The following is a 65143-nucleotide window of genomic DNA, read 5'->3' on the forward strand; positions in this document are numbered from 1 at the left end:
CCGCGCCCCGCCACTCCCTCCAGGGCCTCCCCCTGCGGCCCGGCCTCCTCCCCCCCCTCCCTCCGGGGTCATCTTGGGCCGGAGCCGCGCGCTCTCCCAGGACCCCCAGACCTGCCGCTCAGCAGCCGAACCCCGGGAGCCAGCCCCCCTCGTCCCGTGGGAATCCGAGACCCGATTTCCTGAGGATCCCCCACTCCCAGCCGCACCCCCCGGCTCCCCGGTCCCCCCGCTCCCAGCCTCCCCGGTCCCCCCGCTCCCAGCCTCCCGGTCCCCCCGCTCCCAGCCTCCCGGTCCCCCCGCTCCCAGCCCCCCGGTCCCCCCCCGCTCCCAGCCTCCCCGGTCCCCCCGCTCCCAGCCTCCCGGTCCCCCCGCTCCCAGCCGCACCCCCCGGCTCCCCTGTCCCCCTGCTCCCAGCCTCCCGGTTCCCCTCTCCCCCCCCCGCTCCCAGCCTCCCGGTCCCCCCTCCCCGCTCCCAGCCGCATCCCCCGGCTCCCCGGCTCCCCGGTCCCCCCGCTCCCAGCCTCCCGGTCCCCCGCTCCCCGGTCCCGGGTCCCCGGAGGCGAAGGCGTCGCCGCGGACGCGGGCCCGGAGGCCGGGGACCCCCTCCCACGTAGAAGCCCCGGGAAAGGCGCCTTTCTTTCCTGAATCCCCGGCTCGCCGACCCCCTCCCCGAGACCCCCGAGTCCTCCGCTCCTTTGTCTCCGGTCCCCCGCCTGTCAGTCGGGAGCAGCTAACCTGGGGAGGGTGGGCAGACTCCCCCCAACCCAACCCCAACCCCCACGAATAAAAAAAATAAACGTGTGTTTTACATAGAAAGAGGAGGGACCTCCGGGCCGACCACCTCCCCCGCCGCCCGGGAGGGGGAGGGGAGGGGAGGGGGGAGGGGCGGCGCCCTCGGGGCCGGATTCTTGCGGAGGAGGAGGAGGAGGAGGAGGAGGAGGGGTCCGGGGCTCCGGGAGGGAGGCCCCCCGCCCGGGATCGGGGTGAGCGGGGCCCCCTCCCTGCGCCGCGGTCTCCCCGGGCGGGAGCGGGGGCCGGCCGGCGGCGGGGGAAGGAAGGGCCGGGCGGCGTCGGGGGTCCCCCCTGCGGGCGGTGGGTGGGGGCTCTCACCACGTGGCTTCGCCTCTTTTTTTCCCTCCTCGCTCCATTTTTTTTTTTTTCCTGGTCGATTTTATTTAGAGGCGGCGCCAGGGCGGCCGCGGAGCAACGTGACACACCAGCCCGCGCGGAGGGACCCGGCCCGGAGGGAAGAGCCGCGTCGTCCGCCCCAGCGCCGCGGCCCGTCCCCGCACCCCGGACCCCGGACCCGCACCCCGGACCCGGACCCGGACCCGGACCCGGACCCGGACCCGGACCCAGACCCGCGCCCGCACCCGCCCCGGACAGGCCTCGGGGCCGGTGCCCGGAAAGTTTGCGGCCGCCGCCTCGGCCTAGAGGCCCCCGCCCGCCGCCGGCCCGCAGGGAGGCGCCGCCATGAACAAGCTCTACATCGGGAACCTCCACGAGGGCGTGACGCCCGCCGACCTGGAGAAGGTGTTCGCGGAGCACAAGATCTCCCACAGCGGCCCGTTCCTCGTCAAGTCCGGCTACGCCTTCGTGGACTGCCCCGACGAGCACTGGGCCATGAAGGCCATCGAAACTTTCTCCGGTGAGCGCCCGGCCCGGCCCGGCCCGGAGCCCGAGCCACGGCCCCGGCCCCACTCCCCCTCCCGGCCCCCCACCCCGCGGCCCCCGGCCCCCGACCCCACTCCGCCCTCCCCGCGACCCGGACCCCCACCCCGCCCTCCCCGCGGCCTGCGCTCCGGGCCTCGGCACCCACCCTCCACCCTCGACGCCCCTCCGTGTCCACCCCCACCCCCGTCTCCACCCGGGGTTTCCTCCCCCCTCCAGCCCCGGGAGGGCTGGGGAAGGGGTCCCCATACCCCCGCGGACGGCAGCAGTGGGGGCGCCCCGAGGCCCCGGCCTGGGCGCGGTTTCCCCGCCGGCCCCTCCCTGCCCGCCCGGCGCCCGCTCCCCTCCCGCCCAGGCCTGTCCTGGCGGGCACGGGGCCCCCTCCGGGCTCCATTCCCCGGCCCTGGAGCCCTGGAGCCCTGGAACCTTGGAGCGGCGTCCGAGGGCGGGATCCCGGGCCGGGGCCGGGGCCGGGGCGCGGGCCATCTTGGTCCGCACGCGGGGCGCGGCGGCGGGGCGCCATGCTGCCTCCCGGGACGCGCGGCCCGGCCGCCCGGCCCCTCCCCGAGGGCCCCCCCCCCCTCGGCTCGACAGGTGACCGTCCCGCCGCCCATGCCCTCCTCCTGGCCTCGACGGGGAATGAAGTTTAGTTCCGCACCCCCCTCCCCAAAGCGCGCGTCCCCTCCGGGCCCTTCTGCCCAGTCCCTCGCAGGCGGCCCGCCCCCCCAAACCCGAGCTCCCAGGCCCCCGGGCCTCGGGGAAGAACAGCACAAAACAAAATTAAGAAAGCGATCGCGGAGTGTGCAGACGCCTCCATGCCCGGGCCCCCCAGTCGCAGCCGGCTCCGAACCCGCCGCCTGGGCTCCTGGGAAGGTCTCCCGTCCCAAAACGCATGAGTTCCCCTGGTGTTCCCCCCCACCCCCCCTTTCCCCTCAAGCTCTTATTGTATATTTATTTTTTAAAATTTTTAGGGAAAGTGGAACTGCAAGGAAAACGCCTGGAGATTGAACACTCGGTCCCCAAAAAACAAAGGTAGGAACGCGCTCCTCTCCGGGGGGAGGGGGGGCGGCCTGGGGGCGCGGGGGAGCCGTGTGCAGGGGGGTCCGCGGCGGCTCCATGGAAGAAACCCATTACTGGCCTTTCCACCCCCAACTCCGGATGTGGGGGGCAGGGAGCGAAGATTGGCTGAGATCTTGTAATGGGCGGTTTACAGCTTGTAAAAGAAAAAGGCTGGGGCCGGGTGGGCCCGGAGATGTGTCTTGGAGAAGTGGGGGGGGGGGGGGACCCGATGGGGGAGAGACCTTGAGTTTGTTCCAGGTGTGCGAGGCCGTTTTTGTGGGGAAGCTGAAAACCTTGAGGAGTGTAGACGCGTGGGCATTTCTGCAGCTTCCTAGCAGGCCTCACCCCCCCCCCGCCCCCCGCACCTTAATTCTTAAGGGGCTTGCGGGGGGTGGGGCAGGTCCCCTTGGATTCCCTAGGGGGAGTGGAAGGAGCCCCCCCCCATATTTTTTTAGCGCTATATTTATATTTCTGCAACAGGCAAGGACCCTCGGTTTTTCCCCAGACCTCCTGTCTTAGTCCCTCCCACCTCCCATCTCAAGTGGATTTTGCGAAGAATATACTCTTGGCCGAACAATCCTTTCGGAGCGCGGACCCCCCCCCCCCCCCAGCCCATTGTTATCAGGGGGACCATCTGGGGTGAGAGCTTTGTGTTCAGGCTGTGAGCTGGGGCTCTTTGGAGAGCCTAGAACTCCCTGGATGAATGGAGTGAGTGAGTGTGTGTGTGTGTGTGTGTGTGTGTGTGTGTGTCCGTGTGTCCGTCCGTCCGTCCGTCCCGGGACCATTCTGTCCTCACTGCAGCAGCGTGGGTTACCCGCCCCCCCCCCCCCCCCAAATCTGATTCACGGTGGATTTCAAATTTTTCGTTGAACTCTGGCCGGGAAGTGTAAGGGCAGAGTCTTGCTGCTTTCTGAAATCGGACTGGAAACATGTTGACAGTGCACTTCTGACACGTTGGGGAGCCCTCAGCAAACCTCTGATTCTTCCCCTGCTCCTCTCGTCTCGTTTCCACGGAGAACTCGCTGCATTTCAGAACAGTCCCTGGCCTGCCTCTTCTGGGTGGGACGGTGGAGGTGTGGGTGGCTGTGCTTTCCTGGAGGAGGTTAAGAGGATCTGGAAAGTCTCAACACCAGGGGCAGGCTGCTCCGTGATTTAGCTGGGGATGTTGAAGTAACTTGGAACCATTGTATCTATGCAGGATCAGTAGGCTTGTAACTATGTTTACGGAGTTTGTGATTTAACCTCCCTCCAGTGCTGGGAATACTCTGTTGTGGGAAAGGCAACCAGAGTTAGCCTAGAGAGGCCATCACATGGGGAGGACGGAAGAAAAAAGTCTTAATCCTTTTTTGAAACATTTCTGGGCGATGGGAATAATAGGAAAACCATACACTGACACCAGTAGATTTAGTGAGAAGATTGTGGGCATTGGAATCAAAAGCTGAATGTTTAAAGCACGTTAATGAAAAATTTCCAGAACAACGGGAATGCCAAAATATGGGGGAATTTTTTTCTTCTGCTCTTCAGTATGGCTTACATTTTAAAGGGAATGAATTGAAAAGCAAGAGAAATAGCAAAATGTGATGAAATGGAACCCAAAACATTTATATTTTAATTTTCATGGTGCTCTGTATTTATGGATCTTTTTTCCCTAAGCCATCTGCTTGCTTTCAAGCCATTTTTAGGCCCCTTGTTCCCTCCAAAATGCACTGCTGAGGGCTCTTTTGAGTTGGGAGGGGGTGGGGTTTTTGAGGAGAGTGGGTACGAAATCTGCCTTTCCCCATCCAAGTTAAATTTGGTCTTTTGTGTGTTCTCTTCCTGAAATAATTGGTGAGCACAGACATGGAGTCGGTTGTGTGTTATTTTACTTTTTTTTTTCTCGAGTGGTGATGAGAAGGCACTTAATTTTTCTAGAATGAATCCATTTGTGAAGTTTTAGGATTTAAAAGAGGAGAGTTTGTTTTCATGAAGTCAGAATGCTCTATCATTTTGTGTTCTTTGGGGAAGCATGTTGTGGTATGTGTTTTAGTCTGAAAAGCATTTTTTCAGTTGGATGGTTAACTGGCTTTTTTGCTCATGGATGTATCTAAAAGGAGCTACTTAATTCACTGACTAATATTTTAAGCAAAATGAACAACTGTGCATATACGTGTGTATATTTACTCTAGGGTTTTTGCTGTTTAAAATAGAAGATGATAATTCTTGATGTGCTCAGTTCCCAATGAATTAATTATGACTTTAAACATTCCTAAGGTTTTCATAAAAACCTAGCAAACTGTAAATGGTCCTGGTTTTTGCTGTTGTTGTTTTTTTTTTTTTTTTTTTTGAGGGGGAAGTCGAGCAAGATGATATTATTATAGCAGTTACCTCTGAACAGCCCTGATTTTGAAGTATTAACATATTTTATTCTAATTTTGTCTGGTAAATATAATTTGTATATTTTTTAAGAACCCCAGAGACTGAACATTATACATTTAAACTGAAAACATGTAAGTTGACATTTTTACATGGGTGACCAATGTCTCTGAGATACGGTAGGTTTGTTGGAGATTATGGACATTTGAACTGAAAAGCTGAATGCTGGAAACACACCTCTTAGTGTTGGAATTTTGGCCAACAGCTTCGGCTTTTTGTTGAGAATGTATATATTCACTTTCAGATGTTAGGACAAAGGAGTAAAACCAAAAAGCATTTTAAAAACAGCTGCAGGGGGAGGGTTTGTGTATGTGTTTTATTTTGAGACCCAAGAGTAGGTAAGGTAAAGGGGTACATCTTAGTGAGACTTGTTTATTTTGGGAAGTGGCTTGATTTTAAGGGAATTAAACTGTTTCACTTGCCACTGTGTGAGCTTTAGGGGAATGTGGCCTAAACATGGCTTACCTACTGCCAGCTGGTGGCATCCAAATGAAAGGTGTTGCAGTTAAAAGTGAGAGGTGTACTGTATTTTTCTCAGCGAATCATGTTTTAGGTCAAGACTTGATCTCCTTAGGCAGGTAAATGGTGGCTCTTTTAAGTTGTCTTAAAATGAGGTGGCTCTTTAAGTTGCCTTAAAATTTCCCTTAAATTTCCAACTATTAAAAAATATATATACACAGGGATTGGCCTTGTAAGTGTGAGAACTCTTAGAAGAGAAAGTGTTCAAATTTAATTCTGATTTTACAGTTTAATCTTCTCAAGTCAGCAGCTTTAAAAATCCCTGCAAAAGGATGTCCTATAAGTGGCAAAAATGTTATTTTTAATCTTAAGTGGTTTGTGAAGCCTCTGAAGAAATAATTGGGTCCCTAAATGTTTTCAAAGCAGGCAAAAGTTTTCGCCTTCAGGAATGGGCATGCCTTTCGAGAAGATTGTTCTGAGGGGCTGGAAATGAATTATAAAGGGGGTTAAGAAACAGTGTCTTTTAAAAAAGCCAAAAAAAAAAGGGGGGGGGTTTAAAAAGTGCTGGAGTATGAGGATTTTCGGGCTCTTTCGCTGTAGCGGTTGTAGTTGTCAATGTATCTTTCAGCAAATATGTATTCAAGAAGGATGTGTAAAGTAGAGACAGTTCCTGCCGCTTTCAGTAAAGAGGTTTTCTTGTGAATGTTACATTTGGGGGAGCTGTAAATAAGTTTTAAAATGGTTGATTTAAAAAAAAAATTTTTTTTCTGCATTATTTGGAGGAAAGGTGGAAAAGTTTACCCTCCCCATTTTTATTTCCACCTAGAAAGTGAACTTAACAAATTCATAAAAATTAAATCTCCTTCCCTGCTGGAGAAATCAAATCCTTAACTTGTTATTTAAGTTCTCAGTATTTCAAGATGACTCTCCTAAGGGCTGCGGTATTTGACAATCCTTTGAAAGAGTTATATGTTCTCAGAACCCTTCATTTTCCTAATTCAAAGGAGAAAGATGAAGTTTTATTCCAGTGGTTTCCCATCTGGAGAACTTTTGAGTAAAAGGAGGGGAAGGATTGTAATTCCCGTCACTAATTTATCCAAAGTATAGTTAGCTCGCCCAAACGTATAAGTTTTAATGGCACAGCTTTTGGTGGAAAAAAAAGAGCAAAACATTCTCATAATTATGTTTGAGAGATGAAACACATGACATTAGCCATTGGGAGAATTTTGATTCAGAGGTCTGAGCCTCTAATCTTTTAGAATTACCTTAATATATGTCATTTGAATCTGTTTTATGTGTCTGGGTACTTTTAAGGCTTGTTTTTGAATTCATTTATTCTAGACTCGAACGTGTAATAGCTAGTGGACAAAGACCGGCTAGGGAGTATACAATTTTGAAACGTTGAAGAAGAAAAAAAAATTCCAGATCCGTTTAGTTGAGGTAAAAGGAGGGAGGGCCAGCGAGTGTTATTGGTTGGAGTTTAGGCGTTTGTGTTGAAGACATGCATGTATTGGTTATACCTCCGTTAACTTTTGTGTGTGGGGCCGGCAGTGGTGATGTTGTCCTTAGAATAAATGTATGAACCAAAGGCATTTGAAAAACACGCATTTTGCCGGCTTTTAGAATTTACATTTAGTCCTGTTCTCCCTCCATCCTCTGCAAGGATTCTTAAATGCGGCTAATGCCTTCCAGAAAGTGCAGCTTAGACCTGGGATGGGGTGGGGGGGGGGGGGGCAGCGGGGGGACTGGGAGCCGGAGGAGCTGGTCCCGGGCTGGGAATTCCGACGGGAAGGGGCTCAGGGTTCCCGCTTCCCTTTGAAAGGAGCGGCGGCTGCCGGAGGGGTCGCGGGCGCCAGGGTTAGCCGCGCCGCGCGGGAGAAGCAGCCCAGGGCGAGGCTGTTTTTTGCTTTCGGACTTTGCCTGCCTTCCCTTCCCCTTTTCAAAAGGCACGGAAAGCCGCGGCGCCTCTTCCTGCAGAGCCCGCGCCAGCCGGGCCGCCCCAACGCCTCTCCGCCCGCCCAGCCCCCAGCCCTCCGAGCCCCCAGCCCAGCCCCCTCCCCGCCCCCAGCCCAACCCCCTCCCCGCCCCCACCCCAACCCCCTCCCCGCCCTCACCCCAACCCCCTCCCCGCCCCCACCCCAGCCCCCACCCCGCCCCCAGCCCCCTCCCCGCCCCCACCCCAGCCCCCTCCCCGCCCCCAGCCCTCCGAGCCCCCAGCCCAGCCCCCTCCCCGCCCCCAGCCCTCCGAGCCCCCACCCCAGCCCCCTCCCCGCCCCCAGCCCTCCGAGCCCCCAGCCCCAGCCCCCTCCCAGACCCCAGCCCCAGCCTCCCAGTCCCCTCCCTGCCCCCCAGCCCCGCAGCCCCAGCCCCCCAACCTCCCCGCCCCCCAGCCCTCCAGCTCCAACCCCCCAGCCTCAGCCCCAGGCCCAACCCCAACCTCCCAGCCCCCAGCTCCCCAACCCCCCAGACCCCCAGCCCTACAGCCCCCGCCCCAGTTCCAGCCCCCCCCAGCCCTCCATCCCCAACTCCCCAGCGCCCGCCCCAGCCCCAACCCCCCAGCCTCTCTGCCCCTAGTCCCCCAGCCCCAGCCCCAACCCCCCAGCCTCTCTGCCCCTAGTCCCCCAGCCCCAGCCCCAACCCCCCAGCCTCTCTGCCCCTAGTCCCCCAGCCCCAGCCCCAACCCCAACCCCCAGCCTCTCTGCCCCTAGTCCCCAGCCCCAACCCCCCAGCCTCTCTGCCCCTAGTCCCCCAGCCCCAACCCCCCAGCCTCTCTGCCCCTAGTCCCCCAGCCCCAACCCCCCAGCCTCTCTGCCCCTAGTCCCCCAGCCCCAACCCCCCAGCCTCTCTGCCCTAGTCCCCCAGCCCCAACCCCCCAGCCTCTCTGCCCCTAGTCCCCCAGCCCCAGCCCCAACCCCCAGCCTCTCTGCCCCTAGTCCCCCAGCCCCAGCCCAAACCCCCCAGCCTCTCTGCCCCTAGTCCCCAGCCCCAGCCCCAACCCCCCAGCCTCTCTGCCCCTAGTCCCCCAGCCCCAACCCCCCAGCCTCTCTGCCCCTAGTCCCCCAGCCCCAACCCCCCAGCCTCTCTGCCCTAGTCCCCCAGCCCCAACCCCCAGCCGCTCTGCCCCTAGTCCCCCAGCCCCAGCCCCACCCCCCAGCCTCTCTGCCCCTAGTCCCCCAGCCCCAACCCCCCAGCCTCTCTGCCCCTAGTCCCCCAGCCCCAACCCCCCAGCCTCTCTGCCCCTAGTCCCCCAGCCCCAGCCCCAACCCCCCAGCCTCTCTGCCCCTAGTCCCCCAGCCCCAACCCCCCAGCCTCTCTGCCCTAGTCCCCCAGCCCCAGCCTCAGCCCCCGCCCCCCAATCCCTGCCGGCTCTGGCTGGGGCCGCCGCCTCCCTCTGAACAAGTCCCCTCCCAGGAGGGCTTCCTTCCCAGGGTCCCCGAGCCCCAGCCTGCCGGCAGCCCCCCTCCCAGCCAGGGGAGACCTCTGCAGGGCCCGGCTGCCTCAGGACCTCTCCGCTCTCAGGCAAAAAAAAAAAAAAAAAAAAAAAAAAAGCCAGAGGCCGCTGGGGACTGTGAAATGAGGGGGAGAGAATGGATGAAGGGGAAAGAGGAGGAGGAGAGGGGGAGAACATGGAGGTCCCTTCGCCCTGGGGCACAGAACCTTGAAGAGTTAACTGTCAGACCTGTAATCTCCGCTCTGGACTGTCTCCATGTAACCCAGGCAGACTGAAGTAATAACAAAAGCAGTAAGAGTAACCAGGTTTCTGGGGGTTGGTTCCTGTTGTAAGAGGCAGGCCGGGGGCCTCCAGGCAGTGGCCGGGCTTCGGAAGCTCTTGCTCAGGTTCTCGGCGATCGGCTCCATGTTGATGTGACATTGGCACGCCATTTCCCCCTGTGCCCTGTGCCCTGCTCACACCTTTGGAAATGCTTGTCAAAACAAAGTAAGAAAAGATCTTGCCTCAAAAAGCATGGACTCAAGAAAGGATGCTTATGTGGTGATGGATAAAAGTGTGATTTGTCTAGAAAATGATCCTACAGGAGAGTGCCGGTGACGAGGAGATAAATTGCCAGCAGGTTCAGTCCCCTGTAGGCTGACTCCATTCTACCAGAACTTGCATGTTCCCTCGGATTTTGTTGAAAAGTCCTCGCTGGTTTGGCTCAATGGATAGACCACCAGCCTGTGGACCCGAGGGTCCCAAGTTTGATTCCGGTCAAGGGCACAGGCCTGGGTTGCAGGCTTCATCCGCAGTAGGTGGGGGGGGGGCGTGCAGGAGGCAGCCGATCAATGATTGTCATCATTGATGTTTCTATCTCTCCTCCTCCCTTCCTCACTGAAATCAAGGAAAACATTTTTTTTTATAAAAGAAAGGATATTTCCCCCCATTAATTTTCAGAAAGGGGGCTGGGGGGAGAGGAGATGACACATAGCTTGGTTGCCTCCCCCACATGCCTCCAACTGAGCAGGAAATGAACCTACAATCGAGGTAGTAGTGCCCTTGACTGGGAATCTGAACCCAAGACCCTTTGGTCCATGAACCTCCCTCTCACCACTGAGCCACACCGGCCAGGGCAGAGACTGCTTCTTAGTGTGTGGAGCGGGTCATCCCAGCATTGAGAAAGCAGACGGGCTTCCTACCTGTGCAGCACAGTGGGCTGCGGGTGAAGAGGGGAGACTGAGGAGCACCCTGCACAAAGACTGCCGAGACAGAATGTGTGTGGAATGAGCATAAATCACAGAGTTGGAGAAAACCCGATTGCAAGACACTGAACTGTAACTGTACACGCAGGAGCCACGTCAGAAATGCGGTCTGGCCGGGACCGGTTTAGCTCAATGGATAGAGCGTCGGCTTGGGGACTGAAGGGACCCGGGTTCGATTCCGGTCAAGGGCATGTACCTTGGTTGCTGGCATATCCCCGGTAGGGGGTGTGCAAGAGGCAACTGATCGATGACTCTCTCTCATCGATGTTTCTAACTCTCTGTCTCTCTCCCTTCCTCTCTGTACAAAAATCAATAAAATATATTTAAAAAAAAAAAAAAAAAAAAAAAAAAAAGAAAGAAATGCGGTCTGGCCGAGGCCGGTTTGGCTCAGTGGATAGAGCGTCGGCCTGTGGACTGAAAGGTCCCGGGTTCGATTCTGGTCAAGGGCATGTACCTTGGTTGCGGGCACATCCCCAGTAGGGGCTGTGCAAGAGGCAGCTGGTCTGATTCTCTCTCATCGATGTTTCTGGCTCTCTATCCCTCTCTCTTCCTCTCTGTAAAAAATCAATAAAATATACTTAAAAAAAGAAAAAAAAAGAAATGCGGTCTGACTGTAGAGTTTAGCCTTCCTGGGTGTGATTTCTGGCCGCGGGATAGCGGGGGAGCACAGCTGACCCGGGAGGCTGCGGGGTAGTGGGGAGAGCACGGCTGACCCGGGAGGCTGCGGGGTCTGCTGACCCGGGAGGCTGCGGGGTAGTGGGGGGAGCACGGCTGACCCGGGAGGCTGCAGGGTAGCGGGGGGAGCACAGCTGACCCGGGAGGCTGCGTGGTAGTGGGGGGAGCACGGCTGACCCGGGAGGCTGCGGGGTCTGGGGGGGGGGGGAGCACGGCTGACCCGGGAGGCTGCGGGGACTGGTGGGGGGAGAGCACGGCTGACCCGGGAGGCTGCGGGGACTGGGGTGGGGTGGGGAGAGAGCACGGCTGACCCGGGAGGCTGCGGGGCCTGGGGGGGAGAGCACGGCTGACCCGGGAGGCTGCGGGGTCTGGGGGGGTGTAGCACGGCTGACCCGGTAGGCTGAGGGATCTGGGGGGTAGCACGGCTGACCCGGGAGGCTGCGGGGTATGCGGGGGGGGGGGGGGAGCACGGCTGACCCGGGAGGCTGCGGGGTATGGGGGGGGGGAGCACGGCTGACCCGGGAGGCTGCGGGGTATGGGGGGGGAGCACGGCTGACCCGGGAGGCTGCGGGGTATGGGGGGGGAGCACGGCTGACCCGGGAGGCTGCTTTCGGATGAAGCAGAGCACGGAGCTGGGTGATGGAAAGAGTTCTTGGCTGGGGTGTCCAGATAGTTTCCAGGCCCCTCAGGACCAGTCTGAGTGTCAGATACGTGGCATTTGCGTGGCTGCAGGCATCCCAGAGACCTGTCAGAACGGGCGGGAATTTTGCTCCTAGTCCAGGGGAGAATTATGGAGAAAATCACAGAGAGGATCTCTCTTCATTTTCTGTTTTCCTCTCCACTCTGTTCCGTGGATTTCTGTCCATCCTCTGAACATTTCCTTAGGAAAAGAGGATTAAGGAAAACCTCCGTTTGTATTCATCTTGAGATAGTTTCCGTCAAAAAAAACAACTAGTCCTTTATCCAGATGCTTTGACCACTTGAAAGGTGAAATTTGGTTGTGTAGTTTAGCTCAGTTGATTGGGAATAGACAGAACCTTTAAGAAGAGAAATCAGAAAATTCTGAAATTTTAAAAAATTGTTGTGTGTTAAGGTTGTCTGCTGAGTTCTTCGGCGACAGGAGAGGGCAAGGTGCGCTCAGAATTCTGGAGGCTCAGAGTCTCATGAACCACCCAGGTCCCTCCCTCCCTCCCTCGGTCCTCCACAGGACAGACAGTGAGGGAGTGCTCCCTGGAGAGTTCCGTGTTTAAAAGCAGGAGCTTTGGAGTCCGGCATGGCTGGGAAGCTGGGAAAGTTGCTTCAGCTCCTTGAGTCTCCATTTCTGTGCTCTGAATGGCGGTTACACATGAGTTATTAGTGTTTGTTTTAGACACGGACCTCTGCCCGTTCTGGGCTGTGTGGCAACTGTCTAAGGCTGCTTACGTATAGAGTGCAGGTGGATTTGGCGTGTATTTTGTACGGCACAGTGAGGGGTAGACTGAGTGAAGGGGATTTGTGTGTGTAGGCTGTTTTGATAACTAACTGTAGGCTGTGCCTCTTACCTGGGAGGGATGGGGTAAGCGTGGTGGGAATGCTACTGATGTTCGTTCCTTAGGGACATGGGCTGGAGATTCTAGTTACTGTTGATGCCTTGATCCCAGGCCTTGATCCCAGCTGAAATGTCACAGCTGCTGTCTGAGGTGCATGTGTGGGAGTGACATTGGCGAGGTGAGGTAGGGGTGTAAGGATCCAGGATGGAGAGGGTCTGAGGGAAGAAGACATGAGAGCACTCCCCCTCTTGGTGGGAGATGTTGCCTTCATGCTCTGCTCTCGGTAAACTAACAAAACGGGCATTCGGGAGTTGAGGTCCCTGCATGCCCAGGAAGTGAATGCATGCATTGTTCCCTGGTCCCCTGGACTAGAACCAGTCCCCAAAGATGTGCTCAGAAGTCACCTTCACGTCCACTCCCTGTCTCCAGCCCTCCTGCTCAAAGGGCGCACACACAACGCACATCCCCACCACCCCCTGACGGCTCCGTCCGGGAAGGAGGGCTGGACCTGCCGGGAGCGGAGCGGAGCGGGGTGGGGTGGGGATGAGCTCCAATCGGATGTGGTTTTTCACCATTTAACAGGCCTGTGACTTTAATCAGTTACCATAAAGGGTTTTACAATTAGTTCCTGCGGAATGATTCGTGTCTTTCTGGGTTGGCATTTGGGATTGCTCGGGGCTCCCTCAGCTTCCCATGAGGTCCTCCGAGGAGGAGAAAATGAGGGAGACAGGAACTAAAGTGGGGGCTGCTGGGTGGAGTAGACTGGTGGAGGATGGCTATTCAGAGCTACAAATATTTATTCTACTTCCTGCCCCAGGTCTGGGAGTTGCCTGGGAGGAGAGGTCCCGCTGTAATGGAGAGCGGCTGCTTTGGTGGGATTTGGAGACAGAACCCAAATTAGAGGGCGAAGATGATGCTTCACAGACAGGCATGGCCCTTGGTGGCTGCATCTCGTTAGCGTGTTCCGGGCAAGGACCGGCCGTTGGCGGTGGAGGCAGCGGGTTCAGAACAGTTCCTTTCCTCCCGGTGGAGTGTCCACTCCGGCAACTTTTATTTCATTTCAAAGAAGGGAAAGTCTAGCTTAGGAAGTTATTTTATCTAGAGGGTTTTCCTCTTATGTTTATTACTGTTTAGTTCAAAGATGCTGCTGCTGCTGGCTTTTTATAGAATAGAATAGAATAGGTAGATACCTTCCCAAGAGCCTGGGGGACGGCAGGAAGTGGAATAAAATAATCACAAACCTCATGTATCGATCACTCTTGCTCCTCACTGACCGTCTTGGACAAGTAGTTTCCTTTGCCCTCTTCAGAGCATCCGTCATCGGCAACTTGAGCCTGGTGTGTGTGTTGGCGGGAGGGGTTTTGTCTTTGCTAGTCAGTCATTAGCCATTGGGATTTTAAAAAATAATATATCTACAACTAAATTCCATGCCGGAAAGTATTTAGTAAGACAGTATGGACTTCTATGATAGTTTGCATATTGCTGCAAAGATTGGTTCCTTTAATTGTGTTACTCTTTCATGTATGTATGCACGCATTCATCCACTTAAAAAAATATTTTATTGATTTCTTACAGAGAGAAAGGGAGAGGGATAGAGAGCTAGAAACATCAACCAGCTGCCTCCTGCACACACCCCCCTCACCAGGGATGTGCCCGCAACCAATGTACATGCCCTTGACCGGAATTGAATCTGGGACCCTTCAGTCCGAAGATCCACTGAGCCAAACCGGTTTCGCCCTCCACGTATTTTTTATACTCAGGGTCTGCTATTGCATGACATGCCCTCTGCCAGATACTACAAATACAACGAGGAGCAAGGGAAAGACCTTGGTCCTAGGGTGGAGATAAGAAAAGAAATATAATTTATCAAATATTTTTTCTCCAGAGGCTTTCAAAATTTTCACTGTATCCTTGGCATTTAAAAAAATAACGTTTAATGTGTAAAAAGCATATATAAAGTTTACCGTCCTAAAAGATTCAAATGTACAGTTCAGTGGTCTTAAAACATGCACTTTGTTGTGCAACCATCACCTCCTTTCATCTCCAGAACGCTTCATCTTGCAGGACTGCAACTCTGCACCCATGAAAGAGTGCCTCTCCATCGACTCTCCCCCGGCTGCATGCAGACTATTGCCAGCCGAAAACGGTGAGCTCAGTGGATAGAGCCTCGGCCTGCAGACTTAAGAGGTCCGGGGTTCGATTCCGGTCAAGGGCATGTGACTTGGTTGCAGGCACATCCCCAGTGGGGTGTGCAAGAGGCAGCTGATCGATGATTCTCTCTCATTGATGTTTCTAACTCTCTATCCCTCTCTTTCTCTCTGTAAAAAAAAATCAATAAAATATAAATTAAAAAAAATAAGCTATTGCCAGTTTTGCTTTTTCCTACATAGTGATCACCTCTTCATCCTACACGAAATGGGATTCTTTGCCCTATCCCTCTTCTGTATAAGTTATTACTTTCTGCGTTTTCATTTAGCATTATTGAGTCTTTCTCAGGGTGGAGAAGGGACTCGGGTGGAGAGGAGAAGGAGAGGAGAAGCCGCACCAAAGAGGCAAAAGATAAAATCCCTGCCCTCCAGCAAGCACTTTCACTTCAGACCCAGGAAAGGCTCTGGGACGGCAGAGGCCTAGAGACTGCAGTAAAGCGAGAGGCAGGCGCACACCCTCGGGAGCTAAAACGGGGAAGGGAAGCGTTGAGCGAAGCCGTGTTTTGGAGGATGGGCAGAAAAACAGGCTTGGATATCAAGGGGGCTGAGGGGGCTGGAGTGCCGGTGGGGAGAGGGGCTCAGGTCAGGGGGCGGATGTTTCTGCTTGCTTCCTTTCTGGAGCCTTTTCTCTGCTCCTGAGCACTGCCAGGTGACGTGGGGAAAGATGAGTCTTCTACAAGCATGGGGCGTCATGGAGCGCCTGCTCAGAGCTGCTCTGAGCAGGGTTGGGTCAGGGACTCCCCACCAGGTAGGTATCGTCTTCATGCTGCAGGAGGGGAGCTGACAGAAGCTCTGTGAGTGAGTCACACTGAGGAAGGAGTAGCCTTAGGTTTGCAGCCAGGCCTTCTACCTCCAGGGCTCCGCTCTCTCCTGCAAGGTGGGAGCAGCTCCAGTGCTCTGAGCAGCTGGTTCTTATCCGGAGCCTTTTCCATCCGTAGCACAAGGTTAGCAAATAAAAACACGCCCGACCTTGCCAAAACCGGTTTGGCTCAGTGGATGGAGCGTCGGCCTTCGGACTGAAGGGTCCCAGGTTCGATTCTGATCAAGGGCATGTATCTCGGTTGCGGGCACATCCCCAGTGGGGTGTGCAAGAGGCAGCCGATCGATGGTTCTGGCTCTCTGTCCCTCTCTCTTCCTCTCTGTATAATATCAATAATATGTATATTTTTTTTAAAAAAAACAACAACAAACGCTCAACCTTGGCTTCTCCATGCTCCGAATCTTACTCCCCGGCCGCTTCATACCTGCTTTGCATTGTATCTCTCCCGCTGTCGGGATTTTCAGGCCATCTTGAGTGACCGAAGAAAGCAATCCGGGTAATTCTGCCTTTGTCTGGGTAGCTGAGATGGGCACGGGGGGTGTTTTGCTCTTGGGAAGAAATCACGCATGGAGGAGGGCTTGAGTGGGTTAGACTTCCGTCACAGCCCTTCTCGGGTCAGTACCTTTTCCTGGATCTCCCGTCCTCACCTCACTTCCCCAGAAACCCCATAGAATAAGCCGCCTACGTATTTGGAGCTGTGAGCCTCCGTCCTTTAGCACTTCCGTTAGGAACCTGGGCTGATTCCCTCCACCCCCCCCCCCCCCCCAAACCTCCTTGCTTTGTTTGGGTTCAACCTTGGAGAAAATAGGAGGTTGGTGGAAGGGTGGGGGGGTGGGGGTCAGGGAGGGACATTCCTTTGTTACATTCCTGCAGAATCCTAATTCATAGCTCATACATGTTTTTACTTATGTTAACAGTTCGTGCATGTTTTTACTTATGTCCATAGTTCATACATGTTTTTTGAGGAGCAAGAACCCATTTACCCTTTTTCTGGACGAGCAGGACACTTGTTGACTGGCGTCACCTTGGGCCAGTTCCTTAACCCCTCGGAGCCTGCTCCGTTAACTGCGGGAAGAAAATAGAGGATTCTCCATCTTCTGTGCTGGTTCAGGGGCAGCGATGTTCAGCCTTTTAAGAAACTTTGTCTCACGGCGCACAGACTAACTACTGAAATTCTGCGGCACACCGAAAACTGTATTTTTTGCCCACCTGACAAAAAAGTATGCATGACTTCCGTTCATGCACACGGGTGGGGTGGCTCTTGTTCCTTGGCTGTCGTCACTTTTGTTTTCTACTTTGGCGGCCGAAGGGAAAAGGGACCGGAGCCCCTGGCTGGCCGGGTGCTGCACCTTTTAAACACGCGCGGGGCACCGGCTGGAAAACCGCGGGGCCAGAGGCTCAGACCCACCTCCTGTGGTGGTTCTAGGTTCGCAGGGAAAGTGTGGCGTAAAGAAGCACTTTGTGGAACTCTATAAAGTCTTTTGCACATGCGGGGTTTTAATAAGGTTGTCGCTAGTGGATGACACTCCAAAGGGGCGGACAAAAGGGATTCTCACCCTCCGACAAATGCCCCGGTGGACGCCCGGGAGGAGGGCGGGCCTTGATCTGCAGGCCCCGCGGGCGCTGGCCCCTCGCTCCGGCCGGCCCGGCCCGCGCTCCCCGGCCGCTCCTGCCTTCGCGGTGGGAGGCCTCCTCCCCTCCGGCCCCGCCAGGCCTCTGAGGAATGCCGCCTCCCGGGCCATTTTCTCCTCCAGCTCCCGCGCCGTCCACCCCCGGCCCCCGGCCCCCGGCCCCCAGCCCGGCCCCTTAAACGCTTGCAGGCCCGCGGGCCCCTCCCCCCGGACCACCGCCGTCCCGGCCGCGGGGAGGTCGGTCTGGATTCACTAAAGCCGGAGGGGGAGCTGCCCTCGCTGCCGCCTGGCTCGCCGATGGGGTCGGGTTTCGGCTGGTGGCTCTGCGGAGAGAGACAAAGGGCAAAGTCCTGGTCCCCACCCCCACCCGGCCCCCGCCTGCCCCCTCCCCTCCCCCTCCGGCCTGTGCGGGCCGCGAGGGCCCCTGGGCGGGTGGGGGCGGGGGACCGGCTCCGGGAGAGTCGGGGTACCCGGGGGTCCTGGTGGCAGGACATTCCAGACCGGCCCCCCCCCCCCCCCCGGTATCTTCCCCCCCCCCCCCGCGGAGTCGGCCACCCGGCGGCTGGCGGGAGGAGGTGAGGGGCTGGGGGAAGGGGCCGCCCACGTGGGGCGCAGGCGACGCCAGCCCGGCCGCTCAGCTGCTCAGACCTTCTCAATTGCCCGTTCATGAGGCTCCCTCTCCTCCCCGCCCCCAGCTGCCGCGCCCTCCCCCACCCCCAGCTGCTGCCGCCCTTCCGGGCACCGCTCCCCCCGGCCCTGCCTGCGCCCCCTGCCCCCTGCCCCCGGGAGAGCTGCGCCCCCGCTGCGGCTCCCTGCTCCTGGCCAGGGAGGGCCCAGACCAAGCTGCAAGGCACCGTTAGTGTCCCAGGGACCCCGGACCGGGAGGGAGAGAGACCTCTACGGGGAGGGCAGGATGCTGCTGCCCCAGCCAGGGCAGGACCGGGGTGGGCAGGACCGGGGTGGGCAGGACCGGGGTGGGCAGGACCGGGATGGACAGCCATGCCGGGGGAACGTTGTTCTGATGAGGAACGACCTCACTAGGGAGACGCACACGCCGGCTTCCTGAAGTTTCCGACCACCAACAGGTCTTGGGCAGCCCAAGTGGAGATGATGAGTCAGTCTTTCTCTCTCTTTTTTTTTTTTTATATATTTTTTTATTGAGGAAGGGAGGGAGATAGTTAGAAACATTGATGAGAGAGAGTCATCGATCAGCTGCCTCTTGCACACCCCCTACTGGGGATATGCCTGCAACCAAGGTACATGCCCTTGACGGGAATCGAACCCGGGTCCCTTCAGCCCCCAAGCCGACGCTCTAGCCATTGAGCCAAACCGGTCCCGGCATGAGTCAGTCTCTTGATGTGGTTCGGTTCGCCTCCTGTTGGAGGGACAGCTCCTCTCCGTTAATAGGATGCGTGATCATTTTTACCGGAACACTGGGATACCGCCGCCTCCTGTCCCAGGGAACATGAGATTCCAGGAGTAACTAAATCTCAGCCTTTTTCTCTGCACAACTGGGAGTGGCAGGGACCGTGGCTTCTGAGAGCTTCACCTCAAACTCCTTGTCCTGAGCCGGGCTCTCCGAGCTGCCCGTTCCCCCCCAGGAGACGCTGGGACTTTCGCAGGCGTGTCCCACGCCGCTTTCCTCGGAGGGAGCACCGTCCTTAGCCGGTCTCCTAGGCTCCCTGGCTCCTAGGCTTCCCGGAGAGACGCTGACATCTCCACGAAGCAGGGGTGAGAGCAAAGCCAACGTGTCCTGTGAGGCCGGGGCAGGGCATGGTCCCCCTTTCCTTCAGCCAGAGCTGGTGAACCCCCTCGGCCCCAGGGGAGACCCCAGAACCTTCCCGCCACCAGCTTGAGAATGGTGGCGAGCAGCGGCCACTGCTGGTAGCCCAGCGGCGACTCCCTGCCCCGCACCACTGCGTGTCCCACCCAGGAAGGCTGCATGGCTCACGCCTGGCCGTCTCTTTCTGTCCCCGCGTGCGAGGTTTATTCTGGTGGTTTCTTCTCCAGACTCTCCCCCCCTTCCCACTCCCCCTTCCCATTGTAGAGCCCATATGGCCGGCTTCCGCTCAGGTGGAGAGCGGGATTCTCGGCAGAGAGCACAGCGGAGGGAGGAGGGAGTGACATTTGGCCCAGGCAGACTCGGAATTTGTCTGGAAAGAGCTCCACTGACTCAGAGCTTCTGTTTTGGCTTCCTCTGGCGCTGCCCAGATGGGCAAGAAGAAAAAAAAGAAAGAAGAAGAAAAAAAAAAAAAAGGGTTCTCTTGTCAAACCGTGCATTTCCGAGACGAGAGACCCGAACGGAGTTTTCATTCTTGAGGTCCGCTCGCTCGCTCGCGAGCACCGGGGAGCACCTCCTTGCTCTGTGCCACCCCGTCGCTTCCCTGCCGGTGCCAAGCCTAGAGGGAATTTTGCGAGATCGAGTGTTTACCCTTTTCCCCTGCTCACAGATCTGACAGTCATCCAGCCGTGTTATAGCGCAGTTAGATCTTGTGCAAGTTAAATCCTGCGCCCAAATTAGAGCCGCATGCAGTAAAAGCCAGTTGGCACGCACTTAGCCATGCAGAATGTGGGCACTCTTCCTGCTGCTGACATGGGCTGTGCAGACTCCGCTGTGCTAACACTTCACGTCAGAGAGAGAGCAGCGAGGCTGGTGAGATGGGCATAAACCACTAATCTGGGGGCGGGGGGAGCAGAGCGAGGAGATGCTCCCTCAGAGATGCCACGTTCGTTCTTCCCTTTTCCTGAGCCTCAGTTTCTCCACCTGTAAAATCCGAGTTGACTGGGTAGGACCCTCTCAGGCTTGGGGCTTACAGCTCTCCTGCCTCGTTGTTTGAATCTTACTTCCTTCCACTGAACCCGGTGTGTGTGGGGGTGCATCCTTGGTCACGTAGAAGCCCAGGACTAATGTCCTCTGTCCTGCCTCCAGGTAGGTCAGGAACATATTGAATAAGGTTCGAGATGCCCTGGCCAGGTAGCTCAGTTGGTTAGAGCGCCATCGTGATATGCCAAGGTTGCAGGTTCAATCCCTGGTCCCCTGGTCAGGACACATGTAAGAATCAACCAATGGCCCTAGCCGGTTTGGCTCAGTGGATAGAGTGTCGGCCTGTGAACTGAAAGGTCCCAGGTTCGATTCCAGTCAAGGGCGCATGCCTCCGGGTCTTGCAGGAGGCAGCCGATCCATGATTCTCTCTCATCATGGATGTTTCTGTCTCTCCCTCTTCCTTCCTCTCTGAAATCAATAAAAAGAATCAACCAATGAATGCATAAATAAACAGGACAACGAATGGATGTTCCTCCCTCCCTTCCTTTATCAAATAAGAAAATAAATAATAAGGTACAAGAGCCTTCCAAGTGAGAGGGAATAGGGTTCAGCTCAAAGTCTTCTGTGGGCTTGCTTTTTCCCCTGCTGGTCCCCAACATTAGTGCCAGAGATGGTGCACCTGAGGGACATACATGACAGAGACCACTGATGCGTTCTAGGAGTGTCCCTGCCTTCAGGTGCCTTCCTGTGCTCTGGCTTTCTCCTTGGTGGTGGCACCGCCCTGCCTGCTTCCACACCTTCCAGGAGGTCAATGTTTTCTTTCCCAGCCCCAACCCTGCTCATCAACCCACCTGCCTGCCCGCCCCGTCTGGCTGCCCTGCCTCTGGATGGGCCTGGCACGGAGCCCTGGGCATGAGGCCAGCTCCTCCTCCCCTCCCAGCCCCGCCTCCTTTCTCAGCTATTGCCATGCCCGGAGCGTGCCAGGTCCGCCCCCTTCAGAGGCTTTGGACAATTATTTCTTCTCTCCACCTCTCCACCCCCGGAGGGAGGAGGCAGGGTGGGGAGGAAGGACTGGGTCCATGGTGATCTTCCGGGAAAGGCGCAGGTTGGCACCTCGGGGACCTCTTTTCTGTGTGACTTCCAGCTGGAGACCGACCGGGAAGGGAGCCAGCGGCAGGAGAGCGCTTCTCCCGCGTCAGCCGCCGCGGACTCTTGTTGAGTCAGATCACCCACTTCTGCAGGGATTTGATGGACAGCCCACCTCCAGGACCCCGTTAACCTGGTCCGTTTCCTCCTCCCATTCCAAACCAAAGTGGGGCCCCTGCTGGACTGTACGCTCCATGAGAACAGGAGGCTCGCCTGCCATGGACACTGTAGGCTCTGCACTGGGGCACATGCCCGGCCCCATCCAAGAGAAACGCAGCCCTAGCTGGTTCGGCTCAGTGGGTAGAGCTTTGGCCTGCAGACTGAAGGGACCCTGATTTGATTCCAGTCAAAGAGCTCGTGCCTCGATTGCAGGCTCCCGGTCCTGGTTGGGGGCATTTGGGAAACAACCAGTGGATATGTCTCTTCTTTCCCTTCCGATTCTCTCTCTAAAAAAAAGTCCAATGGAAAAAATATCCAAAACAAAAATGCAATGGGGGACACTCATAAGTGTACATTTCCTAATAGCTACATTAAAAAGAAAAAAGGGACAATTCATGAAAAGATTGATTCAGGGATTAATTTAAAAATTAAATAAAAAGATTAGTTCACCATGGAATCGGTATGAACAATGAGAGATATTTTACTTGGGAGTGGGCACTAAATCTTAAGTCTTAGGAATTCCAGTGTGCCTGCTTTTCCATTGAAAGCCCAGCTCAATTCAACATGCTGAGTTTTCCATTTGTTTATGAAATTCAGATTTCATAAACTTTTTCAAGATGAAAAGGCTAAATTATATAAACAGGTAAAGGTAAGTGGAATTAAAATCCAGTTGCTCAGTTGCAGTAGCCACATTTCAAGTGCTCAGTGTAACTAGTGTGTAACTACATGTGACTAGTGTAAGGTGACCAGACATCCCGCTTCTGGCGGGACAGTCCCGATTTTTAACGATTTGTCCCGTGTCTCGCAGCGTTTTTAAAAGTCCCGATTTTTTATTCTTTCCCAAAAATCGGGACATTTTTTAAAACGCCGCGGAACAAATTGTTAAAAATCAGGATGTCTGGTCACCTTAGACTAGCGGCTACTGCAGTGTGGACAGCGCGGCCCCCGTGCAGAGTAGGCGCCAAGGCCATCTGTGGATGAATGTCCAGCAGCGGCCTCAGGAACCCTGAGGAAAGTCCTGGTGTGGAGCTTTGTGACCGGCGATTAGAATTAAATGACCATGGTGTGTTTCTGCGGGTTTGAAACATCTCAGTCGCTGCCTCATGTCCAGTATCAGTCACGCTCGGTTTTCTGTTGCCTTGGGCTGGCTTCTTCCCGGCAGCCCTACGGGTTTGAGTGGAGACTTGGACAGTTATTGGGGGTGGGGTGAAATGTGTAGCTCTGTGGGAGGGTGTCTTTATGATAAAGGATTCCAAAGTCTTCATTAACCCCTGAAATATTGAAATTGCATGCAAAAATGCTTGCATTTTTCTGGTCGATAGTGATCCTATTTTCTAATAGGAACCAAGTCTCAAAAGACAGGCTAGTTATTTTTTTTTAAATACATTTTTATTGATTTCAGAGAGGAAGAGAGGGATAGAAACATCAATGATGAGAGAGAACCATTGATCAGCTGCCTCCTGCACGCTCCGTACTGGGGATGAGCCTGCAACCTGGGCATGTGCCCTTGACGGGAATCAAACCTGGGACCCTTCATCCCCAGGCGGATGCTCTAGCCACTGAGCAAAACCGGCTAGGGCAGAAAGGTTAGGATGATTAACATAGACCCTTAGGAAATCCCTTTAAGAATGTAGGTGAACCAGGGATCAGGGGGACCCAAGATCCTGTAAAGTTGACTAATCCTTATCCCTTTTCCAAGACGTAAGAAACCGGTCCAGAGAGTTGAGGGCTTGACTTGCCCGAGGCCCCACAGCCTGCTAGGCCCGGGGAATCGCGGCCTGGGGGAGGGGTGGAGGTGAAGGGTCTGATTTGGAGATCCTGGCTTAATCCTCGCTCTCTGTGGAGATAAAAGTCCTGGTTTGACTCACAATAGGAGCCTCTGGGGATGCGAGCCTCCAGCTAAACACGTTTCCCAAAACCCACTCACTGCCTCTGTCCTCTCTTCACCTTCGCCGGGCTGGCCCCAGCCTGGCTTAGAGGAACTCCTCCCTCCAGGAGGGAAGATGGCTCCTTCCTGTCTGGGGTGGGGGTGGGAAGAGGTCGGAGCAGGTTCACTAAGGATTGGGAAAAGAGCAGTCCCCAGGCAGTCCGCAGCCCTCCCGCCTCCCAGGGACAGTCCTGTCCTTTGTGCATTGTGAGGAGGGTCCCATGTGCTGCTCCTTCCGTGCTCTGCCTGCCTGCCCCCAGCAGGCGTCTCCCCGGGGCCTGGGTTCTTGCTAATAAAATCAATAGGAGCCAAAACCGGTTTGGCTCAGTGGATAGAGCACATGTTTCAAACACAAGGCCCACGGGCCAAATCCGTCCGCCAGGCCTTGCAATGTGGCCCGCACCGCGCTGTCATCACTGCACTCCGCTGCGTTTCCATCACAATGACAGTTTATGACTGTTCAGTAAACCATTCGGCCCGCGATTTAGGCTGGATTTTAGATTTTGGCCCCTTCTCTGATTGAGTTCGACACCCCTAGGATAGAGCATCAGCCTGTGAACTGAAGGGTCCCAGGTTCGATTCCGGTCAAGGGCATGTACCTTGGTGGCGGGCACATCCCCAGTGGGGAGTGTCCTCTCCTCTCCCCTCTCCTCCCCTCCCTAAAAATAGAAAAAATATCCTTCAGTAAGGATTCACACAAAAAAATGTGGAACCTTTAATGACTTCAAAATCAAGAGAGCTAGAATAACTAAAAGAACAACCCTTTTACTACAAAATAGGCATAAAAATGTGGAGAGGGTAATGTAATAACTCCCACTATCCATCCCCGAGCTTTAAAAAGTATCAATTTATACCTAAACAGTTTTCTTCTGTTCCCCTGATTTTTTGGGAGGCAAATCCTAGTTATGCCATTTCTTCTGTAATTATTTCGTTACATATTTCTAAAATGTAAGAACTTTAAAATTCACTGGTTTTTTTTTTAAACCATATATTTTTACGTTGATATTTAGAGAGAGGAAGGACGAGGGAGAAAAAGAAACATCGAAGTGAGAGAAAAACATCTGTTGGCACACCCTCCCCGCCCCCGCCCCATGTGGACAGAAAGCCTGGTATGTGGCCTGACCCGGGATCAAGCCCGCCACCTTCTGGTGCGCGGGATGACGCCCCAACCAGCCGAGCCACACCAGCCAGGGCATCGCTGATTTAGAGAGAGGAGGAGATGGGAGCGAGAGAAAGAAAGAAACGTTGATTTGTTGTACCGCTTACTTATGCACTTATTGGTTGAGGATCAGACTCGAAACCTTGGCACATCAGGACAACACTCTGACCAACTGAGCTACATGGCCAGGACCATCATTGATCTTTTATTTGTTTTTATTTCAGAGAGGGAGAGAGAGAGAGAAAGTAACATCAACAATGAGAGAGAATTACCGATTGGCTGCCTCCTGCACCCCTCGTACTGGGAATTGAGCCTACAACTCAGGCATGGGCCCTTGACAGGGATCGCACCCAGGCCCCTTCAGCAAATAGGCTCTATCCCCTGAGCAAAACCAGCCAGGGTGCCATCGCTGTGATTTTTAAAAAATTAACAATATTATCAAATATCTAGTCAGCGTCCAATATGCCACAGAGTCACTTTTGATCTGACTGGAAATGTTCTGGAAAACGGAGGTGGGTTGTTTAGAGCTCAACTCACTTGCCAGGCCCACTGTTCACCATGTCGTATGAACTCTGAATATTTTAAGTTCCTCCTCAAGCCTGACACAACTATATTTTGGCAAAGGCCTGTGTCCTTAATGCCATCAAAAAGGCAGCGGAACCCTAGCCGGTTTGGCCCAGTGGATAGAGCCTTGGCCTGCAGACTGGAGGGTCCTGGGTTCGAGTCCGGTCAAAGGCACATGCCTGGGTTTCGGGCTCCATCCCCAGTAGGGGGTGTACAGGAGGCAGCAATCAATGATTCTCTCATTACTGATGTTTCTATCTTTCTCCTTCCCTCTCTGAAGTCAGTAAAAAAACAAAAAACACACACATCACAAACATTTTTTAAAAAGGCAGTGGCGTGGACAGTGCAAAGAGCCTGGAAAGAGACAAGCTTTGGGCTCAAATCCCTGGCTGTGGCTCTTGGGAGCTGTGTGACTTGGCAAAGATACTCGGCCCCCAGTCTCAGGACCCCGTGTGCAAAACGGACCCGGGAATGAGGGGTTCACAGGAGGTGCTCAGTCTGGGTGTTAGGCTCGCCCACTTTGACCCATTTTTCTTCCCATTCAGTCTGTCAGGAACACTTTACTGAAAAGGTGAGGAGGACAGGAGCTTCCTGCCCAGGGAGAACTGCCAGCCACACTTGCGGGTGCCCAGCTCCTGCACTTCCTGCGTCTCTCACTAACTCCCCTTGCTGGGCATGGGTGCGCTCTGCTCTGGTCGCTCCTGGAGCCTCGTGGGCTTGAGCAGAATGGTTCCTTGGTTCCCGTGGCCCTCGTCCCCCCTGCTTGTCTCTTGCTGTAGAGCGGTGGGTCCCTCAGGCTGCTCCGTGTCTGGGGAGCAGCCCCAGGGCCCAGGAACTGCCCTGCAGGTCAGGGCAGGCTCAGAGGTCAGGAGATACAGACGGCTGGCACCAGGGAAGTAATTACGCTGGTGCATCTCCTTTGCTTTGCCTGGGGCTAGTGGCTTCCTTCTTTCACTCAGCAGGTCTATCAGGGGGTGGGTGAGTGGGGGGTGGTGGTTTCTCAGTGGTAGTTCCCTTGCCTTTTCCGAGCAGCAGATGTTGGGTTCAGGCTGGGCTCTGGAGCAAAGGCACCCACTGCTCAGCTCCAGTGGATCCCCTCGGGCGCTGGAGCACCCTCACAGGGAGGCGGGACCCTAGGCTGTGTTATTTCCCCACCGGAGCAGAAGACTTAACCAGACTGTCACTCTGAGCTGCTCACTGTCAGCCCTGCCTTCCTGCTCTTCCCATGCTCCTTACCCGGACACCTGAGGCTCCTGGGGCCGGGGACAGGGATTGAGCACCGTGGCCTGGTAGGCATCCTGCTTTCAGTCCTCCAAAAGCCCTATCTGTCCATCTTCTGCCGGAGGAAACTGAGGTACCGAGCAGTCAGGGCTCTCTCAGCTTCCACCGGGACCCCCCCAACCCTCAGCACACCGCCCTTGCCCGGCTGTGGCTGTAAATCTTTGCAGGTGGAATGGGTTACCCAGAGGCTCAAGGGAGAGTCCAGTTCTCGTCGCCCCAAGTGCTTTGGGCCGGAAAGAAACTAGGTGGCGCCATACTTTATAGGAACGAGGCCAAGGATTTAAAGACAAAGGCTCCTCCTGTCGGGGTTGGGACTTGACTGACAGGCAGGTCGGAGGCCTGCAGGGGCCTGGCGTTGGGCTCCTAGTACTGGGTGTGTGCCCCGAGGGGGGTCGAGGGGCCGGCCGGGCTCAGGATGTCTTTTCCTCCATTGGCTGGATGGCCCTGCCCCCCTCCTCCCCTTCTCCTGGAACATTCCACACATTCCAGACTGCCATTGCTTTCAGGATATGGATTAACATCCCAAGCAGATATTTGGTTTCACCACCGCCACCCCTCTCCAAGCCTTCCCCGTCCTGAAGAGAAAGCCCCCAAAACGAGAAGTTTGAAGTAGGAGGGGGGTATGTTTGACCTTTGACCTGAGAGGCCATTTGAAAGCTATTCAGACTGGACTACCTCACTGGGGTTGCTTTAAGCTAGTGTTTTTCAACCTTTTTTGGGCAAAGGCACACTTGTTTCATGAAAAAAATCACGAGGCACACCACCATTAGAAAATGTTAAAAAATTTAACTCTGTGCCTATGTTGACTATATATAAAGTAATTCTCTTGAATAGGAATCAAATAAACACAAAGAAAGTATTTTAGAATTACTTTATTATGAAATATTAAGTAAACAAAATAGTGAAAAATTATAAAATTCTTGTCTTGTCTGCACCTACGGCACACCAGGCAACATCTCGTGGCACACTAGTGTGCCGCGGAACAGCCGTTGAAAAACGCTGCTTTAGGCAGACAGCGGCCACCCCCCAGCCCACTGCCTTCTTCCAGAGAGTTCCCCCGAGCTTGGTCCTGGGCGTGGGGACATGGCTGTGCGCCCCATCAGTGTTCTCAGTCTCCCGCGGGGCAATGCTTTCCTCCTCAATTCTCCAACAGTTTGACCTCCATTGGAAGGGGTCCTTTCTCTGACCATTGGCCACCAAATGAGTCTGTCCGTCATGGCCAGCGTGTTATCACAAGAGGGTGGAACTGAGGGCCTGGAACTGGACTTGTGTCTGATCTTTACTCTTTTGTCCTGCTCTGTAGTCTGACCTCCGTAGATCAGACTCACGTACCACCCAAAGCAGACCGCCATGGGCACAGATTCTCTTCGCTCACCCTCATCTCTCCCTCTGTTACTCCATCCCCAGGAGAGCTGTCCTTAACCACGTCATCCCTGGCTGTCCGCTCTCAGCCCGAAGCTGGAAGAGCCTTGGAGACCCTTTGGTCCCCATTTCACAGCAGAAGTCACTTAGGGTCCTTCCGGGCAGAAGCAAGTGAGCTGGCCCAGGGGCGAGCCCCGTTGGAAGCAGCTGTAGTTAGAGCTTAGCATCCCTTCCTTCCTTCCCTCCCTCGGTGGCACGTGTCCCAGCACTCCTTTCTCCTGGTTTGCCAGAAGCCCATGTGATCCCCATTGCTTGGGGATACTGAGGCCTGAAGCTTCAGTGGCTCAGTCAGACCTACACCCAGTCCGGGGCAGTCTGAGGGCTAGAACTGGACTTTCTTGCTCCCTAGACCAGTTTTTCCTCATACCACGAGGATTTTATTGGACTGTGTCCCTGAACTAAGATTTTGTGACCAAGGATAAGCAAAGACTGTGATGACAATTGACCAATGCAGACAAAGTCAATGAAAAGGTTTTAGCCTGAGGATTAGGGCATCGATTTGGGTGGTAACCAGTTTCCCTGGGAGCCAGCCTTGAACCTGAAAGCCTTCCTCAGGGAGAATTACCTTGTTAAGGGGCGTTTGAAAGATGGTGTAGTTACCTGGGGAGAGGGAGGGAGGGAAGGTGGTGGTCAGAATGCTGGGTTATGTGTGTGTTAATCACTCACTCCCACTTCAGTATTCACAAATGCGTCCGTTATTATACTTTGCGAACTTACTCTAAGCCCTTTGCTAAGCTCTTCATAATATTGTCTAACATTACCGTGTATACCACCCCTTGAATAGGTATTATCCCTGTTTTACAAAGGAGGAAACAGCCCCAAAGGAGTTAAATAATCTTTTAAAGATCAGTGCTAGGAAGTGGAGCCGGGGTTTACATTTATAGCTGCACAAAGCACTTACCTTCTGCGCTGATACTGTTTGTTTGCATATATGTGTCCCCTAATAAACGGTGAACACCGCGAGGCCAGGCACTTTGCCTATTTTGTGTAAACAGGTACCAGATTAATGAGTAATGTCTTAGGTGGCTTTATATTTCTGAAATGTAGGGGGGTTGTGAGTGGTTACTCCGGTTTCTCACTGGAGAGAGTCAAAGCAGATGTGATTTTTCGGGAATGATGTTACCCTAGTCATGCTCAGGGGCACCTGATTGTGATCTTCCTGTCTGGCAGCAGTGGTAACAGTTATCTCCGCACCAAATCTCTCTCCCCAAAGCGTCCTGTCCTTAGACGCTAAGACTGTGGTGTTGAGTAGAAGGTGGGGCGATGGCCTGGCACAGGGGTTCAGAACAGCAGAGTCACACCGTCCCCGGAAGCATTCCAAACTGTCACTCATCCTGTCCCCTCTGATTTCAGGAGCCGGAAAATTCAGATCCGAAATATTCCACCCCAGCTGCGATGGGAAGTAAGTGATGGGGACGCTCTCGGCGGCGACGGCGGCATGGGGTAGTGGAGACCGGAACGAAGCCCGGGGCAGCCTGAGTTTGGCAGAGAAAGTCCGGCTGGGGAGGTCCTTTGGTGGTGTGGCTGGTGCTAGGCCAGGGATGCTGAGTGGAGGTTGGCTGGGTCTCGTCCTTAACTTACGACGACAAATGTTAATCCCTGGAACTTCAGTCCCCTCTAGTGAAGGAGGTGGAAGGGTGTTCCCTGAGCCTCAAACTTAGTTTTGGCAGAGGGTGATTTTGGGCCCCAGGTGGCCCCGGTCTCCTTCTAAAGAGGCCCTAGGTTCCTCTTTGAGCTTCAAAGAAACTCAAAGAAGCCCTAACAGGTCACCCCCAGCATCAGTACCCCCAGAAAGGGCACCCTGAACAGGCAATGATGCTCAGTCCCCACCAAGGCTCAGCCTGCGCCCCATCTGTGCTTTCGGATGTGGGGTGCCTAGTGGCGGGCCTTAGGCTAGTTCCTGGGATGCTCAGAGTAGCCTTCCTCCCTTCTCCTCCTAGGTGCTGGACAGCCTGCTTGCTCAGTACGGAACGGTAGAGAACTGTGAACAAGGTAAGAGTGGGCAGAGGTGCTGGGTGCTGGGTGCTGGAGGACTTTGAGGGGTCTGCTTCCCCTCACTTTCCGTGGGCAGACCTATGGCCAAAGAGGACAGTGTGGTGCAGACACACTGATTGGACTGAGGATCCGGACGTGTGGCTCGTACCTTACAGGCTCCTCCTCTGTTCTTTGAGACTTGAACAAAGTCGCTCATTCTTGACATTGGGTCCCAGGCTGCCAGGGGTCAACCAAGGCAGAACTAAGATGTTAGAAATAACCCTGGCCTGTGTGGCTCAGTGGATTGAGCATCTTCCCACACAGGAAGAGGTCGCTGGTTCCATTCTTGGTCAGGGTGTGCTCGCTCCCCTTGTATGTGGCTTGTAGGAGGCAGCCAATCGATGTTTCTCTCCTCCTCCTCTAAAAATCAATAAAAGCCTATTTAAAAAATTTTTTTTTTCAGAAATAGTTTAAGAATGGAAATTGAGTGTTTATTATGGATAAATCTGCAGCTCTTTTACTTTAAAAGCATCTCAAGCCGAAACCGGTTTGGCTCAGTGGTAGAGCGTCGGTCTGCAGACTGAAAGGTCCCAGGTTCGATTCTGGTCAGGGGCATGTATATTGGTTGCGGGCACGTCCCCGGTAGGGGGTGAGCAGGAGACAGCTGGTCGATGTTTCTAGCTCTCTATCGCTCTCCCTTCCTCTCTGTAAAAAATCAATAAAATATATTTAAAAATAAATAAATAAATAAAAGCATCTCAATTCCCTCTTTTCAGCTGGAATAACCAACGGGCTGTCTCTTTTTTTTGTTAGAATCTCTGATGTCAGTGACATCGTTTTTGGTCATTGGGGGGAAGAAAGGGCAGAGGATTTATTACTTTTAAAGGAATGTTTGTTCACTTTTAGAGAGAAAGAAGGGGGGAGAAAGAGGGAGACAGCGATGTGAGAGAAACATCGATTGGCTACCTCCCGCCTGCCCTCTACTGGGGATTGAGCCCAAAATCCAGGCATGTGCCCTGACCGGGAATCAAACCGCGACCTCTTGTTTCTGGGCCGATGCTCATCCACACCAGCCGGGCTGGGAGGTTGGTTATTCTTGCAGGCGCCTCCTCACCGCCCAGGTGGGGGACGCTGCTGCTGCAGGCCGGAAGGGCCAGAGTGCTCTGCGTGAGGTCTGGTGGCCACTGCGTGTGGTCCGTGCCCTCCACCGTGGGGCGGAGCAGGCCAGGGGACCCAGATCACAGGACAAGGGTGCATATGCCAGAAGGTTAGTTTTATTAATTTAAAAAGAGAAGTATGTGCCCAGACTGCCTGAGCGTCTAATGGTCGAGCCATTTCCCTCCCCGGGGAAAGAATGTGTATGGCAATCAAATGGAAACCAGAGGGCTGCTTAGGAAGAGGTTGGGGGGATTAACGGCTGGTGTCCTGAGTTTGTGATGCCCTGAATGCGTGCATTTCCACACATTCAGGTGTTCGGAGGAGTCAGGAAATCCTCTCCTCTGGGAAAGATGCAGACACACCAATTCCTCACTCCCTCCACCACAGCAGCCACTCCTGTCAACCCAGTGGCTAGCTCCTACTGCACATGCATTTGGTGTCTTCCTGAGGATACTTTGTCCTCTAAGATGGGTTTGGGTGTTCCCCCAAATCCCTCCAGCCATATCCTTAAAGCTCGGGATGTTAACTTCTGTAACTTGCTAACCTCGGTGTGTGTTGATTGTTAACTAGTTTAACTTCCCAAGGGCAAGTGCATCTCGCAGGCTGTTGTGTGTGCGTCAGACCTTCTGCCTAACGGCTTATGTATGGACTACAGTGCAGCCCAGCTCTCTTGGGGGTCTGGGAAGGGAAGTCAAAGGGAGATGTAGAAAGGAAAAGGCAAGGATGTAAATTTTAAGTGTTCTAGGGGTTCTGGTAAACGGCGCCTGAAGAGGCACCGCTTTGCCTTGCTGTTCAGGTGTTTCATAAGCTCAAGCTCCAGAGGTTCTGCCACACGCCTTTACCTCATGGTGTGTAAGGATGAGCCTTTCACACACACGACTCATCCGTGGCTTCTCCAGAGTCCACCGCCCTAACCCTGGCCTGTTTTCCTTCCCTCCCGCCAGTGAACACGGAAAGTGAGACGGCCGTGGTGAACGTCACCTATTCCAACCGGGAACAGACCAGGCAGTGAGTGGGCCGGAGAGGGGGGCTGGCTGGGCGGGTCTTGGTGGGGTGTTGCTGGGTAGTTGGTTCAGGAATCTCAAAGGTTCAGTAACTCAATAGGAGTGATGGCAAATAGATTGAAAGGGAGGGGAGGGGACCAAAGTACTCCCAGGGAAGATGGGAAATCTGTAGGGGAAAAGGTTGGCATCTGAGAGATCTCTAGTTGCCCAAGAACGGCAGGGCTTTGCTGTGTTGGTGGCGCCATCTAGCGATAGTGAGGAGGAACGGCTGTGTTGAAAGAAAAAGGACTTGTTAATGGTAAGATGTGGTGGGACAGACATTTTATTGCTGTGATTACCATGGGCCCAGTGTATGCTTGCTAGGGTCCTTCAGTCCTCTTACATACACACAGTCCCGCTCCTTCTCCCTTAGCTTGAGTAATGAACACTGCTCACTCCCACTGGTACCGACCAACTGTACACATTACCCACCTACCCATTTATAACTAGAGGCCCGATGCACGGAATTCGTGCAAGGGGCTCGGCCCTCACAACCCTCGCTGCCCCCACTGTGTCCACCCCCACTTTGTCCGGAAGGTCGTCTGGCTCTCCAGTCTAAACAGCACACGACACTTTCATTATTATTATAGGTGGGTCTTGTCAATACCTGGCTTTTGGCCACATTTTGCTGTCGATGGCTCTCTTGCTGCTTCATCACGGCGCCTCTATCCTTTCTGTTTCCTCCAACTTAGGAGGCTGCACTGTAAACTCCCTGCTGTCAGATCTCATTATCCTGGAGTCTCCTGGGCTCACAGTTTTCCGGAGGCTCCTGCTGCCCCTTGGGGCCAGCCTGTGATGTTTAGCCCGGCTTTCCAGATCGGGCAGCTCCTGCTCACTGCCCACTACCTGCTGCCGCCCTGTTTACATTTCTAACCGGCGACAGGTTTGGGACTGGAGCGGGGCTTGCCCCTCCCCCCAGTGCCATCCCTCCGGTTAGCAGACATTCCAGATACACTTCCACTCCTGCTCCCAGGTGGTGCTGAGCAGGCCATTCTGTCCCCAAGTCTCTAACTTTTTTTCACATTGAGTTTCCTTAAACTTAGAAGGTGCCAGGCGCACTAGGGATAAAAAACAAGTCTTGCGAATTATCACCTTTATTTGTTGTATTTACTCATTTATCACGAACCGCATGCGATTCTTACGTGACGCATAATAGGTAGTTTTGGCCGAAATTGACGAGCCAGCCCCAACGTTAATTGGAAATAACTAACTTAGGTTTCCCTTTGATGACTTTGGCCGTGTAGACTGGAAGGGTCCCTGAGGAGGCGGTGGGAGTGGTGGGCAGGTGCTCATATCCCCTTCTCCAGTGCCTCGCCCATGGAGGGCATTCGGTGGGATCGGCATGGGTTGGGGTAACCAGTAGCTTCTCTGCCCCCAGAGCCATCATGAAGCTGAATGGCCACCAGCTGGAGAACCATGCCTTGAAGGTCTCCTACATCCCTGACGACCAGATAGCACAGGGTCCTGAGAACGGGCGCCGCGGGGGCTTCGGCTCTCGGGGTCAGCCCCGACAGGGCTCGCCCGTGGCGGCCGGGGCCCCCGCCAAGCAGCAGCAGGTGGACATCCCCCTGCGGCTCCTGGTGCCCACCCAGTATGTGGGCGCCATCATTGGCAAGGAGGGCGCCACCATCCGAAACATCACAAAACAGACCCAGTCCAAGTGAGTCTTGGCTGCAGGGGGGGATGGAGATGGGGGCCAGGAAGTGGGGGTTCGGAGCTGGGAGCTGGGAGGTGGGTGCCTCCGGGAAGCACACTGAATGGCGTCGGTGGGAAATGTCTGCTGGGAATGTTCATGCTTCCCCATTCAGGAGCCACTGCTTCCACCCCCAGCCTCCTCGGCACTGGTACCGACCAACTGTACACATTATTATTATAGATGGATCCTGTCAATACATGGCTTTTGGCCACCCCCAGCCTCCTCAGCTGGCGGGCAGGTGGGGAGATAGAACGGGCACGTGAGCGCCAGTGGTCGCCGTTGCTGGACCTCGTCCTGTTGTTAGTAAAAAGGGACCTAATATCTCCCATAGGAAGTCTCAGCCTGCACACATAGCCTTGGTGATCAGTCAGTTTTCAGAGCTCTGGTTTTAGCGCCACTTACTGGTGTCAACAGGACTGGCCAGCCTGCCAAAGTCTGGGCCCTCGGTCATAGGTCCTAAGTCCGTCCTGTCTCCTATTCCACCACAACCACTCTTCTCTAATCTCTACAGCTGCTCAGTGTGCTCTGGGAGAGAACAGGTCACCTGGTGTCCTTATTCATAATACAGCCTTCATTATTTACTTCTTATTTGGGACAATGTGCTTCCCCTTTATAGTTTGTCTTGGGGGGAAATCTAGAATTCACAAATTAGAATGTGGGCTATTGATCCCAACTTGGCAATCCCATGGTAGATGCCATCATTCCAACTGCCAGAGCAACAGGCTGGTCACGTGCCCCTGGCCCTCCCCCAGCCTGCCTTTGATTGGCTTTGTTCCAAGTAGAGCTGCTCCTGTGCCTTTGGTTGAGGAGAGGTTGGGGGGGGGGGGGGCGCTGGCCCACTCCCCCCAGGGCCCACTGACCAGCCACCCGTCCTTGTGGTCCTCAGGATCGATGTGCACAGGAAGGAGAACGCAGGTGCTGCTGAGAAGGCCATCAGTGTCCACTCGACCCCCGAGGGCTGTTCCTCCGCCTGTAAGATGATCTTGGAGATCATGCACAAGGAGGCCAAGGACACCAAAACGTAAGGCTCCCGCTTTCCTGCGAACGAGGAGACTGCCACCTTCCTGGGTCCAGCACACACTCTGTTAGCAGTACAGACACACAGGGGCAGTCAGAATTGTACCAGCGGTTATGAATTAAAATCTTCTTTCCCACAAGTAACTTCTCGCACACCCTCTTGAGGTTCTGTGCACTCGGAAGTGTATATGCACACAAGCACATGCGTGTGTTAGCATAAAGAGGGTCGTCATGCACATTTTAGTGCATATTTATAAAACTATTTTATACCTTTTTTCATTTTCATGCACTAAAACTAGTCCATACTGACGCAACTCATTTTTTATAGCTGCAGATATTTCTCTTTTTAAAAAATACTATAGTATGTTTTTATTAATTTTAAAGAGGAAGGGGGGGCTATAGAAACATCAATGATGAGAGAGAATCATTGATTGGCTGCCTCCTGCACATCCCCTACTGAGGACTGAGCCCACAACCTGGGCATGTGCCCTTGACCAGGATCAAACCAAGAACCCTTCAGTCCACAGGCCCAATGCTTGATCCACTGAGGCAAACCGGCTAGGGCTGGCTGCAGATATTTCTATAGTGTGGCATTTTCATTTTTTATTTTTAATTGATTTTTCAAGTGTAAGGTTGAATTTTTTTAAAAAATATTTTATTGATTTTTTTTTTTTTTTTTTTTTTTTTAACAGAGAAAGGGAGAGGGGTAAAGAGTTAGAAACATCGATGGGAGAGAAACATCAATCAGCTGCCTCCTGCACACACCCTACTGGGGATGTGCCCGCAGCCAAGGTACATGCCCTTGACCGGAATCGAACCCGGGACCTTTCAGTCCGCAGGCCGACGCTCTATTCACTGAGCCAGACGGGTTTCGGCCAGCTGAATGGTTCTTAATATGCAGAGGCCTGTGAAACCGTCCCCACACGTAAGATAATGAACGTGGCCATCAGCGGGTCGTTTCTGTGCCCCTTGCAGTCCGCCTGTACCACCCCATCTCTCGATCCTAAGCAGCCACTAATCTGGGTTCAGTGCTCTTCCAGCATGTTCTGTCCTGTGGTTTGTTCTGAGAACCTCGTTGGGGCGGCCTCATGGCCGCGTCTCCACGGGCCCCTCCCTTCTGCCCCGTCTCCCAAGGGCTGACGAGGTTCCCCTGAAGATCCTGGCCCACAATAACTTCGTGGGGCGACTCATCGGCAAGGAGGGGCGCAACCTGAAGAAGGTGGAGCAGGACACGGAGACAAAGATCACCATCTCCTCGTAAGGCTCTTTTGTTTCCTTCCCTGTGAGAGGGGGGGGGGGCGGCGGCCGTATTTCACCACTGGACCTTCATACTTCTGGCCCCGTAAGCTGGATGGGTTTCTGCTCGTTAGAGAAGACTCCGAGGCGGTGAAGAGTATTTGTTCTCTCCTGTCACACAGCTGTGTGGGCTGGGGGGCTGTTGGGGTGCCACTGCCTCCCCCTGGCAGACCTCAGGGGCTCTGCATCTCCAGGAGAGCCAGGGCTTGTGGGTCAAACATGACGGCTGGGCTGTGAGAACGGGACAGATCTGGGTCCTTCGGTGGCCTGCCTCTCCGGGTGTATTAGCTCCTATGGGCACCGAGTGCCCTGTCATTGGCGACTTGGTGGGCAGAGTTCCTCCGTGTTCTAGAAAAGGCACAGGAAGTGGGTGGCTGGGAACCCCTGGGGAAAGGCGCGTCCTTCTTGCTCCCCCCATAATGGCAACCCGTAGAGGGGTTTCGGTTGGGTGGTCTCGTCCCCCTGCCCTGGTTACACAGCGAAGGCAGAGACAGAGCCGTGTGTTCGGCGAAGGTTGACCAGCCGGCAGAAATGGGGCGGCCCCTGAGCGGAAGGGGACGCCGCTCTGACCTCCCCGCAGGCTGCAGGACCTCACTCTCTACAACCCCGAGAGGACCATCACCGTGAAGGGCGCCATCGAGAACTGCTGCCGGGCCGAGCAGGAGATCATGAAGAAGGTCCGGGAGGCCTACGAGAACGACGTGGCCGCCATGAGCGTGAGTGCCGGGCGCCTGCCAGCCTCGCCGGGCCCGAGCTGCAGAGCGGGCTTCCTCCCGGGGCGGGCGTGCCCAGTGCGGTGTGGCCTTCGGGGCCTTTGAGTTGAATTAACAGGGGTTTTATAATCCTATGCAAAACATGTGTTTGTGTAGACTTCAGCGGGTAGAGGGTCTTCACTTACTTCTGATTTTCGGGGGGTGGTGGGGGGGTGAGGGGGCAAGGATGTGGGAAGGTGATAGAAAAGGTGACTCCCGGAAGTCCAACGGAGATCGGTCCCTGCCTGGGTGCACGTCGGTGTGTGCAGCACAGGGCTGTGAGTCCGTCACCTGCTCAGGGCGGGGTGAGCCAGAGAGGACGGGCTTCTGACGGAATAACATTGGTTGGAGTGGCTTGCTCTCAGTCAGTAACTCCACCAGGACACACGGGAGCACGTGTGAGAACTAAAAGGGCAGGTGGTGTTTGGGTAAAAGCGTGTCTCTGTCTCAGGGTACTCCTCCTCCCAGCCCAGCCAGGGCCCCAGAGGAGCGCCCACCGGGCCCCGTCAGCCTGAGCTGACCTTCCCCTCCTCCCCTCTCCCCGCAGCTGCAGTCTCATCTCATCCCCGGCCTGAACCTGGCCGCCGTGGGTCTCTTCCCAGCCTCGTCCAGTGCAGTCCCGCCGCCTCCCAGCAGTGTGACGGGAGCTGCCCCCTACAGCTCCTTTATGGTAAGTGCAAAGCCTCTTGCAGAACCCCGGGCCCGGCCACGCCCCACGCCTTGTCCCTGTGGGAGTTCCTTTAACGGCCACTCCTGTGGGAGCCGGGGCCTTGCGGGATTGTAGGAGGTGGGAGGTCTGAGGTTGCTTCTCCGTCGTTCCCAGCCCCTGGCGACAGGTCAGAACCTTGACTCCGTGGAGGGCCATCTCAGATGCTGCCAGGGGATGCTGACAGCACTCTTCCTCCCTCCTCCTCTTCCTCCAGCTTCTTCCCTTGATTCCTGCTGGGCTTGGGGAGGGCCAGGGAGGGTGCTGCCCAGGTTGGCTGGGTGCCTGCACCCCTTTCTCCCTGAGGAGACACGCAGGGGTGTGGAGGGGCTTCTGGGCGGTGGCTCTGGGCCTGCGGTGGTGACACGCCCTGTCTCGGCAGCAGGCTCCCGAGCAGGAGATGGTGCAGGTCTTCATTCCCGCCCAGGCGGTGGGCGCCATCATCGGCAAGAAGGGCCAGCACATCAAACAGCTCTCCCGGTTCGCCAGCGCCTCCATCAAGGTGATCTGCCCCGGGTCCCCGGGGGGGACTGCTCTCCTCCATCGCCCCCTTGCCTTTGTTCCCAGGCGCCCCCGTCTGGCCGGTGTGGGGGCCTTTTCCCCGAGGCTTCTGGCCTTGCTGAGTTCTCCGCAGAAATCCTCCAATTTCCAGGCGAGGGAGGAGGCGGTGTGGCAGCCTAGAGGAGGAGGTTGGTTAGGCTCTGCCACAGACCGACGTGGGTTCACGTTCCCATTCCGAGGCTGTGCGACCGGAGGCGCCGTGTCCTCACCAAAGAGCAGTGCTGTCGGAGCCCAGTCAGTGCCCGGTGGCAGCGGGTGCTCAGAAAACGTTAGCTGTCTCTCTGCCTTCCCCGGCGGTCCCGGGGAGAGGGAGCCTGACCCAGGGACACAGGGCCTTGTTGCATTGCACGCGTCTAAATCCCTTGGTTTTGGGGATCTTAATTTTTTTTTTTTAATGTATTTTATTGATTTTGTACAGGAAGGGAGAGAGATAGAGAGTTAGAAACATCGATGAGAGAGAGTCATCAATCAGCTGCCTCTTGCACACCCCGCACTGGGGATGTGCCCGCAACCAAGGTACATGCCCTTGACCGGAATCGAACCCGGGACCCGTCAGTCCCCAAGCCGACGCTCTATCCATTGAGCCAAACAGGTTTCGACTGGTTTTGGGGATCTTAAAAGTTTTGGTGAAAAGCAGTGATTGTTCTCTGAGGAAGTGCGGTCACTGCCCTCCCTCTTGGTCATCTCATCATCACCCCTTTCCCCCCAAAAAACGCTGGAACCTCCCAGGAGATGGGGTGGTGGGAGGAGTGTGGGGACCCTGCCTTGATAGCGGCCCTGAAGCAAGCTCGTCCATGCCTTTGAAACCGTCCTGGTGTAAGGGCGGTGACTGTGAGACGTGGAATCTTTTTTTCTCCCCGTGTTCTCAGAAGTGGATAGTGGGAGGAGGGGGACTGGCACAGTGGAGACGGAGGGCTCCTCTTTTTTTTATTTTTAATTAAAACGTATTTTAAAATTGTTTTTTAGAGAGAGAAACATTGATTGGTCGTTCCACTCATTTATGCAATCGCTAGAGGCCCGGTGTGTGAATTCGTGCATCAGTGGGATCCCTCCGTCTGGCCTGCAGAACTGAACCCAGACTGGCTCTCTGACATCCCCTGAGGAGTCCCGGATTGTGAGAGGGTGCAGGCCAGGCCAAGGGACCCCACTGATGCACGATCGATCGGGGCTGAGGAGGGATGTGAGAGGTTGGCCAGCCAGGGAGGGACTGCAAGAGGGCTCCAGGGCATGTCCAGCCAGTCTTCGCTCAGTCCTGTTGGCCCGACCCCAGCAGCAAAGTAACCTACTGATCAGAGCGACTGCCCCCTGGTGGTCAGTGCACATCATAGCGGCCTTGAGTGGCCTTAGCATACATTAGCATGTTGTGCTTTTATTACATAGGATGGGTTGCTGCTTGTATGTGCCCTGACCACAATCCTTGGTGTGTGGGGACGATGCTCCAACCAGCTGAGCAGCCGGCCAGGGCGAGGGCGCCTCTTGACCAGCTGTTTGCTTTGCAGATTGCTCCTCCCGAAACTCCTGACTCCAAAGTTCGTATGGTCATCATCACTGGACCCCCAGAGGCCCAATTCAAGGTTCTGATCTTTATTGTTTTCCTAAGCTGGACCCACTGGAACTGACTGGGGCGGGGGCGTGCACATCAGACTGGCATCGAACTTCCCTCGCTACTTCTCCACGGTCATATGGGCAAGAAGGAACCGGAGGCTTCTTCCCTGCCTCTGCCTTGGTTACTGCGGAGGGGCCTTCAGTGCCAGCTTCCCTTCTCTCCCTCACACCCCTGCTACATCCCTGGGTTTCCGAACATCTGTCAGAAGCCAAAGCTGGCTGTTAACTTGGCCTGACAGGGACGGAGCATGGGGTCAGCTCTCCAGGCTGTGGAGTGTCTGAGAGCCTGTCCCCTGAGTGACTTGATTAGCTGCTACTTGGACCTGAATTGCTAGCCACTGCTTTGTCCAAATAATGCCCTCATCCCAGACCCTCACGGGGTTTCTGGTTTCACCAAACTGAACACATTCCTTGAGGAAGAATGTATTCAGTTACTGTGCCCAGGTTCTTCAGTACAGATAAGGAGAAGGGACCCTGACAGATCAATGATGTTGCTATTTCCTGTCACCTGGCCTAGGTGGTTGATCTTTCTCTAGGTGGGGTAGGCTTGTGGGCCAGAAGAGGGTCAGGTGGAGCTTGGGAGCTGCACTTGTCTTGTCATATGTGTGTGTGTGTGTGTGTGTGTGTGTGTGTGTGTGGCCTGATGATTTAACAATGACCTCCTCTTCTCAGGCTCAGGGAAGAATCTATGGAAAACTCAAGGAGGAAAACTTCTTTGGTCCCAAGGAGGAAGTAAAGCTGGAAACCCATATCCGGGTGCCAGCGTCGGCGGCTGGCCGGGTCATTGGAAAAGGTGGCAAAACGGTGAGCCATGAGGGCCGCTTTGAAAATTCTGGGCCTCAGTCCCCAAACCCAGCAGCTCTGCTGTGGCCGCCTGCTCCGCTGCCCTGCCCATTCTCAGGATTCCCGCTTTGCCCGTTTCCCTGATTCTGCTCCCCAAGCTCAGCTTCTGACTCCCTTTCCTCCTGTTAGTTGCCAGCTTCTTGCCCTTCCCTCTGAGCCCACCATGCTTTTTTTTTTCTTTGTTGGTGAAAGTATTACCTATGTTCCCCTTTCCTCCCATTGTCCTCTCCTAGCCCACCCCTGTCTTCACCCCCTTGTTGTCTGTGCCCATTGGTTATGTTACATGCATACAAGTTCTTTGGTTGATCTCTTACCCCGACAGTCTGTTGCTATCTCTCTGTCTCTCTCTCTCTCTCTTTTTTTTTTTTTAAATAAATTTTTATTGTTCATATTATTACAAATGTTCCTCCCCCCCTCCCCCCGCCCTCCATTGCTCTCCTCCACCAGGTTCCCACCCCACCCTCTGCCCTTTCCCCAACCCCCGTTGTCCTCATCCATAGGTGCACAGTTTATGTTCAGTCTCTTCCCACATTCCCTTTTCCCCAAGAATCGTCAGTTCACATCCCTTCCATACCTCTGATTCTATTATATTCAACAGTTAATATTGTTCATCAGATTTTTAAAAAAATATATTTTATTGATTTTGTACAGAGAGGAAGGGAGAGAGATAGAGAGTTAGAAACATCGATGAGAGAGAGTCATCAATCAGCTGCCTCTTGCACACCCCCTACTGGGGATGTGCCCGCAACCAAGGTACATGCCCTTGACTGGAATCGAACCCGGGACCCTTCAGTCCCCAAGCCGACGCTCTATCCATTGAGCCAAACCGGTCCCGGCAGATTTTTTTTTTTTTTTAATTCCTTGGTTTTTAGATTCACTTGTTGATAGTTATGTATTTGTTGTTCATAATTATTTTTATCTTTATTTACTTTCTCTTCTGAAAGAACCCCCTTCAGCAATTCATATAATTCTGGTTTGGTGGTGATAAACTCCTTTAGCTTTTTTTTTTTTTATTAGTGAAGCTCTTTATCTGGCCTTCAATTCTGAGTGATAGCTTTGCTGGGTAGATTATCTTTGGCTGTAGGTTCTTACTATTCATCACCTTGAATATTTCTTGCCATTCCCTTCTGGCCTGCATGGTTTCTGTTGAGAAATCAGCTGACAATCGTATAAGTGCTCCTTTATAGGTAACTACCTGCTTTGCTCTTGCTGCTTTTAATATTCTCTCTTTGTCTTTTGCCCTTGGAATTTTAATTATGATTTGTCTTGGTGTGGTCCTCTTTGGATTCCTTTTGTTTGGAGTTCTGTGTGCTTCCTGGACTTGTAAGTCTAATTCTTTCACCAGGTGGGGGAAGTTTTCTGTCACTGTTTCTTTCAGTATGTTTTCGATATCTTGCTCTCTCTCATCTTCTGGGACCCCCATAATTCTGATGTTGGTTCGCTTGAAGTTGTCCCAGAGGTTTCTTACATTATTTTCAATTTTCTGGATTCTCTTGCCTTCTTGCTTCTGTGGAGGAGTGTATTCTGGCTCTTTATGTTCCAAATCTTTGACTTGATTCTTGCGATCTTCCATTCTGTTTTTAGGACTCTGTATAATATTTTTTATTTCAGACAATGCATTCTTTATTTATTGTTGATCCCTTATCATTTCTTGTTGATTCCTTATTAATTCTAGTTGATCCCTTTTCATATCTTCATAGGTCTTATCGACCTTTTCTAGGAAATTCTTGAGAAACCTTAAAAGCGTAGATTTAAACTCTATATCCAGTTGCTTTTTGTCCTCCATTTCTTTCGTTTGTTTGTGATCTATTTCGTTGTCTCTGCATTTTCGCAACTTCCCTGATGGGCGGGGTTTCAGGGTGGAGCCTACAGCCTTGGCTTCCGTCAGCCCCGCCCTATGTGGCTCCTGAGTCTCAGTAATCCCCAGGGTCCTTCAGTACTTGTTGCAAGCACCTGTGAGAGAAAGGTGCCCTCGATTTTCATCTGCTACCAAACAGTCTAGCCTCTCCCCCAATGAGCCGGAACTGGGGTTCAGTTCAGTTGGAAGTGGAGTTGGAGGTGGCATTCAGAGCAGTCTGGAGCCCCTGTCTCCTTCCCGCCAGGGCAATCCCGCGGCACAGCCAACCATCCCTTCTCTGCGTGTAATGTGCGCGCCTCCGGGACCTCCTTTCGCCGCTCCCCCGGGGTTCTGCCTTACAGCCCAGCTCCCTCTGTTTGAGCCTGGGTCCCCGGGGTCTGGCCTAGAACTGGGGTTCAGTGCAGTCGGAACTGTGGCCAGCACAGTCAGAGCTTTTATCTCCTTCCTGCTAGGGAACGCCAGCCAGGCACTCAGCCGCCCTCCTCTCCGGCTCTGTCCTCTCCGTGCGCACCGTGTGTCTCCGTACCTTAGGCTTTTACAGCTCCTCCGCTCTTCCTTCTGGCTTTCTTCGTGCTTCTCGTTGTAGAATTTCCAGTCAGTCGACTTTCCTGTCGTTCTGGGTAATGTCCATTTTATTGGAATATATTTTAGTTGTATTTTATTGAAATTGTTGTGTGCAGCTGCCGTTAGGTGTTTACCTGTGCGGCCATCTTGGATTCTCCTCTCTGTCTCTTGATCCATTTTTGCTCATCAGTTTATGTTGTTCATTCTGTTCCACAAATGAGTGAGGTCATGTGATACTTACCTTCCTCTGACTGGCTCATTTTGCTTAGCATAATGCTCTTCACATCGTCCATCCTTCACCCTTGGTTTCTGGGTGGCAGCTTGAGCTCTTCTCTGCCCACTTACCCCCAGGTGAACGAGTTGCAGAACTTGACAGCAGCGGAAGTGGTGGTGCCAAGAGACCAGACCCCTGATGAGAATGACCAGGTCATCGTTAAGATCATCGGGCATTTCTACGCCAGCCAGGTGTGTATGGTGGCAGGAGCCCAGGGCTCAGAGAAGCAAGACTCCAGAGGTTGGCCAGCATGAGCTGACCAGTCCCGGGACCCTGCCTGCCTCTGGGCTGGCCTGTTCTCTTCCAGGTGCATGAGTGTGATGCTACATGCTTTATTTTCTCTACGATGCCCTAGGGCCGTGGTCGGCAAACTCATTAGTCAACAGAGCCAAATATCAACCATGGAAATTTCTTTGGAGAGCCAAATTTTTTAGGCTTAAACTTCCAACGCCACTTCTTCAAAATGGACTCGCCCAGGCCGTGGTATTTTGTGGAAGAGCCACACTCAAGGGGCCAAAGAGCCGCGTGTGGCTCGCAAGCCACAGTATGCCGACCATGGCCCTAGAGAAAGCACTGACAACTCCCATGTGTTTCATATAAATATACTGTAGGCCTGGTGCATGACATTTGTGCCCGGGGGTAGGGGACCCCTCAGCCCCGTGCATCCTCTTGCAGTCCAGGACTCCTGACTGTCGGCTTAGGCCCTCTAATGCTGCTATGGAGGTGGGAGAGACTCCCACCACTGCCACTGTGCTTGCCAGCTGGAGGAGCCCACTGACCACCAGGGGTCTGCTCCTGTGTTGAGCGTCTGCCCCCTGGTGGTCAGTGTGCATCATAGCAACCAGTCATCCGGCCATTTGGTCAATTTGCAAATCAGCCTTTTACTAGATAGGATGACTTTATGTATTAACGATCTTTCCTGTTATTTAACGTTGGTTTTTCCCTAACCATTTTTTTGCCCTGGATCAAAAAGGAAATGGGTATTTTATCACCCAGCCAGTTTTGCTCATGGAAAGGAAATCTTGCTCTGCTACTTTTCTGTCAAGTGAATTGCACTCTGCAGTGGGTTTTTCTTAGGGAAGAAACTTTTAAGAAGTAAAGAGTGAAAAATACCGGTGTTTTTTGTTGGTTAATCCACCTCCAGGCGTTTCACCCCCTTCTCTGGGGATATTCACATGTGTCGTGGGGTTGTGATTGGCGACAGAGTCTCCGCGTTGATGACCCTTTTTGACCGGAACATAGTCTGGGAACTCTGTTTTGGGTTCAGTGTATACTCCCCCCGCCCTCACCCCTTTCCTTGCGGTGTTGTCTAGTAGGTGCTCGGAGCCCATTCCGAGGCAGACACACCAGGGTCACTCGACACAGTCTTCCTCATCCTTCTGAAGTCCTGTGCGTCCTGTGGTCCGGGTCCGAGTCCCTGCGACCCCCCCCTCTCTCCCCCCCCCGCGTGGGACTGTCCTCCTCCCTCGCTCCGGGAGGTGCTCACTCCCCCCTCGCCTCCCTCTCTGCAGATGGCTCAGAGGAAGATCCGGGACATCCTGGCCCAAGTGAAGCAGCTGCACCAAAAGGGACAGAGCAACCAGGCGCAGGCGCGGAGGAAGTGACCGCCCGCCCAGCACACCGCCGAGGACGGCGGCCGAGCGCGGCCCCCCAGCAGGCCTGAGAATGAGTGGGAATCAGGGGCGCGGGGGCCGGGAGGCAGATCAGGTTTGCCCACTTGTTTGAGAAAGATGTTCCGGTGAGGAACCCTGATCTCTCTGCCCCAGACGCCCAACCAATTGGCCCGACGCTGCCCGCCCCTCAGGGTGTCGCCACGGAAATTCTAGCTCAGGGTGCTTTTAAACGTGGATTGTTCTCAGTAAGCTCTCCAGGCCCCGCCGAGAGGGTGGGCCCGGTCCCAGTGGGAAGAGAAATAAAATTTCCTTCAGGTTTTTAAAACATGCAGAGGGGTGTTTTAATCAGCCTCCAGGGATGGTTTGCTTCTTGGTCCTAAAAACCCTTCTAGCCTTCTCCTGCTTGGTTTATTGGTCAAGATACTTCCATCCTCACGCCCTGACAGAGCCTCTTCCTGCATTCACACGAATGGTTTTATCTTGGCCGCTACCAGAGGGAGGTGGGGACCAGTGCATCGCCTAGCTTACCTGATGGCCTCAGAGGGAGAAGACCCGTCAGCGCCTGGGGTTTGATTCCCATCCCTCCCTCAGCCAACCAACAGGCACAGCAAGGAGCAAAGCCTGGAGCAGACCTGGGGAGACAGGCGATTGAGATGAGTAATCCACGTTTAAAAGGCGTGCCCTGGTGGCCGATCTGCCCCAGGTCGCCATCTTGGAAAATTGGCACAATGAAAAGTCCCCTCCCCTCCCCCCCCGCTGGGGCTCCCCCACCCAGGCCCCCGAACCCCGCGCCGTGTCCAGGGGCAGCGGTGGCACTGAATGCGCAACGGGATAGGGGCGACCACCGTACCGTCCCTGATTCCCATCATTCTCAGGCAGATTTTATTATATTTTTTTAAAGTCTATTTTAACGATGGGATGTGAGCACTGGGCAGGGGACGTGCTCCCCTTAAGGAAGTCTCAGTCCGGGGAGGCCCGAGTGCTCCCTCCCGCAGGGCTGGCCCGGAGGCAGGGCCGCGGGTGCTCCCCCCCACCGGCACTGCTCTCTTGGTGGAGGTGGGAGGTGGAACCCAGCCCTGAGCTCCCCCAATGACGCGAAGGTTCCTCACCCGGCATGGCTTACGAATAGTCAGCAAATCCAAGGTGACCAGACGTTGGGACCTTTTTAAGATGCCGCGGGACAGATTCTTAAAAACCGGACGTCTGGTCACGGAGAGTACCTGCTTTTGTTTTTATCCCGGAGGCCTCACTAACTGATGGCTTCCGCCTCCATGAATCATGGGCGTGATGAAAGGTTGTGCCTAAAAAAATAAAAAACAACAACAACAAAATTCAAAATACCAGCAACGTGTTCTGCACAAAAGGGGTAAAGAGACTTAATTTATTGATCTACCAGCCTCCATGAGATCCCGTGGGAAGGTCAGGCCCGAGGAGGACGGAGCCATCGGTTCCCAGAGGGCAGGCCTCCCCTGCTGATACACTCACGGGGCCGCATCCGGGCGGGGCGGGCGGCCTGTGCGGGGCCGGGTCCCCTCCCGGCGCGGCCGCCGCGGGAAGAGGCACGTGTGGGGAGTCAGTCAGGTAACGCTGTGCGCAAGTGAACTACCTCAAGGTACGGAGTTACCTCAGCGATTACTTTCCTTTTTGTTCCCCCCGCCTCTTTTTATTTTTTAGTTTTTTCTTTGCGGCTTGCTGATATTTTATATAAAAAGAAAAGCAAAGCAAAAGAGAAGCTGATAGTCTTGAATATTTTATTTTTTTAATGAAAAGAGAAAAAAAATGAGAAAGTTATGTTTCTTAATTTCTTACAACGTGAGCCAGTGCCGCCCTTGAGGAACTCTGGAACAGGCCCCGTGGGCCCCGGGAGGACACTGGGGAGGAGACGGGCTGACGGGGAAGGTTTGAGCCGGAGCCCCAGGTCAGTGAGCCTCTGACCTCTGACCTCTGACCTCGGTCTCCTGGGCACGCCTCCCTGGTGCCTCCGCTCTCCCCCTTGGGCGAAAGGGGGTCCCAGCCGGTCTTTCCCACCAGTGGTGCTGTTGAGATATTTTAAAATATTGCCTCCGTTTTATCGAGGAGAGAAGTAAAACTTAAAAAACTATATACCCTTTAAACTGTATATTTCTCTGTCTAAAATATGGGAGCCAAGATTCTATTGGTGGAAGAGACAAAGCTGCCCCTCTCACCCCCGGGTCTGCCATTGCGATGCTTTCATCTCTGTCTCGTTTCCATCCCATCTTGTCATTCTTCTTGGTCTGTTTCAGCGGCCCAAGGGGCAGGCAGGTTCTTGGATAACTGCTCCTCTCCATCCCCCCAACCTCAGGCTGACCTGATGGGGGACCCAGACTAAGGGAACTCTTGACTTGGGGGAGGGACGAGGAGGGGACATTGGAATGTGATTGGGGGCAGGCTCCTGCCTCATTCATCGTGTCTTACCGCTTTCTCACTGTGATGTTCCCTGTTCGCCCCCAGAACGGCCTGCTCTACTGAGAGGAGGAAGCTGGAACGCGTTTAGGGGAAATGTCAGGCCAGTGATAGTTAAGCTCCCCGCCCGTCCTAACCACCCTGAAGGGTCTCCAATGTCCATCTCTGGCTCTACCTGCTTCATCCCGGAGTGAAGCAGACAGCGTTCAGACATTGGCCGCTTAGCGATGTAAGGTGAATTCCCAGCAGCAAGCATGCTTAGATGCCCGGTTCAGACTGCCGTCAGAAAAATGAGTCCCCCAGCGCCCTCAGTGCGGTGGCTGCCGCTCCCTTCGCCTGCAGCCCAGGCCCTTTCCTCCCGGGAGAGGCCAGGGCGCGCCGGAGGGACTGTTGTCCAACTTGACTAGGATCAGGCACAGCTCCACTCACTGCTGACACTTGCCCAGCAGGAAAATCGTGAAGGTTACACTACCAGGAAGCAAAGGGAATGGTTTGGTATAATAGTTCAGGTTTAGCGGGATAAAGGGCTTGTCCCTGTGGGTCTGTCTCTGACCCTCAGGCCCGGTCTCGGGGCGAGGTCTCGCCCTCCTGCCCGGCACCGCCATGTCCCGTCCCTGGCGAGAGGACCAGAGAAGCGCTTGCGAGGTTTGCATGACCTGAGAAAAGCGACTTCTGTGCTCTAAGATGTGTGTGCGCGCGCGCTACGTGTGTGCTTTGAAGGAAGGACCGACCATCTCTTTAGGATCTATTTTTTAATTCTGTGGAACACGTGGAGAACCAAGGCGGTTTGGTTCACTGACTTGGAAGCTGCATCTGACAGTCACACCCCAGTGGCTTTCCTCCCCTGGAGGGTCTGGTTGCCTTTTGCTGTGAGGGCGCTGCTCTCTTCGTTAGGCCTCCCTCGCTATTGGCAGAAAGACCCCGTGTCAAGCCCAGAGGACCCTGGATGAGACACTCCCTTGGGTCCTTTGGGTCCACTTTCCTCAGTGCCAAAGACAGACAGACAGACAGACAGGCTGAAAGGCCGCTTCTGCATCCAAGCCACAGCCATCTTTGGACATGGACCTGGGCTGTCTGAGAGGAGGGCTCCGGGACACTGTGAGCTGAAGGCAGGGCCCCTCCTTTCTGAGTCTCCTGGGGGACAGGGCAGGGGGTGTGGAGGGCCTTGTCCGTGCCAAGGGGGTAGGGAGCTGAGGGAGGGGTCCGATGGCTCCCGGTTGCACTTTGGGGGTGGAGGGGGGAGCGTGGGGCGGCTCTTTGTCCCCTGCCCCCACTGCAGGGACAGCACGCGAGTTCCCTTCAGGCCTGGCAGACTGGCAGCGAGGAGGGGCCTCAGTTAGCTCTCCAGGGTGCCTTCCCCTCCTCCCACCCCAGTCGCACCCTCTGCCAAACTGGGAACCAGTGGTGCTTCGCAACTACCTCACAGAGCCCCCACCTCCTCCCATCTCCCCACCCCCAAAGTGTTCCTGGGGAGAGCCTAGTGGCTTTGACACTCAGACCAGGCAGCTGGTGGGCCTGTTTGTGGAAAACGGGCAGGAGGAGGACAGCCCAGCCTAGCCGGACAGCCATTGCAGGAAGGCGGGAGAAAGACAGGAAGCCATGCCCCTTCCAGACACTGGGTTTAGATGCAGAGCGGTTTCTGTTGTATTCAGACTGAGAGCAACGCCAGCCGAGAACCTCCCTTCCTTTCCTTTGGACGCATCAGGCTTCTCCATGGGGTGCAGGACAGGGGGCGTCCCCACCTAAGGTGCATTTGGAGGGTGAGGGCCCCAGCCCCGACCCCGACTCTGCCCTCCGCGAGGCAGAGTCTGACGGCGCCATGGGTGCCTTAGTGTGGGGAGTCCGGACTGACAAGACAGAAGGAAGACATTTTTTTTCTTAAATGAACTAGCAGAAAGCTCCCCGGAGCGTGTGTGTTGAGCAGTCACAGGTGATTCTGTGCCAGGAGTACAAACGGATTAACTACCTCAGTCCTTACAGTGAGGGTGGGGCCAGGGCAGGGGCTCCCAGCCAGGGAGGGAGCTGAGGCTTTGCCACAAACGGTTTGTCCTTGAGCAGGTCGGCCTGCCAGCACCCCCCACTCTTATCCATTGGGTTGGGAGGGCTGGCCATGAGGTCCCCCCTTCTCTGCCTCCTTTGCCCTGGGGTCCCAGGTTTCTCCCCTTTCCCTCCAGCTCCTCCCCCTCCCCTGCTATTCCTCTGTTGGACCAGAGGATGAGGAGGGGAGGGGGCTGGCTGGAGGTGAGGCCGGGGGTGTGGCCTAGAAGCCACCACTCAGCCGGAAAAGCCAGGGGGCCTGAGGGAGCCAGAGCCAAGGCCTTTTCAACAGGGTTGCTTTGAGATGCTCCACCTCCACTGCATCCGCTTCTCCGTCTCCACGGAGACGGGATGGTGGCTGTAGAAGGGAAGGAGGTGGCGCAGGATCCTTTGTCCTGAGTCTGAGGGCCAGGCCTCTGGCTGCTCGGATGTCTTTGTAGTCTGGGGAGTTCCACTGGGCCGTCCCAGCCCCTCCCCACCCTCCTAACGGATGGACCTCCTAGACACCCCGACTTCACTTTTGTTTTATCTACCTCTTAGGAAGACAATAGAGAAATTAGGTAGTGGCAACTCCACGTGCTTAGGTTAGGGGGGCGGGATCAGATTTCTTTTTCCAAAGGAAGATAAAAAATATTACCTTAAAAACACTTTCCAAAAATTTTTAAAAACCAAAAAAAAAAAAGGTAAAAAAGAAAAACAAAGAAAAAGAGGGAGACATTTTCCAGTTTCTGCTGGATTATCTTAATTCCCCAGACTTTTCTCTTTCTTTCCCCCCCATAAATAAGTTTCACTCTTTGGCGAATTTCTCCTCTCATTTAAGATGACATGCTAACTTACTCTGTAACAGGTACAGCTTTCCCATCAGGCCCCCTGGCCTGGCCCTGCCCCCACACCCATTCCTGCTTCTCACCTGTTACCCCCCCTACCCGACCCCACCCCACCAGGTGACTTCCAGTCACTCTCTGCAAGAACTGAGGCGTTGTGTGTGTTGGGGTGCTTAGGTCTTGGTTTACCATGTTCCCCTGTGGGGATTCGGGTGGCGGGCACTTGTAACACTTGTGTATGTTGTATGTAACCCACTGCAGTAGGAAGGTAAGATGAATTTCAGCAGGTAATGCGCATCATGAATAAATATCTGCCCCCGTTTGGATTCTCCTCTGTCTCCAGCATCTTGAACTTGGTCCCAGGAACCAGCATAAATCAAAAGAGCCCCTCGGCCGAGACAGAGTGAGTGGGTATGTGAGCAAGGTCTCACTCAGGACAGTGGGAAATGTATTGTTATGGGTGCGAATCGCTGTGGGGGCTGGAGCAGGGACTGGAGTTTGTGACTGTGCGACCCTCTTCTGTAAATGTGGCCACTTTGGAAATTGTACTTTGCTGGAAACGAGCCAGCCGTCGCCACCCGGGATTTGATTGTACCCTCTCCCCCGCCCTTGAACCTGGTCTTAACTGTGTGTGGGGGTGGGGAGGTGGTGCAGCTGGCTCGGACTTTTTGGAGTTTGTTCTTTTGCTGGATGAGCACGCCCGTGCCAGCCAGGAACCACTTCATTCCACTCTCAATTTCAAAATAAAAGGAAACTTATGGAAAGCCGAGTGTGTCTGTGTCTCCGAGGAGGGCTGTCTGGGTGGGGGAGTGGGCTGCCACCTCCGGGGAGAGCCTGGATTGCCAAGGACGAGAGCCACTCGAGTACGAAGTAGGCATTTGGCTTCCGCTTCCAGTGCAGCCCAGCTCTGACTGCCCTTCACATGTTAGAATAAGGCCTCCTTATAGATGCTGAGCCCTAGCTGGTTTGGCTCAGTGGATAGAGCATCAGCCTGTGGACTGAAGAGTCCCTGGTTCAATTCCGGTCAAGAGCACATGCTGGGTTGCGGGTTTGATCCCCAATAGGGGGCGTGCGGGAGGCAGCCGATCAATAAGTCTCTCAAGCCGGGACCGGTTTGGCTCAGTGCATAGAAAGTCGGCCTGCGGACTGAAAGGTCCCAGGTTCGATTCCAGTCAAGGGCATGTACCTTGGTTGTGGGCACATCCCCAGTGGGGGTTGTGCAAGAGGCAGCTGATGGATGTTTCTAACTCTGTCCCTCTCAGTTCCTCTCTGTATAAAATCAATAAAATATATATTTTTAAAAGTAAGTCTCTCAACATTGATGTTTCTCTCTTCCTCTCTGAAATCAATAAAAAGATATATTTTTAAAAAATGTTGAGATCACTGTGCAGAGGGTTGCACTTGCTTTGAGGAGGGTGTGCTGCTCTTGGCAATGTACCTGCCCTAAGACGGAGCTCGGTCACATTCGTTGTGACCCTGCCCTCCTGTATCTTTCCTTTTTGAAGGCTGCATTGGTGGAGGGCCAGCCTCAGGTGACAAGACCTGGAGTCCAACGTGGCACTCCTGCTTTGGGTCCAGACCTTCCTACTTTATCATCTGTCTTAAAAAGATGGCAGGAGGGACTGCCCAATGCCATGCTTAAAGGAATGTCCCAGGCCATCGAGTGAGGAGACGTGCCTGGGGTGTGAAGGTGTTCTGAGGTCCGGTGCACAAGGAACACGCTAAGAATCGCCCCGCCTTCCAGTGAGGTGGTGTGGTTGCCCAGTGAAATCTTCACTTCCACAGGGGACACTGGGGAGAACTTTGCCTCTCTTTCCTTCTACCCTCCCTCTTCCTCTGCATCCCCTTTTTCTCTCTACTTAGTCCAATCTTGATTGCAACATTTTTATATTGAGTCAGGGTGGGTTAAGGTTATCAGGTTGGTATTGGTGTTGCTGTTACATTTCCCATACCGAACAACTTGATAAAAGTTAAGACCTGACCCCTGCCAGCGTGGCTCAGTGGTTGAGTGTCAACCTCTGAACCAGGGGATCGCAGTTCGATTCCCGGTCAGGGCACAGGCCTGTGTTGTGGGCTCGATCCCCAGTGTGGGGCGTGCAGGAGGCAGCCGGTCTATGATTCTCATCATTGATGTTTCTATCTCTCTCCCTTCCTCTCTGAAATCAATACAAATATATATATTTTTTAAAGTCAAGACATGGTTTTTAAGTCCTGGTGGAAGCTTTGTATAGAAGGTGAATACTTATTTGTTCCTTGTCTTGTTTCGGAAATAATTAAAGGTTTAAACATGGAAATGGAACCCTGTGGAAACTTTGCTAATAATGGCCAGTATCAGTTGAGATACTATAAATATTGTGCTTCTTACACACCTATACGATACTAAGGGTTTTACACCAAGGGTTATTTAACCCTGACAACAATCTTAAAATGACTGGCTCCCATTTTATAGATGAAGACATTGAGGATCAGAGAGGTCATGTTACTAAAGTAATAGGCGTTTGATTCCAGAATCTGTGCCTTTAACAGTACAGCTAATAACTCTGCAAGAGAAATCTTAACTGGTGTATGTGAGACAAGATGGAAACTGGCCTGTGGCTCAGCTGATTGAGTGCCATCCCGTGTACCGAAAGGCAGCTAATTCTGTTCTGGGTCCGAGCGCATACCCAGGTTACCGGTTCAATCCCCGTCGGGTGCCCACAAAGGTAACTGATTGATGTTTCTCTTTCCCTCTCTGAAATCAATTTTCAAAATACTTTTTTTTTTTTTTAAAGATGGAAATTCATTTCAGCTGATCAAATCAGGCGTTGGCCTTGCTGTGTCACGTAGGCATGGGATTTGAGAAATTGTGTGTCCAACCTTGGGACTCATAAAGTTACAGTGCCCCGAAGCCTGGAGGCTGCCTGGGTCAGTGGTCGGCAAACTCTTTAATCAACAGCGCCGATTTCAACAGTACAACGACTGAAATTTCTTTTGAGAACCAGATTTTTTAAACTTAAACTTCTAACGCTACTTCTTCAAACTAGACTCGCCCAGGCCGTGGTATTTTGTGGAAGAGCCACACTCAAGGGGCCAAAGAGCCGCGAGTGGCTCGTGAGCAGCAGTTTGCCGACCACGGGGTTAGGGGATATATGCATGTCCCAGGACCTGGTGGCACAGCCCTCACCTAAGTGGTGGGTGAGAGGAGAGGCGGACTGGACAGATCGAGGCCAGGTTAGGGAATAGGACTTCCTGGGATCTGATAGCTGATGTACCTGTTGGTAAACATTTGGAGGTCAAGTGGCTAGAGGTAGGATTGGTGCCTTCAGGTGTGAACATGACTTTGAGGCTGAGTTCAGAGCCACTTAAAACCTAAAATCAGTGCAACGCTGAGTTTCCTGGTGCAAGTTGTTCTATCAGCTTTCAGCTACTGCGTTACTCCTGCAGTGTCTGTGTTAAAAGTTCTTGTCTATGCTTCCGTAAAAACAACAAACAAACAAAAAAACCCTTAATAGAGTTTGGGCAAGAAACTTGATGTGAAGAGAGAGGAGGAAAAAAAAAAAGATAAAGTAACTGCAAATGAAGGATCCAACCCATTCAGCTGTTGCAAAAGATGTGATTGGTATTGAAATGATTCACGTGTTTGAATTGTGAATGTGTGTGAAGTATTAGAAAATTCCTCTGGTGTCCAAAATTTTCCCTAGAATGATGTCTTGTTCGGCAAGTTCAAGATCTCATTCTTAGTGACCTTGGCTGCCTGCCAGCAGGGTGACCACACCCAAAAGAACCCACTAGGCTCAGGGGCTGCCTGCCAAGGAAAGTGCCTCCAGACAATGGATTGCTCTGACAGGGAAAAACCGCTGTTGGTTTTTATGTTTTTGGTTTGTTTTTGTTTTTTTACAAAGTAAAAAAGAGTCCTCGTTCAAAACTTGTAATTCTTGACAAAGTTGGTCTGTTCGCCTTGCTGTAAAAAATTAATTGCTGCCCTAACCGGTTGGCTCAGTGGATAGAGCCTGTGGACTGAAGGGTCCCAGGTTCGATTCCAGCCAAGGACACATGCCTGGGGTGCCGGCTGGATCCCCAGTAGGGGGGCGTGCAGGAGGCGGCCGATAGATGTTTCTCTCTCATTGATGTTTCTATCTCTCCCCCTTCCTCTCTGTAAAATAAATAAATAAATAAATAAAATATATTAAAAAAAAGAAAAAAAAGAAAAAAGAAAAGAATCTGAGCCCAGCCATCTTAGGCATTTACTATAGACAAACAGGAAGACCAAGAGGACTGCTGAGGTCAGCTGTTCAAACTGGTGTAGGTCCCGTGCCTTCACTCTCCCTCTCTACCCAGACTTTACCCCCTTGGAGAACAGTAGGACTAGGGCAGAAGCCAAGGTCCCTTCCCTAGGAGTGCTGAAGGGTATATGCATTTGTCAGGGTACACGGGAGACGATAGCAGCCAAAGTTGCCAAACCTTTTCAGCCTTTTTGGTCACTGTGGTGCCAGGAAGCACCCATGGGCACGGTTGGAGAAAGACTGCCGCTGGATTTGGGAATAACGCAGATTGGACAACGGATCGCTGTCACTTCGTAAGTGGATCTTTGGAGCCCAAGTACACAGACGTGGTTGTCACTCAACTGTCATGTCTCTTAGTCTGTGTTTCATCTCCCCCACCCCCCCCAAGTTCTTTAACTCTCTCTAGCATTCTGGAGGATTTCTTCAGATCTATCTTCCAGTTTAGAGAATCTCTTTTTAGCTAAATCTTAATGAATTATTTTGTTAATCCTCACCTGAGGATATATTTCCATTGATTTTTAGAGAGTGGAAGGAAGGTGCAGAGACAGATGAGAGAGAGACATTGATTGGCTGCCTCCCACATGGGTCAGAGGAGGATGGAGCCTGCGTGGGAGGTATGTGCCCTTGACAGGAATCCAACCAGAGACCCTTCAGTGCATGGGCCAACTCTATCCACTGAGCCAAACTGGCTAGGGCAACTCTAAATTATTTTTATCTGTCCCATTTGTTTTTATTTTAATGTGCTTTTTTTTATTTACAAAATTTCTATTTGAATCTTTTTCAAATACACCTGTTGTTGTTTTCCATAATGTTCTCGCTTTAAGGATTCGATGTTTTCTTTATTTACCTTTGAAAAATGCAAACGCACTCATTTGGAAGTCTATTTCAAATTGTCATACTATCCCTAGTTCACCATTCGTTGCATTTGCTATTTCTCCTGGTGTTGGGTGTCCTACACTTCACAGTTTTATTTATGCGTTTTATCTTTGGGATAATCTCTCTGGGTTTCCTCTTGTGGAATACTCATCATCCTGAATTATAAGTATGCCCTGTTATGTTGCCTCTTTGGAAGTCACATAGGATCTACTTGTTCTGAATCAGGTTGTACAGTAGTTTGTCAGCTGGAAGTTTTTGCATTGCAAACTCCGATTGTGGCATCTGTAGAGAAAGGGTGAGGCTCAGCAAAGGCTCAAGTTCAAGCCGCTGCCTGGGGCTTAAGGGAGACATGTCCCACGGAGGGAATCAATGCCGACTCCTCCCCTTGGGTCTATGTGTCCGGAGAGCTCGTGGCATGGTCTTCCCAGCTGGGACAGGGACTGTGGGGTGCTTCCAGTAGGCATTCTCATTTTCTTCAGGGCAGGATCTCAGTTTCATTCAGGCTGCCATTCAATTCAATTAAAAACAACCAACCACATTTGCAGCCCATCTTAAAACTACGCTGTTCATGTGACAATTCTGACCAATGAGATGGCAGTGGAAGTCATTGGCGTAATGAGGGCTGGCTCGACTGGGAGATTCAGCTTTTTGTAGTTGGTCCTCCTTCCCTCCTCCAGGACTGTGGGGCTGAATGCTGGGACCTTGGCAGTCATTGTGTAAGCATAAGGATGAAGAGCGGAGTGGAGAGCTGGGGGAACCTGGGTCCCGGGTGTTGTAAAGCTGCCTTCCTCTGGATTTCTTGTTATATAAGATACATAAAACTTCTTCTGCCTTAGGTGGCTTGGCTCGGTGGATAGAGCATCGGCCTGCAGACTCAAGGGTCCTAGGTTTGATTCCGGTCAAGGGCATGTACCTTGGGTTCAGGCACATCCCCAGTGGGGAGTGTGCAGGAGGCAGCTGATCGATGTTTCTAATTCTCTGTTTCTCTCTCATCAATGTTTCTAACTCTCTCCCTTCCACTCTGTAAAATACCAATAAAGAAAATTAAAAAAACAACAGATTTCTCCTTTGTTCAAGCCATACTTTATTGCAAAGAGGAAGGTAGAGGGAAAGAGAGACAGAAACATCAATGATGAGAGAGAATCTTTGATGGGCTGCCTTCTGCACACCCTCTACTGGGGATCTAGCCCACAACCCAGGCATGTGCCCTTGACTAGAATCGAACCTGGGACTCCAGTCCGCAGGCGACACTCTATTCATTGAGCAAAACCAGCTAGGGAGAAGCCACACTTTTTAAAACAAATACGTTTTTATTACAGATTTCAGAGAGAGGAAGGGAGAGGGGGAGAGGCAGAAACATCAATGATGAGAGAGAATTACCGATCTGCTGCCCCTACATGGAATCGAGCCCGAAAACCAGGTTCTTGGGTTGATGGATACTCAACCACGGAGCCATAGCCAAGGCGGGGCTTGAATCTGAGCTGCTTCGTGAGCCTCACCCTTTCTCCACAGATGTCACAGACTGAATTTACAATGCAGGAACTTCCAGCTGACAAATGTAAAAACTGTCTCAGAACAAGTAGCTCTTGTATGACTTCAAAAGAGGCAACTATAGCCCTGTCAGCATGGCTCAGAGTTGAGCGCTGACTCATGAACAAGGAGGTCACGGTTCTATTCCCGGTCAGGGCGTATGCCTGGGTTGTGGGGTCGATCTCCAGTGTGGGGTGTGCAGGAGGCAGCTGATCAATGATTCTCTCTCATCACTGATCTTTTCACCTCTCCCTTTCCCTTCCTCTCTGAAATCAATAAAAGCATATATATATATTTTTAAGGCATTATTACCGGTAACATAATAGGCAATATCCCTAATCTGGGATAATAATGAATATCCCACAAGAAACACCCAAGGCAAACCACAGTTTTAAGAGTCTCTGTTGATTGTGGAATATCTCAATGCCTAACAGATATTTAGTATGCCTCCTTCCTACTGCTGGGTTTGTGGGAGGCTTGGTTGGGGTGCCAGCAGCTTTCATCTAAGTGCCAGAGGCACTTAGGGTCCTGAGGACCTGTGTGTAAGCTAAGGCCAGGTACCTACAACCTCAATAATGGGACAGCTGACTCCTGGTTCGCTAATGTATCAGAAGCTCCCAGACCTTTTCCTGTGCTGCCCTCCACACACCATGTCAAAGCTCCACTCCAGCTCACTCCCCTCTGTGTGGTCCTTCTGCTACTCCCAGGCCTGGGGCCTCACCACTCTACCAGCAGGTACCCAGCCAGACTCTGTGGTATCAGGTGCCCCCAGGCTTGCGCAGTGCCACCCGGGTGAATAAAGCGCCTTTGTGAAGTGCTCACAAAGAACTTCAAACAAGCCCTGCGCACACACCACCCGGCTATCTGGGTCTCCGCGGAGCCTCCGAATTGACTACAAGACCAACGCAAATGGGTGGTGTTCTCAGAGGAGTCAGGTTATCGGGAAACAATGCCTCCTGGTGTCCGTTGGGGCATGAAGTTCCTTGGCACAGCAGCTCCGGAGAAGTTGGCAGCCAGGAGCGGGGGGAGTGCCCTGGGCAACAGATGAGTGGTTCCAAGCCCCCTCTGCAGCTCTTGGTGGTAATTGTGACTTGTTCACCTGGTACCATGTTCCCTGTGTTTGCTCTGGAGAGAGAATGCCAGGTCCAGGTGGTAAAAAAACACACACACACAACAAACCCACAAAACTATACCTAAGATATCTCTGCCCTTGCTTTCTGTCTGAGCCTGTGGCACTGGGCAGACTGGAGCCATTTGGATCTCAGCTCTAAGAAACCAAAGATTTTCTTAACTTGTCTGGGGGACATGAGTAGAACTTGGGAGTCAGTGGTATGTGGACTGAAGGGACCCATTCGATTCTGGTCAAAGGCATATACCCGGGTTGAGGGCTCGATCCCCAGTAGGGGGCATGCAGGAGGAAGCCAATCGATGATTCTCTCTCATCATTGATGTTTCTGTCTCTCCCTCTTGCTTCCTCTCTGAAATCAATAAAAATATATTAACAGAAACAAAAAAACAAACCACTCCAAAAATGCTTATCAGAAACATTTTTGAGTCCAGAAGTCGAATTATGGAGTCATTTATTAAAGGCCGGCAGCATACGAGGGGCAAAAGCTCCAGATCTCGCAGCGCCGAAAAGCTCGCCATATCTGGCTTATATGCAGAATATCACAAAGGTATCGATTACCTCTCTGGGCTTGGAATGAAGAACCTGGTTTGCAGGAAGCAGTTACAGAAGTGAAATTGAGCAAGTTATCTATAGTTTTGGGTCTGCAGATCACTGAATCAACAGAAACATCATCTGGTGCCACCGAGGCAATTTAGAATTGTGCTGTCCAGATTCCAGGACCACTGAGTCAACCGGAACTCATCATCTGGAGCTACTGAGGCAGTTCAGGGTAATTGAGCTGTCCTGGTTCTCAGAAGAACGTGCTTCGATAACTAGTGAGATCACAATCAATGGTATATTCAAACCACCATCAATGGAGTATTCAATTGATTGGAATAGCACACAAAAGTTCAGAAAATCAAAATAATATTTCTACTGTTTTAGCAAGCAAATAATTACAGAAGCCAAGCAGCAGCGTTAAAATACTAAACAGCATGCCGAGTCCGGTTTGGCTCAGTGGATAGAGCATCGGCCTGCGGACTGAAAGGTCCCAGGTTCCATTCCGGTCAAAGGCATGTACCTTGGTTGCGGGCACATCCCCAGTAGGGAGCGTGCAGGAGGCAACTGATCGATGTTTCTCTCTCATTGATGTTTCTAACTATCTCTCTTCCTCTCTGTAAAAAAATCAATAAAATATATTTTAAAAATATATATTAGACGACAGTTTTTACCCAAGCACGGTTGCCACCAGGCTTCCCTACTGCACTGCTTTTTGAAGGCGTCCAGACAGTTCAGAAGACAATTGAGAAGAAATCGGTAGCTTCTCAAATCTGTGCTCTTTGTGCCTGAGTCCACATCCATGACTTACTTTTTTTTTATTTTCTTTTTTTGTTAATTCTCACCCGAGGATATTTTTTCCATTGCTTTTCAGAGAGTGCAAAGGAAGGAAGGGGAGAGAGAGAAAAAAACACCAACATGAGCGAGATTGGTTACCTCCCACATGTGCCTTGCTAGGGGATGGAAACAGGGGTGCGGGGCGCCGAGTGAACTACAATCCAGGTACATGCCCTTGACCGGGGATCGGACCTCTGTGTGCAGGGTGACACTCTAACCACTGAGCACACTGGCCAGGGCTCGGTGACTCACTGCTTGGCTGCCAGGGTCAGGCTGAAACCAGCAGGGTAGCACCCTTGACTTTTGTCCTTGTTTCATTGTTCCAGACTTGGCCCTGGTTCTTCCTGACTTTCTGTCTCTGCTGTGTCTCTCCCATATTCACTAACCTGGACCTTCCCGGACACCCAGGCAGAAATCTACTGCCTGATATAGGGGAGGTGGAGGGCTTTTCAGGGACCATGGGAAAGAGGCCCCCCCCCCCCACACACACACACTAATATGCAATTACAAACTCTGACCAGGACTGGGACCTGGTCTATAAGAGGCCACTTTTAGGAAGTGACATTTAACCAGAGAAGTAAAAACCAGACAAAAGCTCATGGGCATGTGGAAAATCTTTCTTAGAGAGGGAATATCCTGTGATAGCTTAAACAATCTTAAACAGCTCACTGAGACCCTCATGCAATCTGCTTAGGAACTTCCTCCCTGAGAGCCTAACCCAGCACACTCCCAGAGCTTGGTTCTCATTCTCAAGTGAGTGACATCACTTTTCCCCCCTGGAGTTTCTGGCAAGCCAGGTGACGGGGGAGGTCATCAGAGGCCTGCTTGTTGACTCTCGGGCTGGACCCGGGCTCCTCACCCTGTCCTGTCCTCGGGATGTACCCCCCACCCCATCTCACAGTGGGGCTGTTGCAAGGACAGAGCCTTAAAGGAAGATGTTGAGACCATCTGGACTGACCCAGCTAAGGTCTCTGTACTAATGGTAAGATTCTGGCGGGTGGATGCGAAGTTCTATTCACTTTGCAGCCTGTGAGAGCAGCTACAGCGTTAGGACAGGTTCAAGCCTCGGACTAATGGGCGGGCACGGTGTCCTCTCATGGCAGAGCCACGTGCAAGTCCCAGCGTGGAGGGCAAAGCCCTCCCAGCACAATGATAGCCACAGGCTATAGCTGTAAGCTGGAACCTATGGCCTGAACCTGTGGTCCCACGTGGCTGAGATGGGCTGCGGGAGATGCAGCAAGTAAACAAAGTTTGATCAGGTGCGTGTCATTGAGTAGATTCGGAACCCAGGAGAACATTGTAAACATCTTGACCACGCCCTTACTGTGCCTCCTGGAATCTGGCTATAAAATAAAGACTCGCCTTGCAGGCTGTGGCGCTGTCACTAGCTCTCCATCAGAGAGGATAGTGTCCCACCCAGACCCAGCTTTTATTCTCTTGTCTGTCTTTGCTCAACTCTTCACCCCGCCCTCTCAGGCTCACCGAACCTGGCTGAGCTGGCTCGGCACATATGGCACCCAATGTGGGGCTGAGTATGCCACGGCCACGCCAGCTCGGCACAGCAGCCGCCCGGGACAGCCTCTCCGTAAGTCCCCTTCTTTATGAAAACTGCCACCTTCGAAGCAGCAGGAGAAAAGCAGTTACCGTATTTTTCGGACCATAAGACGCTCCGGACCATAAGACGCACCAGTTTTTAGAGAAGGGAAATGAAGAAAAAAAGATTCTGAAACAAATAGTGTCCTAAAATATTTTATGTGCATTAAAACCCAACATCACAGTCATAAACACATGTAATCAACCCTGTAAAGTAAACAGCAGCATTTAGAACCATTTTAGAGCCGGGCAAGCACACAGAGACCACACAGAGCCGGGCAAGTAAAAAAACTTTTTTTTTAAAGTATATGTGTAGGCTATATTTGGACCATAAGACGCAGGGACTTTCCCCCCCCACAAAGTGTGTCTTATGGTCCAAAAAATACGGTAGTTACTAAGGCTGGCAGCTGATTTCTCAATAGAAACTCTGAAGTCCAGAAGGAGCCGGCACAAAATATTCAAAGTGATTAAAATCAAGGCCCTCCAACCAAGGTTACTCTATTCGGCAAAGCTATCGTTTAGAATCAAAAGAAAGATAATGAGCTTCCTAGACAAGAGAAAGAGTTCATCACCAAATGAGTACTACAACAAATGTTAAAGGGTATTCTTTAAGAAGAAGAAGATAAAAAATATGAATAATAAGATGACGGTAAATACATGTCTATCAACAATTATTTTAAATGCAAATGGGTTAAATGCTCCATTCAGAAGACATACAGTGGCTGAATGAACAACAAACCAAGATCGAAAGATGCACACAGAGGAAGGTGAAAGGATTTAGGAAGATGTTTCATGGAAATGGAAAGAGCAAAGCAAGCTGAGGTAGCAATACTTACACCGGACGAAAGAGACTGTAAAAGAAAGGCTACAACAAGAGACAGAAAGAACCCAGCAATTCCACCTCTGGGTCCTAGTGTTTATCCGAAGAAACCCAAAGCACTAACTGGAAAAGATGTCTTCACCCATATGCTCGCTGCAGCATTATTTACAATAGCCAAGTTATGTGTTACATATATACACTGGAATATGACTCGGCCATAAAAATGAGTATCTTGCCCTAGCTGGTTTGGCTCAGTGGATAGAACGTTAGCCTGCGGACTGAACAGTCCTGGGTTTGATTCCATTAAGGGCACATGCCTGGGTTGCAGGCTCAATCCCTGGTGGGGAATGTGCTGGAGGCAGCCTATCGATGATTCTCATCATTGATGTTTCTGTCTCTTTTCCTCTCTAAAATCAATAAAGATATATTTTAAGATATAAAGGTATATTTAAAAAATAATAAACTAGCCGGGACCGGTTTGGCTCAATGGATAGAACGTCGGCTTGGGGACTGAAAGGTCCCGGGTTCGATTCCGGTCAAGGGCATGTAGCCTGGTTGCGGGCATATCCCCAGTGGGGGTGTGCAAGAGGCAGCTGATCGATGACTCTCTATGTTTCTAACTATCTCTCTCCCTTCCTCTCTATATAAAATCAATAAAATATATTTTAAAAAAAATAATAATAAACTAAAATCTAATATCTTGCCATCTACAACAACATGGATGGACCTAGAAGGTATTGTGCTGAGTGAAATAAGTCAGACAGGAAAAGACAAATGCCATATGATTTCATTTGTATGTGGAATTTAAAAAAACAAAAAATGAACAAGCAGAACAGAAACAGACTCAACATTTTGATGGTTGCCAGATGGGGGGGTGGGTGAAAAAGCTAAAGGGATTAAGAAGCACAGATTGGCAGTCACAGAATAGGGGATGAAAAGTACAGCATAGGGAATATAGCCAATAATATTGTAATTACTATCTGTGGTGTCAGATGAGGACTAGATTTATTGCGGGTGATCACTTCATGTTACATAAATGTCTCATCGCTATGCTGTACGCCTGAAACGAATACAATAGTGTATGTCAACTGTAACAGGAGAAATAAAAACAAAAATTAAAAAAAATAAATTGTCCATGCCAAAACCAGTTTGGCTCAGTGGATGGAGCGTCAGCCTGCGGACTGAAGGGTCCCGGGTTCGATTCCGGTCAGGGGCATGTACCTTGGTTGCGGGCATATCCCCAGTAGAGGGTGTGCAAGAGGCAGCTGATCGATGACTCTCTCTCATCGATGTTTCTAGCTTTCTATCTCTCTTCCTTCCTCTCTGTACAAAATCAATAAAATATATTTAAAAAAAAAAAAAAAGAAAGAAAGAAAAGTGAATAGGGCATGGCCACATTCCTTTGGAACCTGGAAGTGCCTACCAGGCAACAAATACTCTATCAGAAATCATTTGACTTTTCCCCCCCGAGTGCCATTCCTTTTGGCCAAGAACACTGTTTTAATAAGACCAGGATGCAAAGCTGGCTTAATCTGTCTTTCAACTCCACCTTTGGCTGAGATATGGCACCAGGATCTGCTCAGATATGTCCCGAGTGTGCAATTGAGTTCCCTGTGGGCTACTGGAAGCTTCTCCCGCAAGGAACAAGTAGACAAGGGCTCAATGGTCAAGAATAAATAACTTGGCCTTTGGCTCAAGGACCCCAGTGATAGCTGGGAGTGGCTGGGATGGTCAAACACAGAGGAGATTTAAATTACTAGCCCATTTATTGAAGTGACAACCAGAAATGGGTCAGCAGCCCAATCACGCCAGGGAGAAGGGGAAGTCTTGTCATGGCGAAGAGTAACCAGCCACAGTGAAAAAGTTTGAGGTCACCCCCTGGGAGAGGCCACTCTCGGGTGACTCCAGATGGGAACAGGCCTGGCTACCCTCAAAGCTCTAGGTAATCTTCCCTCCCCTCCCCTCCCCTCCCCTCCCCTCCCCTCCCCTCCCCTTTCCTTTCCTTTTCTTTTCTTTCTTTTCTTCTCTTCTCTTCTCTTCTCTTCTCTTCTCTTCTCTTCTCTTCTCTTCTCTTCTCTTCTCTTCTCTTCTCTTTTCTTTTCTTTTCTTTTCTTTTTTCACTAATCCTTATCCTGGGATATGTTTCCACTGATTTTTAGGGAGAGTGAGAGGGAAAGACAGAGAGAAATATCCATGTGAAAGAAACACATCGATTGGTTGTCTCCTGCATGAGCCCTGACCAGGGCCCTGGGCCAGGGAGGAGCCTGCAACCACGGTACGTGCCCTTGACCGGAATCGAACCCAGGACCCTTTGGCCTGCAGGCTGATGCTCTATCCACTGAGCCAAACCGGCTAGGGCTAGTCTTTTTAAAATTTATATTCATTGTTGTTGTTTTTTAAGTTTGACTTTTATTTTTTACCTATTTTTTTAAATTGATTTCAGAGAGGAAGGGAGAAGGATAGAGAGATAGAAACATCAATGATGAAAGAGAATTGTTGATTGGCTGCCTCCTACATGCCTCCTACTGAGGATTGAGCCCATGATCTGGACATATGCCCTTGACTGAAATCGAACCCAGGACCCTTCAGTCTATATGCCAATGCTCTATCCACTGAACCAAACCAGCTAGGGCTTGAACTTTATCTTTTAAAAAATTAAATCTTTATTGTTGAAAGTATTGCCTATGTCCCCTTTCTTCCCCTTTGACCCTTCTAGCTCACCCTCTCCCCCGACCTCAGGCTTGCGCCACACTATTGTTTGTGACTGCTGAGACTGGTTTGGTTCAGTGGATAGAACATCGGCCTGCGGATTGAAAGGTCCCAGGTTCGATTCAGGTCAAGGGCATGTGCCTTGGTTGCAGGCACATCCCTGGTAGGGGGTGTGCAAGAGGCAGCTGGTCGATGTTTCTCTCTCATCGACGTTTCTAGCTCTCTATTTCTCTCCCTTTCTCTCTGTAAAAAATCAATAAAATATATTTTAAAAAAAGAAGAAATTAAGCATACACTAACTGAAATAAAGAACAATTTAAAAAAAGTACAATTTACAGGGATTCAACAGTAGAGTAGAGGATTCTTAGAATCAAATCAATGATTTGGAATATGAGGAAGCAAAAAAACATTCCATCAGAAGAGCAAAAAGAAAAAGGAAAAAAAAAAAAATGAAGATAGCATAAAGAGCCTCTGGGACAACTGCCAGCATCTGAATTATGCGGGAGCCAGGGGAGAAGAGAGAGCCAGTTTTGAAAACCTGTTTGAAGAAATAATGGCAGAAAACTTCCCGTACCTGGTGAAAAAAATAGACTTACAAGTCCAGGAAGCACAGAGTCCCAAACAAGAGGAACTCAAAGAGCCCCACTCCAAGCAACAGTTAGTCACCTACAGGGGAGTGCCCATACGACTGTCAGCTGAATTCTCAACAGAAACTTTGCAGGCCAGACGGGAGTGGCAAGAAATATTCAAAGTGATGAATAGCAAGGAACTACAACCAAGATTACTCTACCCAGGAAAGCTATCATTTAGAATTAAAGATCGGATAAAGAGCTTCATAGACAAGAAACCGGTATTATTGAATACATTAAATGTTAAAGATATTCAAGGAGGAGGAAGACGAAGGCGAGGAAGAGAAGAAATATGAACAATAAAAAAAAGGAAAAAAAATAAAAAAAATAAGAAAAAAAGAAATATGAACAATAAAATGGCAATAAATACATACATATCAACAATCGAATCTAAAA

General features: G+C 52.6%; 1 protein-coding gene across 2 annotated transcripts; it reads left to right on the top strand.

Moving 5' to 3' along the window:
* Window positions 1–1379: 1379 nt before the first annotated feature.
* Window positions 1380–45282, top strand: IGF2BP1 (insulin like growth factor 2 mRNA binding protein 1). Of its 2 annotated transcripts, none has more exons than XM_036451430.2 (15): window positions 1380–1648; window positions 2643–2703; window positions 28934–28982; window positions 29521–29572; window positions 31657–31720; window positions 33134–33415; window positions 34338–34472; window positions 35603–35725; window positions 36345–36480; window positions 37064–37186; window positions 37608–37724; window positions 39283–39357; window positions 40061–40192; window positions 43005–43118; window positions 44439–45282. In XM_036451430.2, the coding sequence occupies exons 1-15, from the start codon at window positions 1474–1476 to the stop codon at window positions 44529–44531; spliced, it is 1731 nt and encodes a 576-aa protein (XP_036307323.1). In that variant the 5' UTR covers window positions 1380–1473; the 3' UTR covers window positions 44532–45282. The 2 variants fall into 2 exon arrangements, with proteins under 2 accessions (XP_036307323.1, XP_036307322.1); XM_036451429.2 differs by having other exon boundaries at window positions 1381–1648; window positions 37605–37724.
* The last annotated feature ends 19861 nt before the right edge of the window (window positions 45283–65143 follow it).

The sequence above is a fragment of the Pipistrellus kuhlii genome, unplaced genomic scaffold (genome assembly GCF_014108245.1).
Source record: "Pipistrellus kuhlii isolate mPipKuh1 unplaced genomic scaffold, mPipKuh1.p scaffold_m20_p_22, whole genome shotgun sequence".
In the NCBI taxonomy this organism is placed as follows: Eukaryota; Metazoa; Chordata; class Mammalia; order Chiroptera; family Vespertilionidae; genus Pipistrellus; species Pipistrellus kuhlii.

What these genes read in the sequence shown, in the direction of transcription:
- IGF2BP1 (XM_036451429.2), top strand. Translation starts at nt 1,474, where the DNA reads ATGAACAAGCTCTACATCGGGAACCTCCACGAGGGCGTGACGCCCGCC. An exon ending in GGTAGAGAACTGTGAACAAG is followed by an intron (nt 29,573 to 31,656) that starts GTAAGAGTGGGC and finishes CCCTCCCGCCAG; the next exon opens with TGAACACGGAAAGTGAGACG. An exon ending in TCGCCAGCGCCTCCATCAAG is followed by an intron (nt 37,725 to 39,282) that starts GTGATCTGCCCC and finishes TTTGCTTTGCAG; the next exon opens with ATTGCTCCTCCCGAAACTCC.